Genomic DNA, 72,089 nt, shown 5'->3' with positions numbered 1-72,089 from the left:
TTCGCGACTTACAGACAAAAGGAAAAAAGGACTGTTTGTTTTTTATATGACTTTATTGTATATTGAATATGTCTGGGTAATTTAAATTTCGAGATGACAACTTTTAACTAGAGTACAAAAAACTTCTAATTTTTCGTTCCAAATAAATTTTTTTTAACGCCAAACACACTCTTCTATAAAGTTAAATAAAAGGTATTATTAAATTATTATTAACTAGGTCCATATCATTACAGCAGGCAGCGCTCTTATAGCATTACACTATGAAGCATTACGAAACATATATTCTTATAGCATTACAAAATATATATTTGTATATATATAGTATAAAAAAAGCATATCACTTGGTATATTTATAAAGAATTACAATAGCTATATTCTAACAACATCTTATACAATTATACCAGGTTCATTCTTATAGCATTACCCTAGGTATATTATCATAGCATTACACAACGAACATTCTTTAATAACTTTGCACTAAGTACATTATTATAGCTTAACCACTAGAAACATTCTTATAGCAATACCCCTAGGAACATTTTAATAACATTACCACTAGGAACATTCTGATATCATTATCACTAGGAATATACGTATAGCAATATCACTATAAAAATTCTTATAGCATTATCGCTAGCTACATTCGTATAGCATAATCACTAGGAACATTCTTATAGCATTATCAATAGGAACATTCTTATAGTTTTATCGCTAGGAACATTATTATAACATTGCCACTAGGTAATTCTTATAAATAAAGCATTATCATAAGGAACATTAATATAGCATTATCACTAGGTACATGTTTATATCATTATCACTAGGTACATTCTTATAGCATTATCACTAGGTTCATTCTTATAGCATTATCACTAGAAACATTCTTAAAGCATTACCACTAGAAACATTCTTATAGCATTATCTGTAGGTTCATTCTTATAGCATTATAACTAGGAACTTTTTAATAGCATTATAACTAGGTACATTCTTATAGCATTATCACTAGGGACATTCTTATATTATAACCACTAGGTACATTCTTCTAGCATAATCATTAGGAACATTCTTATAGCATTACCATTAGAAACATTCTGATAGCATTATCACTAGGTACATTCCTTTAGCATTATCACTAGGTACGTTCTTATAATATTATCACTAGGAACATTCTTATAGCATTATCACTAGGTTCACTTATAGCATTATCACTAGGAACTTTCTTATAGCATTATCACTAGGAACATTCTTATAGCATTATGACTGGGAAATTCTCATAGCATTATCACTAGTAAAAATTTGTATAGCATAATCACTAGGAACATTTGTATAGCATAATCACTAGCAACATTTGTATAGCATTATCACTAGGAACATTTTTATAACAATATAAGGAACATTGTTTTTATCATTATCACTAGATAGTTTTCTTATAGCATTACCATTCGAAATATTCTTATAGCATCATTACTTGGAGCTTTGTTATAGCATTATTACTAGGAACATTCTAATAGCATTATCGCTAGGAAAATTCTCATAGCATTATCACAAGGAATATTTGTATAGCATAATCACTAGGAACATTGTTTATATCATTATCACTAGGTATTTTCTTATAGCATTACCATTCGAAATATTCTGATAGCATTATTACTAGGAGCTTTGTTATAGCATTATCACTAGGAACATTCTAATAGCATTATCGCTAGGAACATTCTTATACCATTATCACTAGGAACACTCTTATAAAATAATCACTAGAAACATTTGTATAGCATAATCATTAGGAACATTCTTATAGCATTATCATTAGGAACATTATTACAGCATTACCACTAGAAACGTTCTTATAGCATTATCTATAGGTACATTCTTATAGCATTATTACTAGGAACTTTTTGATAGCATTATCACTAAGTACGTTCTTCTAGCACTATCACTAGAAAAATTCTGAAAGCATTACCACTAGGAACATTCTTATAGCATTACCAGTAGGAACATTCTGATAGCATTACCACTAGGTACATTACCATAGCATTTTCACTAGGTACGTTCCTATAACATTATCGCTAGGAACATTCTGATAGCATTATCACTAGGTAAATTCTTATAGCATTATCACAGGGAAATTCTCATAGCATTATCACTAGGAACATTTTTATAGCATAATCACTAGGAACATTTGTATAGCATAATCACTAGGAACATTTTATAGCAATATAAGGTACATTGTTTATATCATTATCACTAGGTATTTCCTAATAGCATTACCATTCGAACTAGTCTGATAGCATTATTACTAGGAGCTTTGTTATAGCATTATCACTAGGAATATTTTAATAGCATTATCGATTGGAAAATCCTCATACCATTTATACTAGGAATATTTTCATAACATAATCACTACAAAAATTATTTGTATAGCATAATCATTAGGAACATTCTTATAGCATTATCACTAGGAATATTCTTATAGCATTATCACTAGGAACATTCTTATACCAATGTTACTGGGAAAATTCTATAGCATTATCACTAGGAACATTTGTATAGCATAATCACTAGGAACATTTGTAAAGCATAATCTCGAGAAACATTCTGAAAGCATTATTAATAGGCATATTCGTATAGCATTACTTTAGGTTCATTCATATAGCATTACCACTAGGTTCATTCTTATTTCATTATCACAAAAAATATTTTATTGCATCACAATTAGGTTCATTCGTATAGCATTACCACTCAGAACATCCTCATAGATATACCACTAGAAACATTCTTATAGCATTATCACTAGAAACATTCTTAAAGCATTACCACTAAAACATTCTTATAGCATTATCTCTAGGTTCATTCTTAAAGCATTATTACTAGGAACTTTTTAATAGCATTATAACTAGGTACATTCTTATAGCATTATCACTAGGGACATTCTTATATTATAACCACTAGGAACATTCTTCTAGCATAATCATTAGGAACATTCTTATAGCATTACCATTAGGAACATTCTGATAGCATTATCACTAGGTACATTCCTATAGCATTATCACTAGGTACGTTCTTATAACATTATCACTAGGAACATTCTTATAGTATTATCACTAGGTACACTTATAGCATTATCACTAGGTACACTTATAGTCTTATCACTATGAACTTTCTTATAGCATTATCACTAGGAACATTCTTATAGCATTATGACTGAGAAATTCTCATAGCATTATCACTAGGAACATTTGTATAGCATAATCACTAGGAACATTTGTATAGCATAATCATTAGGAACATTTGTATAGCATAATCACTAGGAACATTCTTAAAGCAATATGAGGTACATTGTTTATATCATTATCACTAGGTATTTTCTTATAGCATTACCATTCGAAATATTCTAATAGCATTATTACTAGGAGCTTTGTTATAGCATTATTACTAGGAACATTGTAATAGCATTATCACAAGGAACATTCTTATGGCATAATCACTAGAAACATTTGTAAAGCATAATCATTAGGAACATTCTTATAGCATTATCACTAGGAACATCCTTTTAGCATTATCACTAGGAACATTCTTATAGCATTATCACTAGGAACATTCTTAAAGCATTATCACTAGAAATATTCTTATAGCATTATCACTAGGAACATTCTTATAGCATTATAACTAGGAACATTCTTATAGCATTATCACTAGAAACATTCTTAAAGCATTACCACTATCTACATTCTTATAGCATTACCACTAAGAACATTCTGATAGCATTACCACTAGGTACATTCCTATGGCATTATCACAAGGTAAGTTCCTTTAACATTATCACTAGGAACATTCTTATAGCATTATCACTAGGTACATTCTTATAGCATTATCACTAGGAACATTCTTATAGCATTATCACTAGTAACATTTTTAAAGCATTATCACTGGGAAATTTCATAGCATTATCACTAGGAACATTCTTATAGCATTATCACTAGGAACATTTGTATAGCATAATAACTAGGAACATTTGTATAGCATAATCACTAGGAACATTCTTAAAGCAATATAAGGTACATTGTTTATATCATTATCACTAGGTATTTTCTTATAGCATTACCATTTGAAATACATTATTACTAGGAGCTTTGTTATAACATTATCACTAGGAACATTCTTATAGCATTATCAAAAGGTACATTCTTAAAGCATTACCACTAGGAACATTCTGATATCATTATCACTAGGAATATACGTATAGCAATATCACTATAAAAATTCTTATAGCATTATCACTAGGATCTTTCTTATAGAATTATCACTACGTACATTCTTATAGCATTGTCACTGAGAACATTCTTTTAACACTATCATTAGGTACATTCTGATAGAATTATAACTAGAAACGTTCTTATAGCATTATACTAGATACAATCTTATAGCACTATCATTAGGTACATTCTTATAATAGCATAATCACTAGGAACATTGTTTATATCATTATCACTAGGTATTTTCTTATAACATTACCTTTCGAAATATTCTGATAGCATTATTTCTAGGAGATTTGTTATAGCATTATCACTAGGAACATTCTAATAGCATTATCGCTAGGAACATTCTTATACCATTATCACTAGGAACACTCTTATAAAATAATCACTAGAAACATTTGTATAGCATAATCATTAGGAACACTCTTACAGCACTATCACTAGGAATATTATTACAGCATTACCACTCATAACATCCATATAGATATACCACTAGAAACATTCTTATAGCATTATCACTAGAAACATTCTTAAAGCATTACCACTAGAAACGTTCTTATCGCATTGTCTATAGGTACATTCTTATAGCATTACTACTAGGAACTTTTTGATAGCATTATCACTAAGTACATTCGTCTAGCACTATCACTAGAAAAATTCTTATAGCATTACCACTAGGTACATTCTTATAGCATTACCACTAGGAACATTCTGATAGCATTACCACTAGGTACATTACCATAGCATTTTCACTAGGTACGTTCCTATAACATTTTCTCTAGGAACATTCTTATAGCATTATCACTAGGTAAATTCTTATAGCATTATCACAGGGAAGTTTTCATAGCATTATCACTAGGAACATTCTTATAGCATAATCACCAGGAACATTTGTATAGCATAATCACTAGGAACATTTTATAGCAATATAAGGTACATTGTTTATAACATTATCACTAGGTATTTCCTAATAGCATTACCATTCGAAATATTCTGATAGCATTATTAGTAGGAGCTTTGTTATAGCATTATCACTAGGAACATTATATTGCATTATCGATTGGAAAATTCTGATGCCATTTACACTAGGAATATTCTCATAATATAATAACTAGAAAAAATATTTGTATATCATAATCATTAGGAATATTCTTATAGCATTATCACTAGGAACATTCTTATACCATTATCACTAGGAACATTCTTATACCATTATCACTAGGAACATTCTTATACCATTATCACTGGGAAAATTCTATAGCATATTCACTAGGAACATTTGTAAAGCATAATCACTAGAAACATTCTGATAGCATTATCAATAGGCATATTCGTATAACATTATCTTTAGGTTCATTCATATAGCATTACAACTAGGTTCATTCTTATTTCATTATCACTAAGAATATCTTATTGCATCACCATTAGGTTCATTCGTATAGCATTACCACTCAGAACATCCTCATAGTTATATACCTATATGGAGTTATTGTCTTTCAGAACCATAGGTAATTCTTTTTCAGAATCAACCCGGACGATACCATGTTTCAATGAAATATGCTCCAAGGCATAAAATAATGACCTATCTGAGGTCATTATTTTCCTGTTTAAAAATGCAATCTATAACTTACCTCAAAATCATATTCGTCTGATAGTTTTTTTGTTGCCGATTTGGGAATTTATTTTTTAAAGTTCAATCAATGATAGGTGTAAAAAAATCATCATTGCCCACATTTTAATTTTAGAAACATATAACGTGAAGTTTTGTTAATTTATCGCTACAATACAGAAACATTATCATATATGTGAGATGAATTGTAGTGTAGACTTCCATGAAATAAAGCCAGATTTATCATATTCGTGTGTAAGATTTTGAAATTCTTATTGAGGAACACTGAATAGGTTGATTGATTGTTGGTTGCTTAACGTCCAGTGGCAAATATTTCATGCATTTTCAGTGAACTTATACATCTTCGGATTTCAAATGATTAGCTTTGAGCGTTCCTGATGAAGGTAAATCCAGAAAAGCGCGTCGGACGCAAGAAATTATTTAACGTGTTGTTTTCAATTTTCAGGACGATACACACTGAATAGGAAATCATACTGTGACCTGCATGTATTTATATTCGTCTTCATGTCAGTTCTTAACTTTTTTAAATTTATGTATACCTTTTACTCAATCTAATGATCAACTATTAAAAGAATAATATTCACGAAACTCACAAAAGGGGCGGATGGGGAGGGTATATAGTTATATACTGATTATCTGTTAAAAAATGTATTGCTATTCAGAAGACAATCTTTCTGAATATAACATTCGATTCATATAAAATTGTTGAAAAAAATAACCACTTTTCCGCGGTAGAAATGTCATTAGAAATGGAAAAAAAACATAGCCCCCCCTTTCCATAAACTTAGTTGGTAGGATAAATTACTTACAATGTGTCTTGTATTTGTCATACACCGTTTTCGAATGGTAACCATTCATTTGTGTCGTTCTTCATGCAGTTACAGTAATATTTTTATCATGTATGGATAATAATTTCAAAGGTTTATATCTAGATTAATTAGTGAGTTTTATTTCACATTCTAAATGAGCCGTAGGGCGTATTTAAAGCTGAACGCATTAGAAAGGAATATCCCACTTGAGTGTGGTCGGTAAAATTGGATGCTAAATTTTGCAAATCTTTATAAAAAATAATATTTTTTTGACGGTATATAAGTCAGATAATGCATATTTTAAGGTTTTTCTTGTCGTAGAACACACCTCGGGGTGTCAGGATTGAACAAAGAAAGACCTCCCTACGGTCGGTCTTTCATTTGACCAATCTTGACACCCCTCGGTGTGTTCTACGACAAGAAAAACCTTAAAATATGCATTATCTATAACATATACCACTAGAAACATTCTTATAACATTATCACTAGAAACAATCTTAAAGCATTACCACTAGAAACATTCTTATAGCATTATCTCTAGGTTCATTCTTATAGCATTATAACTAGTAACTTTTTAATAGCATTATAACTAGGTACATTCTTATAGCATGATCACTAGGGACATTCTTATATTATAACCACTAGGTACATTCTTCTAGCATAATCATTAGGAACATTCTTATGGCATTACCATTAGGAACATTCTGATAGCATTATCACTAGGTACATTCCTATAGCAATATCACTAGCTACGTTCTTATAACATTATCACTAGAAATATTCTTATAGCATTATCACTAGGTACACATATAGCATTATCACAATGTACACTTATAACATTATCACTAGGAACTTTCTTATAGCATTATCACTAGGAACATTCTTATAGCATTATGACTGGGAAATTCTCATAGCATTATCACTAGGAACATTTGTATAGCATAATCACTAGGAACATTTGTATAGCATAATCACTAGGAACATTTGTATAGCATAATCACTAGGAACATTTTTATAGCAATATAAGGTACATTGTTTTTATAATTATCACTAGATATTTCTTATAGCATTACCATTCGAAATATTTTAATAGCATTATTACTTGGAGCTTTGTTATAGCATTATTACTAGGAACATTGTAATAGCTATATCGCTAGGGAAATTCGCAAAGCATTATCACAAGGAACATTTTTATGGCATAATCACTAGAAACATTTGTAAAGCATAATCATTAGGAACATTCTTATAGCATTATTACTAGGAACATTCTTTTAGCATTATCACTAGGAACATTCCTACAGCATTTTCACTAGAAACATTCTGATAGCATTATCACTAGGAACATTCTTATAGCATTATGACTAGGAACATTCTTATAGCATTATCACTAGAAACATTCTTATAGTATTATCACTAGGAACATTCTGATACCATTATCACTAGGAACATTGTTATAGCATTATCACTAGAAACATTCTTAAAGCATTACAACTAGAAACGTTCTTATAGCTTTATCTATAGGTACATTCTTATAGCATTATTACTAGGAACTAGAAACATTCTTATAGCATTATCACTAGGTACATTCTTATAGCATTATCACTAAGAACATTCTGATTGCATTACCACTAGGTACATTCTTATAGCATTACCACTAAGAACATTCTGATAGCATTACCACTAGGTAGATTCCTATAGCATTATCACAAGGTAAGTTCCTATAACATTATCACTAGGAACATTCTTATAGTATTATCACTAGGTACATTCTTATAGCATTATTACTAGGAACATTCTTATAGCATTATCACTAGTAACATTCTTATAGCATAATCACTGGGAAATTTCATAGCATTATCACTAGGAACATTCTTATAGCATAATCACTAGGAACATTTGTATAGCATAATCACTAGGAACATTTGTATAGCATAATCACTAGGAATATTCTTAAAGCAATATAAGGTACATTGTTTATATCATTATCACTAGGTATTTTCTTATAGCATTACCATTTGAAATATTCTGATAGCATTATTACTAGGAGCTTTGTTATAGCATTATCATTAGGAACATTCTAATAGCATTATCGCTAGGAAACATTTGTTAAGCATAATCATTAGGAACATTCTTATAGCATTATCACTAGGAACATTCTTATAGCATTATCACTCAGAACATCCATAAAGATATACCACTAGAAACATTCTTATAGCATTATCACTAGGAACATTCTTATAGCATTATCACTAGGAACATTCTTATACCATTATCACTAGGAACATTCTAATAGCATTACCACTTAGTACATTCTTATAGCATTACCACTAGGAACATTCTGATAGCATTACCACTACGTTCTTTCCTGTAGCATTATCGCTAGGTACGTTCTTATAGCAATATCACTAGGTACATACTTATAGCATTATCACTAGGAACACTCTTATAGCATTACCACTAGGAACATTCTTATAGCATTACCACTAGGAACATTCTGATAGCATTACCACTACGTTCATTCCTATAGCATTATCACTAGGTACGTTCTTATAGCATTATCACTAGGTACATACTTATAGCATTATCACTAGGAACATTCTTATAGCATTACCACTAGGAACATTCTTATAGCATTACCACTAGGAACATTCTTATAGCATTACCACTAGGAACATTCTTATAGCATTACCACTAGGAACATTCGTATAGCATTACCACTAGGAACATTCGTATAGCATTACCACTAGGAACATTCTTATAGCATTACCACTAGGAACATTCTTATAGCATTACCACTAGGAAAATTCTTATAGCATTACCACTAGGAACATTCTTATAGCATTACCACTAGAAACATTCTTATAGCATTACCACTAGGAACATTCTTATAGCATTACCACTAGGAACATTCTTATAGCATTACCACTAGAAACATTCTTATAGCATTACCACTAGGAACTCTAAGGAGAGAGAGAGAGAAGGATATACCGTTACTTTTACATTCCATTCCTAAGCGTTGCATGTGTTTCATTTGCTTTATTACTGCAAAAGTATTTTTTCTTAAAGATTTATTTGTCATTTTTGTCTTACCTGCGACGCTTATGAAGCGGCGGCGTAAACTATTTTTATAAAGCTTTATATCTTAGAAGGTAGAAGACCTAGATGCTTCATACGTTGTACACATTTTCTTATGTTACAAAGTATCCGTCTGTCATATGTCCATTGTCTTTGACCTCATTTTCATATTTTCTCACTGATTATTAGTAATAGGATAATCATATTTTGTATATGTGATCCCTGCAATAACTGTTTCTCAGATACTATAAGCAGTATGTCAACTATAATTTGTGTATTGAATTGTTATCACGTGTTCATGTCTGTCTGGCAGGGGTCATCTGATCTTGGCCTTATTTTCATGGTTCATTGGTCAATGTTAAGTTTCCGTAGTTTGGTTTTATTCCAAGATACTATAAACAGTAGGTTAAAATAAATTTGGTGTAAGGCATTAGCGCGCACGAACACACAATAACACACACTTATACATCAGGGGCCATGTCAATGACAGTATCCTAGGATATGTCCTAAGATATGTCTTAGGACATTATTTAGGATGGTCTTATATTTAATTAAAAAAAATATGTAGAGAATTAAATGAAGGGTGGGAGGTTACATATTTTATCGGGGAAAAAACGCAAAATAATGTTTTTACGTAATACTAATTAGATACATTATTAATATATACTATTAAAAATGATAAATAAATTTCATGCAACAGTTAAACTAAATTGTCACAAAACTTTGTGACAGGCTATTATCGTGCTGCAATTTAAGCTATATAAAGTAGTTTTGTCCGTAGGTCCACTCGATTTCATCACATGTATTGAATCAGCCTTAGTAAGAAAAGAAGTTCATATTTTTCCACATTTCAATTATTGTTGTACAATTTAATTTGGTCAGGTGCAAAATGTTTCTAATATTGATAGAATTTTTAAGCTTAAAAAGGGCAGTATTATTAGTATTTTTGTATTGAATTTTACACTTTATGTTGTTATACATGTATATAATGCAGGACCTTATTGTAAACTAGTCTTTTGACTTAATATGTTTGAAATAAAAGAAATTATTATTATTGTTAAATTCTGCTTGCCAAAGTAAATAAGCATAGGGGAATTTTATTCAGCAAGCTATCAAATGTGGCGACGAATAATATTAAGGAGAAGACATAGTATCAACACAGAGATAAACCCTCCAAATACTGACTAAAGGCCATATTTGTTGTTTTTATTTCGATTTAGGGCACCCTAACTTTTAGGACTATCCTAAGACACCTATGAATATATCCTAACTTAAGAACCAAATTTTTGACATATCTTTTCTTAGGAGACTTTCGTTAACCTGAATTAAGACTAAGACGTGTCATAAGACCATCCTAAGACACGTCCTAGACCTAAGACAGCTTGTTGACACGGCCCCAGGTATTTTGGATACTTTACGTTACACTAGTTGTGTTTGACCTTAAGTTTAAATCATTAAAAGATTAAATCATATGAAGGTTATCGATTGTGTTTGAACTGATGACAAGAAAATAATTACAAGAAAGTAAAACATGATCAATTAGACTTGTAATCTTGCTAGTTTTCACTAAAAGTGTTATGTTCTTCTCATATGTTTTATGATGGTATAATACTAAACCCCTAACGGGAGGGATTGTACTTGATTTTCATATGATGAAGACATAATCTTTTAATCAGTTTAATTGAGGTCTGGAGCTGGCATGTCAGTAACTGCTAGTAGTCCTTTTTTAATTTATGTATCATTGTCATTTTGCTTAGTTTCTTTTGTTACCTATTCTGACATCAGACTCGGACTTCTTTTGAACTGAGTTTTACTGTGTGTGTATTGCTATGTGTTTCTTTATTCTACACTGGCTAGAGGTATAGGAGGAGGGTTGAGATCTCACAAAACATGTTTAACCCCGCCGCATTTTTGCGCCTGTCTCAAGTCAGGAGCCTCTGGCCTTTGTTAGTCTTGTATAATTTTTTAATTTTAGTTCCTTGTATGTTTTGGAGTTTAGTGTGACGTCCATTTTCACTGAACCAGTACACAATTTTATTTAGGAGCCAGCTGAGGACCACCTCCGGGTGCGGGATTTTCTCGCTGCGTTGAAGACCCATTGGTGGCCTCCGGCTGTTATCTGCTCTTTGGTCGGGTTGTTGTCTCTTTGACATATTCCCCATTTCCATTCTCAATTTTATATTTTTTATCGTATATATTTACTTGTTATTTAAAAAATTGAAATAAATACATGGATAAGAATCGACTAAGTTCTACTATTTGTGAAGTGAAACTTTCCGTAATGCATATATATACACGCATGGCTTAAATGTCAACGAATACACGCAAACACACAACATGATGAAATATCGAGTCCACACACACACAGAGCTAAAATATTTAGTATAATTTTCGAGAACGGCTATTACTTTATCAGTGTTAGGTATAATGCGTGTTTAACGGACATGCTAAAGACACACTTAGATCGTTTAAATTTCTTATCACGTCTGAGAATGTTCCAAATGACGAATAATCTTGTATAAAGTTAATACGTATGAGCAAAATGTTGTGCTTGATTCTTCTGCTAGCTATTACTGGATACAGCCTAGGTAGGATTTATAAATAATATATGATATATCATATTTGCAGGTATTCATTTATATTAATTAGATTGATTGATTGTTGCTTGTTTAACGTTCAGTGACAAGTCTTTAATGCACAGCTAAGACGAGAAACTACAACACAATAGTTAGTTACTACATGGTAGGACGGTAGGGATGAATGGAAGGAAATATGGACAGCCACTGAAAAGCAATAATATAAAAAACCATCAAGCTTATAATTTTGTACGCCAGACAGTGACGATCGAAAAAAAAAGTTAAAAGGCCAAATATAGTACGAAGAAGTTGAAGATTATGTTTGATAGTGATTTAGAGCAATCATGAATACTAAATAGGGATAAATTGGAGACTTAAGAACAAATCCAGTAACTGAATGGTGTAAAAGTTAAAACATGAAATACACATCGGTGCCAATTTTAACAATAATCCTGACACACAAATTCATTAATGCAGACATGTATATAACTAAATTAGAAATTTACTCTTTTTTTAAATGGAACAAAACTGGTATTCTGTATTTTTATGTTTGTGTGTTAAACTTGTGTTTGTTTGTTTTGTTTAAATATTAGTTTTAATTTGTATAAAGTTGTTTCCATAACACCAATTGACAAATACTTCAAGCAAACTAAGGACGAGAACAAGTAAACAAATTACTAGTAATGAAAAGAGGAAAAGAAGGAATATGGTGAATACATTAAGGACACAAAATCTTTGCACGCATTTGATCAATCAAAACAAAACGAAAACTGCTTTTATTGATGTTTTTTTTCTCAAAGTCTCAGTAGTGGCTTTAACATGAAGTAAAAGTGTGAATCACACTGCAACTTCAAGGTAGTCTTTTGAAACGGTTGGATAAGATTTATTTTTGCTGTATTTGATAACGATACATCTGCATGCGGAGTAATTTCAACAAAACAAACATAGTTTAATTTATCTTCAACGAGCTAAAATTTATCACAACCATGCATGTTTTATTTCAATCATTACTTTATAACAATGGAGATATTGATCATTAAACTTTTTAACATTCATACAAAAATATACATAGTAACAATTATTGTCGTCATACTACAATGTTTGTCTGTATATAGTCAATATCAGATCCGGCCACGAATACTACAACTGATAATAAAGCGTATGTTAAGTGTTTATGTAATCAAAAAATAAAACAAAATATACCCCCCCCCCTAACCTCCAAAAAAATTAAAAACCGCATATAAACTTCAAATACAAAGAATAAGAAAGATAAGGAATACATGAAAAGTGGTTTCTTCATTTTAAGCCAGTGACCAGCCATGTACAGATTTAGGAGGCCATTGTCAGGATGACAGCAACAAATGTGGTGGTTCATATAACTCTGGGAAATGTACTGGTAGTGCTAACAGACGTTGTTGTACAAGGACAGCAGTAGGTACGTAACCGGGAAGTAAATTACATATGGTGCAATTGACTCTCAAAGAAGTCGTGTCATTAAGATTCCTATTTCGAATTAAATCTAGCGCAAAATATCTGTTGGCAGTACTGTAAAATATCTTTAAAATTTCAGAACGTTTTATTTATATACAGAAAACGTTGATTTTTTTTAAAGCTACAGAAAACGTATTTACATATGACTAAGACAATTAGCATTAAGTGACAGCAAAGTACAGTAAGATGCATTTTGTATGCTAAACAAATGTTTCTGTGGAAATATTCCAATCAAAATCGGGATAGCCAAATTTAAGCATTGTATGAGGAATATGATGCATCATTACTTTTATTTACTAATGAATTCTGCGCGAACAATGGGAATGGCTAACAATGGTATAATATAATTACATGAATTAGTTTTCCCATGACAAATCCCCCCTGTACATGTTTTACTCAAAGGATCTAAATGAAGAAGTGAAGAAATCTAGTGGAATATGATATTAGAGATTTTAATAATGTCCATATTATAACTTTACATACACAAAGTATATTAATTCATCCATACTTTTTAAGCCAAATACATACATTCTGGATCGTTAACGAACGGAGCAACAAAACCATCTAAACTTTATAGGCATTAGACTTAAAAGAGAGGCGAAGAAAACCTAAGTGACATTCAAACTCATAAGTCGAAAATAAACTTACAACGTCATGGCTGAAAAAGAAAAAAACAAACAGACAAACTACAGTACTCCAAACACAACATAGAAAGCAAATGACTGAGCAACATTAACCCCACCAAAAAATGTTAATTGTCAAAATTACTCAGGTATTGTTGAAATTGTTTTTAGAACATGATACTGGTGACTGCTCCAATGTGAAGATAATATCACGTGACAGCTGGGGAGCTCGGAGACCAAGGAGTACATCGACTATTCATTCGCCAGTTCCTGACTTCTTTATACATCATACTGAAGGTGGAGCGTGCACATCATTTTCTGCATGTATCTCACAAATGAAAGGAATACAAAATTACCACATGGATGATTCTAACCACAGTAAGTCATTCAATGATGTCAATAAAACTCTAAATGACCTTTAATTTCAAAATAAATTAAAAAAAGAGGATCATAAGAATGCTTATATGCCGTATACATGGTATATAACCACTTATTTTCAAATTTAGGGACTTCTTCTTCTTCTTCTTCTTCCGGTAAACGGCCACCTTCAATTGGTTGACTATTCTGCCACATTTTGGAGTGAGCGCATGAAATATTTTTGAAATTTAATAAACAAAAAGAGAATGGGTGCAATTTAATATATATACAGGTGCAATTAAAACATGGCATTTAAATCTAATGACGGAGCGGAGCCTTGAAGGATTCAGGACTCGGGGCGGAGACAGTATAGTTGGGCAAGGTGTTCCACTCTCTGATTGTTCTAGGATAGAACGAATATGTATAGCATTAGATATGTCGTTACTAGAAACTAAGGTTCCAATTCCCTTAGGTAAAATTCATCTTTGATGGCTATGGCTGCTGTTATAGAAAAACAAAGGATATGGGGTATCCATCCAGGACACAAAATCAGTACATGCACAGCATAAAAAACACACGAAAGGCACAGCGCGTGTAAGGTTCTTTGGTCATATAGCTCCTAACGTGTTTCGGTATTTGTACCATATTTTGCTTTTAAATATTTTGGCTTTGAGTGTTCCTTATGAAGGTAATTCCAGAAAAGCTCTCCGCACGCATACAATTTATAAAGTGTTGTTATCAAATGTTGGTATAGCACTGGTTAGATAGACTACGAGGGTATCATCAGCTCAGCAGTCAGTGTTTTGGTAATGACATGACGTATAACTTAATTTAACTTTTTTAAATAATCCGTTGATAGAAATCATTAAGAAACTTAGGTTCCAACTCCGTCAGGTAAAGTTGACCTGAGATTGATTTTCTTGTTATTTTTTGTGTCTTTTGGTTCACGTGTTTCGGTACCTATACATCCTGCTGAAGGTAAATCTAGAATTCTTGACTAATGTGAGGCACTTTAACATGTTACTGGGATAAACACGACGGGTAAAATAATGAAAGTTACATAGAAATTCGAACCAAAAAAAAATGGCCTACCAAGAACCTAATTGGTTATCAAAACACAACGACATGGAAAACAATATAAAATGATAGCGTATCAAAGAGTGTTTGCAATCACTTAAAGTATATTTAAAAGCATATGTAATAATCACGTAAGAATAACGATACGATGATGCATTTACAATGGATGATTGATTGATGTTTGCTTTACGTCCAGTGGCAAATATTTCATACATGCTCATGACGAGTATTTGCAATGGCGTTATACATAACGCCTATTTTGCTGTAAAACAAATTTAGTTATAATTAAGTAATATTTCCAGGATGGTCCGATATTGGTTACAGCTTCCTAGTTGGTGAAGATGGGAAAATCTATGAGGGCAGAGGCTGGAATCGAGTAGGAGCTCATACTCAGGGTTATAACAGCCGTGGCTTGGCCGCCTCATTTATGGGAAGTTTTATGACCCATGCTCCCAATTCTGCTGCTTTAAATGCTGTCAAAGAATTGATTCAATGTGGAATCAGCAAAGGGAAAGTTTCACATTCGTATGCTTTGTTTGGACATCGAGATGTTGGTTCCACTGACTGCCCAGGCACAGCTTTGTACAACGTCATCAAAACATGGGCTCGTTTTCATGCACATTCTCCAAAATAATTTTTTTACGCTTTCTGATTGATTTTGCTTTACCAGTAATAATTAAAAAAGAACGGATTTATTTGGTTTTATGATTTATATTTCTGAAAAATGAGCTACTAATTTTGAATATTACTGTTCAGTTTGTAAAATACAAAATGTTGACGTCTTGAAATATAACTCCTTTCACGTAATGGATTTGCATACTAAAATTACCTTTTCCGTCCGTTCGCCAGTTCGTGCTTATGTAATTTCATCAAATATTAATCAGCTTTAATAATGTAAAATTATGTGATATTTCCACTAGGACTTCAAAATGTTTAGTTGTACTGTGTAAGAATTAAACTATTTTCGAATCTTCCGGGAAGACACGTCCTGTTTGATTATACTTAGATTCTTTCAAAATGAAAATGAGAAAATATGGTATGATTGACAATGAGATAAATCTCCTCAAGAGACCAACTGAAGTAGCATTTAACAACAACAAACGGGCTTCAACAACGAGAAAAACCCATACGCATAGTAAGTTATAAAGAGCCCTGAAATGACAAATGTAATACAATTCACACGAGAGAACTAACGGCCTAATTTATGTTCAGAACATTTTTTTCATTAAGTATTTCAGTACCTTCATAATTCGAATTCAAGATATCCTGAAATATTACATATGGTGTAGCTTTCTCCTGTTTTCATTTAATATTACGATCACGTGTTTCAAATAATATTTCATGCATCTGAAGCCTTGTTTCTATTTTCAAGTATATTGACGCTATGTTTCTATTTATACTTCGTCCTCGGTCAATATAATCTGAACAGGTCCATATATAACGTATTGACCTCGTCAAAAGTCCATAATTGATAAATATTTCATGACCTTCACAAATAATCGGTCAAACTTGCTTTATTTTAGAAGGTCCTTTTAAAAGTATTTCTGGACATCCTTAATATATATGGAGTTCAATATTTATATAGTTTTTGTCGAGCCTGCGACTTTTGTCGCAGAAAGCTCGAAATAGGGATAGTGATCCGGCGGCGGCGGAGGCGTTAGCTAACTTCTTAAAAGCTTTATAGTTTAGAAGCTAGAAGACCTGGATGCTTCATACTTTGTATATAGATGCCTTATGTTACTAAGTTTCCGTCTGTTATATGTCCATTGTCCTTGACATCATTTTCATGGTTCACTGACTGCTTGAAAAAAAAAAGTCAACTTTTTTTGTAATGTTAATTTCTTTCTTATTATGAGTAATAGGATAACTATATTTAGTATGTTCGTACCTTGCAAGGTCCTAATGCCCGTCAGATATTTTTCATTTGACCTCGACCTCATTTCATAGACCGGTGAACAAGGTTAAGTTTTCGTGGTCAAGTCCGTATATCAGATACTATAAGCAGTAGGTCTACTATATTTGGTATATGGAATGATTGTAAGGTGTACATGTCCAACTGGTAGGTGTCATCAGACCTTGACCTCATTTTTATGGTTCAGTGGTTAAAGTTAAGTTTTTGAGTTTTGGTCTTTTTTTCTAATACTATATGCAATAGGTCAACTATATTTGGTGTATGGAAATATTTTATGATGTACATGTCAGTCTTGTAGGTTTTATTTGACCTTGACCTCATTTTCACGATTCATTTCTCAGTGTTAAGTTTTTTGTGTTTTGGTCTGTTTTTCTTCAACTATAAGCAATAGATCAACTATATTTGTTGTATGGAAGGATTGTAAGGTGTATATGTCTGTCTGGCAAGTATCATCTGACCTTGACCTTATTTTCATGGTTCATTGGTCAATGTTAAGTTTTCATGGTTAAGTTTGTTTCTTAGATACAATAAGCAATAGGTCAACTATATTTAATGCATAAATTGATTGTAAGGTGTACATGTCTGTCTTGCAAGGTTCATCTGACCTTGACCTCGTTTACATGGTTCAATGTTAAGTTTTCTTAGTTAAGACTGTTTCTTAGAAACTATATGCAATATGTCAACTATGTTTGGTTTATTGAATGATTGTAAGGTGTACATGTATTTCTCCTTTGGTTTATCTGACCTTGACCTCATTTTCGTGGATCATGTTAAGTTTATGTGTTACTTGTAGTAAAGCTTTATACTTAGGACTATCAACATAAAATCAACGGTAAGTAAAGAAGGCGAGACATTTCAGCGTGTGCACTCTTGTTTGTTTGTGTTTTTGTTCATGAAATTTTACCAACATGGCCACCATGGCTAAAAAAAAAAACCATAGGAGTAATATGAATCAGTTATTTAATATCTAAAAACCATAATAGATAGAAATATATCAGCCACGCACAAAAATGCTCAGAATTTCAATTTCTACCTATTTTAACCAAAATAATCAGATGGTTCAATATTAGAGTTATTGTCCTTACATGACGATTTCTGACTAATTTTAATAGTTTTGCCTTTTATTTTGCAAATTTTAATAAAAAAGATAGAGCCTAGCTGTAGACATCATAAATATTCATCCATACTAGATCTACACAATACTTATATGACCGACATCTTTGAATGACTCCTTACATAAGTAAGAATGGATCCTTTCAAGATCTCCCTAAAATGACGATTTTTTAGTAATGTTTGAGTTTTGCTTTTTATCTCGAAAATTATGATAGGTCAGAACTGTAAAATGACCAGCAATGCAATGATTCATGTTTGATAGTTGAGCGATTCAGGCTCTTAGTTAGCTTGCAATTTTAATTTAATAAAGAAACTCTTATCCGATAAATACAGCAACATATTTTTTCAAGAACACACGAGACAGCCTATATAGATGGTTCTGAATATAGTTTACGTTTTTACTGTATGTCAATACTCTTATTCCGGATATAAAAAGTGAGTACTCATTTGACAGAAACGCGACCAACGGCTGTTTTTGCAGAACTACTACAAATACAATTACTCCGCCAACGCCAAACCCTCGGTCCCCTAAGAAAAGACTCATTGTATATACATAGCAGGGGCGGATCCAGGACTTTAGGTTAGTGGGGGCAAACTTAATTTTTTTTTAAGGTAAATTTATCAAAATATTCTTTATTAAGCGGAGGACAATCCATGCTTTGCAAATTTTAGGGAGGGGGAGGAGGCGCACGCCCGCCACGCCCCCGCCTGAATCCGCCCCTGCATAGATAAAATAAAACTTATAAAACACTTTATTATAATACAGCTACACGTACATGTATATAAAAAAAGTCTGATAAATTAAGGCTGCAACCAAAAACTTTTTAAATTTTCTGTGGACACTTCTCACAAATCATTTTACGTTGAACTTCATAGTTGTGTAGAAAAGATGAATTCTTTTGACCTCTAAACTTCGTTTAAAACACGTATACGATAGGAAACACTAAATATGTTATAGAATAAGACTATGCAATACTTATTTAGATATACCTACATCTGAATAAGTCTGACTTGAGTATGTATTCTGTACACCTATTTTCATCATACTTTATAAATACTAAAACTTATAAATTGACAGTCGTGTTCTAAGGATGATTTCTATAAACCGTAAAACTTGCCTGCAAGGCGTATAAAATATGACACAATTATTAGAAATAACGATAAAATAATGCAATATATTTAAATGAGACTTACATATGAATAAGTTTGAAAAATTTAACCTGCAATTGCATGTACTTTTTGTCTCGGTACACCTATCCAAGAAATATGTTATGAAGTTATGCAAGTATTAGTTCCAATGAAAGGAGTAGTAGCTCCAATGATTTTATTTCAATGAAAAGAGTAGTATCTCCAATGATTTCAGTTGTCTCCCCTTTTATAAAAAAAAATGAGACAATAGTGTTTTTTTATAATTGTGCAAACTACTCACATAATACCTTTTAAAATACTTTAACGTTTAAAAGGAAATTCGAGAGGACAGAATAATTCCTTTATACCCTTAACTTTATTTCAAAGGCTTAAAACATACAATATATTAAATAGAAATACAATACTATAATCTTTTAGATTATACCTTTATCTACACTGTAAAATTAGCGTTTAGATCTTAAACACAACCCTAAGCACATTCATGACCCTCGTTTTGAGAAGTGAAAATCATCTGAACACTTTTATTATCTAAACGCGTTTACCTTTTTTTTTTAAGTAATGAGCTTATGTATTAAGTCGCTTAGATTTTTAGTGTTTAGATATTTTCGCGCTTAGGTACATAATGTTTTGATTTCAAGTTACCTTTTTGATAATCCTTTTGGAGTCTGTTTGTGATGAATTATAATTATTAGCAGCCCCACCTGTTCAAGGTAGATGAATCATGGGTAAAAATACTAAGCAAAATATATATTACACGTTTAGTCTAACACACGAGACATTACATGACATTATTATGTTTTAAATCTAAACATGTATTGATCAAAAACATGTTTAGGGTGCCAAGAGTGAAGAATTTAAACACAATCCTAAACCAAAAAAAAATTAAATATAGTAATAAAATATGAACCCAAATTATATAATTTCAATTTAGTAATAATAATTATTACAAACATGAAAGCCGACTCTGTTTTCATAACAGTGTTTGTTAGAACATTAATCAGTACTTTAAGTACTTTTAATACTTTAAATTACCAAAGGAGACCTCGCGAGGATTCACTGGTGTCCGCAATAATATACGTCAACTAAGTTCGTCGAGTTGTGAATCTCTTGTATTACATGTCTCTGCTAGTACATACGGACGGAAAACATCCTTTCAATTTGTAACGACAGATTTGTTGAAATAAGAGAAATGGGTCGTTTTGTATATCGACATAAGAAGTATTCGATTCACCGTTTTGATTAACGAACGCATTAATGTATAAATTACACATATATTTCATCTAACAGCCTATTTGAACACAAATTTCAAATTACACTATAAACTGTTCTTCAAAAAAATAAGAATATGTGGTATAATTTCCAATGAGACAACTCTCCACCAGAGACCAAATGACATAGAAGTTATCAACTATAGTCCACCGTACGGCCTTCAACAATGAGCAAAATCCATACCACATAGTCAGCTATAAAAGGCCCCGAAATGACAAATGTAAAATGTAAAACAATTCAAATGAGAAAACTAACGGACTGATTTATGTAAAAAAAGAAAAAAACAATGAACAATGCTCTTTTTTTTAAATTTTTTTATTTAAACTTGCAATGACATCAGTTGAAAATTTGTTCAAATGGGAGCTTGTAGTAGGTTTTTTTACATTTTCTTTTAAGTTTTACAGATTAATAATACGTGTCTCTACCACATATGACAGGCGAAGCGTAACAGTTTAAGAAGTAGTTTACAAAATGATATCTCAAATATTCAATCGATACGGTACTTGCAAATTTATGATTCAATTCTAATGATTTTAACTAATGAAAACTCTGTAGAGCAGAGAATATAGCTATGTTGGGAGACGTGCATACTGTCAAATCATAAAAATATAAATTATTTAGTCTGTTAGAAAACCTGTTAAGATTTCCGCTGTTATATTTTTTAAATGGATGAAATTTGGGTACTGTAACAGTTACTTATGTATACTGCTATTGTGTTGTTGTGCTGTGGTCGTTTTTTGTATTCTTGTCTTTCATTTTTGCTTATGTGCTTTATCTATATGCCATTTTGTTTTTTTTTTGTTGTTGACATATTTGTTTGTTTTTATAGTAATTAAGATTATAACACAATGTTGACTGCTGTACCCCTATTTTTAACATTTTTACCTATTATGTCTGTTTGTTTTGTTCACACATTGTTGTCAATATAATGGAATTTTATGCGACTGTCATACAAGTGAGAGGTTTAGCTAGCTATAAAACCAGGTTTAATCCACCATTCTACACAAGGAACGTCTGTACCAAGTCAGGAATATGACAGCTGTTTTCAATTCGTTTGATTTGTTTGAGCTTTTGATTTTGCCATTTGATAAGATACTTTCAGTATTGAATTTTCCTTGGAGTTCGGTATTTTTGTTACTTTACTTTTTACGTTAATCAAAGTTAAGATGTTTATCTTCTTCACAGATTTTCATGTATGTAATTTAAACTTTTTGTAATGACGTTTGTATAAAATTTGTCAAGAAAATCTTTTATAACTATTTGTTTATTTTGCCTTTTAATCTCTACACCACTTAGCCTGCGAAGCGTAACAGTTTGTAAGCAGTTGTTCTCATATATGCATTTGATTTCTCTTTTTTATCAATTTAATCTGTAGACTCAAATATTTTTCATTCCAAACTATAACGTAAAACTTCTTCATAACTTTTAGGGATGTATAAATACCCGTTCACGTCCGGTCTGTGTTTTTGTAAGATGTTTTTCTGCTTTGTATCGATCTGATGAGTAAATAAAAAAAAATAAGGAGATGAGGTATGATTGCCAATGAGACAACTATCCACCAAATTTAAAATGAAGTGGATGTAAGCAATTATAGGCAACCATACGGCCTTCAACAATGAGAAAAACCCGTACCATATAGTCGGCTATAAAAGGCCCCGCCATAAAAATTTGAAACAATTCAATTGAGAAAACTGACGGTCAAATTTATTACAAAACAATTTACGAAAAACAAACTTGACCGACATGAACCAACGACAACCACTGAACTACAAGCTCCTGACTTGGGACAGGCACATAAAGAATGTGGCGGGGTTAAACATGTTTCTGAGTGCTCAATCTTCCCCCTAACCTGGGACAGTGGTGAAACAGAATAACATAAGAACAATCTATAAAAATCAGTTGAAAAAGGCTTAACTCATCAGATCGATACAAAGCAGAACAATCAAACAAAAACACAGACCGGACGTGGCAGGGTATTTACCCATCCCTCATCCCTAACAATAAAAAGGACACTAAGTACAGATCTGAGAGTACTCCAGTAACTGACAGCTAGTCCAAAGCCAATAACAACTAATAAAATAAGCCCTTTTCAACTGATTTTTATAGTTTGTTTGTTGTACTGTTACACCACTGTCCCAGGTTAGGTAAGGGTTGGCGCCTTCAATCATGTTTAACCTCGCCACATTCTATATGTGTATGTCCCAAGTCAGGAGACTGCAGTTCAGTGGTTGTCGGTGGTTCATGTCTGTCATATAAGTTGCAAAAATAGTATACATATTACCTATGACCAGAATTTCGAACACAAGAACGAAAAGATATGGTCAACAATGAAAGCCTGTTTATGACCTCTACAAATTATAATTTGAATCCGAGATCACGGATTTGAAAATTTCTTCATCACTGATTAAATTCGGGATAATGAATCTGAGAAATTAGAGTAATTACAGAATTTTCGGAATAAATCAATTGAAACAAATAATAAAATTTGTGATACTTATTTGTTAAATTCGTAACGAATTTAATCCGTTTTCACGAATTACAAAAATCTGTGATCAATTTAATCCGTACTCATTCATTACAAAAAAAATAAATATAACTTACGGTTTCAAATAATAAATACTTGTAGGTAAATTTTTTTTTATAGAATTGAAATTTCCAGGATAAGAGTATTTCGTAAGGGTAAATGTAATTCACGGATAAGTGTATAACAAACAAACGACACGAATGGCCCCTCTCGCAAAAAAAAACTTGAAGCTATTTTTGGGAGTGGAAATTTGAGAATGAAAGCCCATAATTTTGGCACGAATCTGTGGAGCTGAACCAGACATAAACTCAATCTGTAACTCATCATAGTAGACTCACATACTAAAAATAAGCTCAATATTTGAAGGCGTTTAGAACAAAAATGTTCGTATAACTGTTATCTTCACAAAATGTTCAAAGCCCAAATTCCGTTATTTCAGTAAAAATCAATGGACCGGAACCAAACGTCAACTCGATCTATAACTGATCACAGTAGATATACATACTAAAAATAATCTCAATATGTAAAGGAGTTTCGAAAACAAAATCCGTGTAACCGTTATTTTCACAAAATGTTCAAAGTCCAAAGCCTGTAATTTCGGCAAAAATCAGCGGAGCGGAACCAAACGTAAACTCGATCTGTAACTCATCATAGTAGAATAACATATTAAAAATCAGCCCAACATTTGAAGGCGTTTAGAAAAAAGTCCATATAACTGTTCGTTGCGGATAACGGAATGACGGAATGGTGGATAAGATAAGTAGCAATACACAGTTAGGAGTGTGGTTTTGCATTTTGGCCATTGTGGATATTTCAAATATGAAAGTTATTGTACAATAACATTAATTTTTCAGACAGCTGATGACTAATTGAGCCTTCAAAGTTGGTTTATAAGAACATCAAGATTAGTGTTTACATGTTTTATGGGCTGTTGTTTATTTGACTGTCCGTAGTTTCATATCCCGACCGTCCACAGGTCCTGAAATGATGGTAATGTTTACAAACACTTTTTTTCACATGAACTTTTTGACGCAATTTTACTTAAAAAAGGAGACGAAAGACATATGATTTATATTTGATCTCGTGATAGATATATGTAAACAGTTTCAGAAAAAGTATTACTCCCAGGGATTGAAATTCTACTTTTAAACAAATGTTGATCAATTTTGGGGAAATATATGACATCTTCAAACCCCTTTTTACAATTGTATAATAGATAAACGCAGACTGTTGTCATGGTTACACCAAAAAGAATTATATTTCTTCTTGATTTTAACTACTGGAAATTAAATCAATGAAAGATACATGAGATAATGATTACACAGATATGCACATATGTCATATAAACAGTAAGCTTACTTTGTAAGACATCAGGGACAATGGGATGATAAAGTTTATGAGGGTAAATTTTCATTTTTGTTCCTAACTGTATATTGCTACATTGTACCTAAGGATAAAACTATATGGCCCGACAACTTTGTTACGGGGCCAAAAATAAACAAAGGAGTAGGTCCGGTAAGGGCCGATTTGTGCCTCAAAATTCAGGTTCATCTGATGAAAGATTTTGGACACTTTATAAACACTTAAGTGTCTACTTCAGTCGATTCAATTAGTTTATGTGAAAGATTTGAACTGATTTAGTCATGAAAGACGCTTAAATTCAAGCTTAAATATGAAAAATCTATCAAATATGCCATAATATGTCACTTTTTAGATGGTTTTTGTCAAAAATGAAAGTGGCCGCATCCGTGTTCATTCTCAACCTTTATATATGTTATGTATTATCATCAAATACAACTTACATTTAAATATTAAGAATGAACACAAATGCGGCCACTTCCATTTCAGACGGAAACCGTCTAAAAATTAACCAAAATGCTAAAATTTCGAAGATTTCAGTAATTTAGCATGACTTAATGATGCTAGTACCCGATACATGTGCATTGTATTGTCAAAAACAGTCCATCTTTATGTAACAGAAGTATTTTTCTTTCCAATAAATAGCTAATAATTTACATTTTAACAATTTGTTAAAACTGCTATATTTTGGGGCCAAAAAGGGGTCTTACTGGGCCTACTCCTTTAAAACATAGAAAGAACCAGAAAGAGAAGGCATACATGAAAGTTTATACTTCTTCAATTTAAGCCACTGACAAGGCATGCAGAGATTTAGGAAGCCATTGTCAGGATGACAGCAAGCAGACGTTGTTTTATGAGGTAAGCAGTCACTACAAACCAGTAAAAGTCTGAAATGGCCTATACCTGTACTCGACTGTACTAATTGTTACTGGACCAGTCTGAAATTAACTTGATATTACTCGACTGTAGTCTGAACCATACGTAACAGTCTGAACTTGTACTCGACCTTTACTCGACCAGTACTTAACCATTTTATACGAGTCTGAACCATACTCGACATAGTCTTAACCATTCTCGACCAAGTCTTAACCAACCTAGACCTATTTTTTGTATCTGTCTATTGTATTCCATCAATTAAGGAACTGTTATACATACATATATATATATATATACAATGTATATCACCTTTAAAATAAAAATTAAACAAGGTGATCAGTGTGTCACAGTAAAATATATTTTCAGAACGGGTTTTAGAGCTTCAGAAAACGTATTTGCATAGCATTAAAGATACTTAGCATTAAGTTACAGCTAGATACATTTTGTCTGCTAATCACATGTTGCTGTGGAAATAATCCAGCCAAAATCAAGAAAGCCAAACACATTTAAGGGATATGTCATAACATGATTATTATTTACTAATACATTCTATCGTCAACATGGGGCAACAATGATTAGTTAAGTAAGTTTTCTTTTCCCTGATGACTCATGACAAGTCCCCCATGTACATATCTAGTGAACAAATCTAGAGGAATTGGAATATTAGAAATTTTCAAAATGTACATATTATAACTTCACATGTATTGATTAGATAAATATATACTTTTTGAAGCAAAATACATAGATTTGGGAGCATTGACTCTACCATGACCTGAATAGAACAACCAAACCGTCTATAGCTGTATACCTATTTAGGACCATATGAGTATTTGGACCATACGTGTATGGTCATGACTATATGCGTATATACTCATATGGGTCCGACCATACGCGTATTGTCCGGGTAAATACATGATGAACGTTGAAAAGGTGTCCCAATAATTAAGAGTTTCTAAAAAAGAAATGTTGACTCATTCAATCAATAGTAGTTATTGTTACATGATTAATGGAATAAAGTGGACTTTTTTTAAGATAGTCATTTAGATAAATCGTGTTTACTACAAAATAAATAGATATATGACTACAGAACAAATCCTTTAATTGAATGGTGTTTAAGTTATATTATAAAGTGCGTATAGGTGGCAATGTTAATAATTATCTTGTAATTTGAGGACAAATGCATAAATGTACACATGCATGTACATGAATAAGAAATTTACACTAAACACAATGGCAAAAAGTTGTGAAAATGGTTCTGCATTTTTTATGTATGTGTGTTAGAGTTTCGTTTGTTTGTTTTGTAAATATTGGTTTTAATTTGTATAAAATTGTTTGCATAACGCCAATTGACAAATACTTCAAGCAAATCAAGGAAGAGAACAGGTGAAACAATTAAATTAAATGAGTGAAACAGAAAGAATACGGTGAACATATTAATGACACGAAATCATTGCATACATTTGGCAAAATCAAAGCAAAAGAAAGAAGTTTATAGAACTTAGAACTTGAATTAGAAAGAATAGGAAAGAGTATACGTTTATGGTCCAAATACTCATATGGTCCGGATCTATGACGGCAGATGCTTGGATCAAGTAGGGCTCATACTCAGGGCTATAACAGCCTTGGGTTTGCCGCCTCATTTATGGGAAATGTTATGACCCATGCTCCCAACTCTGCTGCTTTAAATGCAGTCAAAGAATTGATTCAATATGGAATCAGCAAAGGAAAAGTTTCACAGTCTTACACTTTGTATGGACATCGAGATGTTAGTTACTCTGAGTGTCCAGGAACAGCTTTGTACAAAGTCATCAAAACATGGGCTCGTTTTCATGCACATTCTCCCTAATAATTTGTTTACGCTTTCTGATTAATTATTTATAACAAGAATAATAACAAACGGATTTATTTGGTTTTATCATTTATTTTTCTAAAACAAGAGCTACGGAATTTGAATATCGCTGTTCAATTTGTGAAATACAAAATGTTGAAATTTATAACTCCTTTCACGGAATGAATGGCATACTAACATTACCTTGTTCGTCCGTTTTCACCAGTCTATTTGTTCGAGCTTATGTAATTTCATTAATACCGTGTAAGAAGCCATTGCGATTGATTATTAGGCAAATGCTCCATGAAGTTTTCAATAAAGGAGGTTTCCAGGCCAACAGTTTTATAGTGTTTTAGGTGAGCACCTTTTCTTTGAAATCATCTTCCTTCATATAGTCTGCCCCATCTTGACGTCCTACTAGAAAACTGTAGCATATGTCGTAAAATTCAAAATATAGGAATAAGTTGTTTATTAAGCAGAAATATCCTGCTCCTTTCCTGCAACAGAGGCTCTACACGACAGTTATTAGGATCATCCGTATGATAATTCTGATTTCCTTTCATCAGATTTGTGCATTGTGCAAACGAGTGACACTCTTGTCCTGCAGTGTGATGTATGAAAAAGTAAGGTACAGGATTTGGTATGTTTGATACGTTGACAGGTCGACGTGCTCCCTAACTGTCAAGTGATACTATCTGTAAGCTACTACAGTAATCAGCGTTTTTTTTAGAATAAAGAGAAAAAAAGAAATACAAAACACAGAATCCTAAAATAAAAACCCCAAAAAATTCATACACAATCAAGAATATCAACTTTCATAACGGACGTTGAAATAGAACGAAGGAATACTTAAACTTCAAGGATAATAAAGGAACAGCGCCTATTTAGTTTGATTTGCTAGGAGTCTGTTCATACTGCTGAATTGCGTATTGACATAATTTATTAAGGTAATACATGTATGTAAACAGGCAGCCATGTTGTTTGACCACACTGGGTATCCCGATCAGAAATCCGCGGAGGAATCCGATTTATTGCAATAAACAAAGTGTAATTTCTCCTCGGGTTTCTGGTCTCTCCGCGGATGTTCGATCGTGATACCCGATGTGTTGACTGATACTTTTTAATTTATTTTAGAATATTATTTTTTGCAAACAAGACATTTTTACCAATAATACGGTAAGGTCCACATTTAATGGTCGCACATTTTCCTTAAATTTTGAAACTGATATAACACTTTTTTGTTAAGGGGCCAGCTGAAGTCGGCCTCCGGGTGCTGGATTTTCTTGCAGTGTTGAAGACCCATTGGTGGCCTTGGGCTATTTTCTGATCTTTTGTCGAATTGTTGTCTCTTTGACACATTCACCGTTTCCATTCTCAATTCTGTTATAATTTAGAAATTCACTAAGATATTGACACGTTAAAATCCAGCGCGGCCATGTATCCTTCTTACACAACGCATAACTACAATCATTTACCTACTGTGGTCAGTGTACAGCATCTCCGGATTCAAGTTGATCTCGTAGACATTTACCGCCATAATAAGTCCCTGAACATTTGTTGTCGTCATCATAACACCATTAATGTATAAACAGGCCTGGTCACTGCCTAAAACATTGAACGAGATCAATCGCAACACAAATTCACAAACATATCCTAGACTGCACGAATAGAAGTCAATAGTAGTAAACCGATGTTCAAATCACTTAAGTCTATATTAAATATACAAAAGAAAACAGCTGAGGAAATCGCACGAACTCTAAAAGCAGCGAGTCCGAATGCGTCAACAGAGTAAACGGCTCCTGCAATACACACAACACCTGCCATGCGAACACACAACCAGTCAAAACATCACTATAGTCGAAAGGTAACATGACACAATTGGTAACTCAGACCTGACGACCACCCAATTATCCCGATCTGCATGATATGGCGTTATGTAAAAAAATGCTAGGGAATATGTTATACATACAATATTGATAGATACCAATAAATTTTGGAGAGAACAACAGACCATTCCAAACCCCGACTCCAAGATGAAATATCAAAACAACTGTTCATCTGTATCTGACAAATATGATTGCAACTGCTACTCCACATACACACATTAGTGAAAAAACAATGACCGGAAATCACTTTTGTCGAGCCTGCGACTTTTGTCGCAGAAAGCTCGACATAGGGATAGTGATCCGGCGGCGGTGGCGGCGTTAGCTAACTTCTTAAAAGCTTAATATTTTAGAAGCTAGAAGACCTGGATGCTTCATACTTTGTTTATAGATGCCTTATGATATGAAGTTTCCGTCTGTCATATGTCCATTGTCCTTGACCTCATTTTCATGGTTCAGTGACTACTTGAAAAAAAAGTCAACATTTTTTGTAATGTTTATTTCTTTCTTATTATGAGTAATAGGATCACCATATTTAGTATGTGCGTACCTTGCAAGGTCCTAATGCCCGTCAGACAGTTTTCATTCGACCTCAACCTCATTTCATGGATCAGTGGTCAAGTCTATATATCAGATACTATAAGCAGTAGGTCTACTATATTTAGTATATGGAATGATTGTAAGGTGTACATGTCCAACTGGTAGGTGTCATCTGACCTTGACCTCATTTTCATGGTTCAGTGGTCAAAATTAAATTTTTGAGTTTTGGTCTTTTTTTCTAATACTATATGCAATAGGTCAACTATATTTGGTGTATGGAAATATTTTATGATGTACATGTCAGTCTCGCAGGTTTTATTTGACCTTGACCTCATTTTCACAGTTCATTTCTCAGTGTTAAGTTTTTGTGTTTTGCTCTGTTTTTCTTCAACTATGAGCTATATTTGTTGTATGGAAGGATTGTAAGCTGTATATGTCTGTCTGGCAGGTATCATCTGACCTTGACATCATTTTCATGGTCCATTGGTCAATGTTAAGTTTTCATGGTTAAGTTTGTTTCTTAGTTACTATAAGCAATAGGTCAACTATATTTAACGCATACGTTGATTGTAAGGTGTACATGTCTGTCTGGCATGGTTCATATTACCTTGACCTCATTTTCGTGGTTCATTGGTCAATGCTAAGTTTTCTTGGTTAAGACTGTTTCTTAGAAACTATAAGCAATTGGTCAACTATGTTTGGTTTATTGAATGATTGTAAGGTGTACATGCATTTCTCGTTTGGTTTATCTGACCTTGACCTCATTTTCTTGGATCATGTTAAGTTTATGTGTTACTTGTAGTAAAGCTTTATATTTAGGACTATCAACATAAAATCAATGGTTAGTAAAGAAGGCGAGACATTTCAGCGTGTGCACTCTTGTGAAAGGATATTTTTTGTTATCCATTCATAAGTTAAACCTTTCAAAAATTCGCGTGCGTCTGAAACTGTATATATATATATATAATCTACATCGAAAAGTACTTCCTTAAATATTATTTCTTTAAATGGCTATTACTCTATTGGCTTTGTGAAAAAAAAATGAAGCATCGAAAATAAACGGGGAAAAAATGTGAATGTTACTCGAACCTTGAAGAAAATCCTTTAACATCCCATTGAAAAGATTAAAAAAACTGTGCTTATAGACATTCGACTAAATTGCTAGCTTTTATTATCCCGAAAATACTTCTGACATTCTTTTTCGTTGAAATGTGTTAAAATAATACCAGAAAAAAAAATTAAGTGTTTAAGATTCGAACGTAACACGCCCGACGCAAATGCGGGCGCCGCGTTACCACTACACTACCTTTTCCGAATACACGACAACTCGGACCACAGACAAGTCGAAGCAAGACATATTGGACCAAATTTATGACAACTAGGACTATTTTTGAAGACAACTCGATCCACTTTTAAAGATAACTCGGACCAGTTTGAAAAATAATTTGGACCACTTCTGAAGGCAACACAGAAATGTTTGAAAGCGTGTTGTAATGGAGGTACATTCACGTCGAATAACGTCAGAAATCTTGCCACTGAATAACGTTTAACGGTAAAAAAAAATCTGTTTTGACGTTAACGATACATATTTGAGCGTGACGATAAAGAATCACTTTGTGAAATAATTTCGATGTAACCATTTGGAAAAGATACATTAAAAGATAGTAACAATTCGCCCGTTAGGCTCTAATAGGCCCACATAAGGTAATAGTAGGGAGCAAAGTTACATCCTCTTGACTTGAAATAGAAACAGCAGAGAAATGTGTTAATCATCTATGTTTTTTAATTATAAAAATATTAGAGATTAACAAACCTCTTGTTGATGAGATTTTTAACTTGTAAGGTCGCGCTTAATTCATATAACATTCTGGACTAATGATGCGATTTTATCACATGAAAGTAATTAAATTAACTTCGCTGTAAAGAGTACAGTCGACAAAGGAGGATGGAAAATGTTTGATTAGATCAATTAGAATAGTTGTCTCCGTAATTGCAAAATAGTCATTTAGTTCATTTATATGTTTTGGAGTTTAGTATGACGTCCATTTTCACTGAACTAGTACACATTTCTATTTAGGGGTCAGCTGAGGACCAACTCCGGGTGCTGGATTTTCTCGCTGCGCTGAAGCGTTGAAGGCCTATTGGTGGCCTTCAGCTGTTATCTGCTCTTTGGCCTGGTTGTTGTCTCTTTGACATATTCCCCATTTCGATTCTCAATTTTGTATTTAATAAATTGTTTGCAAATTTCAATTGTCTTATTTATTTGTTATTGACAAAGTACAATGGAAAATATTAAGACAGTGTTTTCTGTAAATTCTCACATTAAATGCTGAGCAACACATATTTTTGATATACATGCAGTAAATAACGAGTTGGCGATTTTTTTTAACATCGGCTAATAATTTATTTCTAATGAAATATAAAAAAAACCTCTTAGTCATAAATGATGTGTCATGTGTTTGATTTGGATCCAATTGATATCATTGTTCATTCAAACGAAACGCGTCTGGCGTACAAAATGTTAATCCTGATACAATGTATCTATGATGAATTTATTTACTCAATTATCTATACATTGAAAGAAGATGATGTAATATAATTTTGTTTACAAAATATAAGTACTTTATTTCTGAAGAAAAATAAAGAAAAACAACACTTAATGGTTTGACTGAATTGTTTGCATTAAATCTAAAATTAGGTTCATAGACATTCGCGTACTTTAAAAGATTACATCAGAGTTTTAAGAATATTTAAACAAAATTCTCTTTGAAAACTAAAGCACGAAAGCACCCCTAAATATGAAAAGTGTACCTGACTTACCTTTTCACGATAAGAATTTTCAGATTTCAGTATTTTAAAAATAAAATTGAGAATGGAAACGGGGAATGTGTCAAAGAGACAACAACCCGGCCAAGGCCAACAATGGGTCTTCAACACAGCGAGAAAATCCCCCACCCGGTGGCGGGCTTAAGCTGGCCCCTTAACAAAAATGTGTACTAGTTCAGCGAAAAGGGTCGTCACACTAAATCCGAAACATATAAATGAACCAAAATTAAAAAAAAAACATACAAGACTGTCTCCTGGAGCAGATTTCTAAATAAACGCTTTTATCAAATCAATCTTTAATATTTCGTAGACTTTTCCAACGAATTTATGAGAATACACCATCAGGATCTAAACTGATTTTCAACTGCCATTATAAGATGACAGCTGTACACGCGTAATTAACATTTTTCTTTAATATAAAAAAATTATGACAGGATAAAAAGATAAACTTATTTTTCATTTGTTCAACATAAATTGACTACAGGAGCAATAACCTCATCAACACGGTTAAAATGGTTTAAATTAAAGGAATTATTACCTTGTTTATTTTTTCTCCTTTCTTCGCTTCGTTGGTAACCAATTTCTAGTGATGATGACAGTTGTTCTACTTGCAGATAATGAGCATGTGTTTATGTCTCTATTGTACCGGTATTATCAGAGCAAGTGTATTTTTGAACCGTATTTATCTTCTTGTACGTAGCTGTTTGATGGCACTAATCGAGATTTAAAGACGAATTAGTAGTGTAAATGTATTTACTTTTTCACGACCTGGTACCGTAGAGCTTGAAATATAGATAATTGCCCTTGTTGAGGAGATCATTTTGACCTTATAAGTTTTTTATGTGTGTGTGTGTGTGTGTGTGGAGGGTGTAGTATTCAATATCTCAATTTCGTTACAAATTCTTAGAACAAGAACAAATTTACAATACATTCCATGGGTCGTTTCTGCAAGATAAGTCGATCAAGATGAAGGGCGAGAAAGTAAGACTGTCGATGGAAAAAAAGAGTACAAATTTGATCGGGTCCGACATGTTTTCTTGCAACAGATAACCTACAGACCCTTCAAAAAAGGTTATATCGAAAGTTGTTTTATGTGCAGAGAAAGATTAAATTAACAATTTAGAATATTTAAAAGCAAACATTTTACATTGTAATCCAAATACAAACATTCCAACAACAGTTTCATAAATGAAGGGTATCTAATCCTCAAACGTTTTCCTTAATTATCTTTATTAAAGAAACGCAATGAATTATGTACAAAAAAGCATATATTCATACGGTTAGGTTTTTCGAGTATAAACTTGGTAAAAATACTTAAAAAAACTGCTCATTTACAACTTATCAGCAACTTAATATGGGGAAGTGACACTGCTGAAAAAGATACAGTGTCAAATTTATTATGCTTTTCATTAATTTATATCTCTAGAGAGTAATTTCTACTGTTTCTTTCAATCTGTTAACAGAACTGATTTTACCCATAGACCCCATGCTTCCTCCAACAATATAATCAGTGCATCCTTGCCAGCCGCAGTTTAACATCGAATTTTTCAAGACAAACAACATTAATTGTTACCAAAATGGCTTCCATTGCAAGAAATGATCTTTGGTTTTATTGTGTGGCCATGAAAAAGTATAGTGACAGAGTGCATATTTCCCTAAAGGGGTAACTTCAGTAAAAAGACTATTTCTTGAACTAAATTTATACCTGCTTTACCTCTAGAAATCAGAAGCTTTCATATATCATTCATATTAGTACAAATATACACCCATTTTTTACAACTATAAATTCATAGGGTCATGTGGCATTTATGAGCCATTCACATAGCCTTGTTTACAAATTCGTAGATTCGCACTATATTCCTACTCTGACCCCATCACTTTTCAACCCTGTAGCAAAAACAAATAAGTGAATTCAACATTCATTGTTTTATTTTTTTAACCCTTGTTTTGATCCATCTATCAAAAAATATTTATTACAAACATTATCAACCAATCAGTGGAGCACAGGACTTCATTATACAGAAAGCTCTCCCCCAAATGGGCGGTCCTTAATGACGTTTATTCATTTAATGCATTTACCCCACCAGGCATGTAAAGTTGAAGACTTAGTTTATTATGTAATAACATAGACGTAAACATATATAAGCAGAGGTTGTAACCGAGTTTAAATAGAAGATAGATTTATCATACATGACAAGTATGAGCAAAATGTTGTGCTTGATTCTACTACTTACTATTACTGGATGCAGTTTAGGTAAGATTTATGAATGATATATGTTCAGTTATATTTATTTAGATTGATTGATTAATTGATTGCTTAACGTCCAGTAGCAATTATTTAATGCACTGAAGACGAGTAACTTTAAAATCAATTATTATATTATAGTAAGTTTCTGCATGGTAGGTGTTAAAGTGAAAAATACAGCTGAATAGATAATGCGGTTTTGCAGTACCTTTCTTCATTTAGTCCACAGTACAGGTAAAAAGATAAACGATTTACATCAACAAGGTTAATCATGAAATGCGCATAGGCGGCAATTTAAATGATTTGCATGACATATGAAGACAAATGCATTAATGAAGAAATGTTTATACGTTAATTAGAAATTGACTCTTTTAAATGGCAAAACATTAGTAGTGAAAATGATTCCGCATTTTTTTATGCATGTGTGTAAGAGTTGTGTTTGTTTGTTTTGTTTACATATGCTCGTTTTTCTTAGAAAATTTTATTTAAACTTATAATGACATTAGTTGAAAATTTGTTTAAATGGGAGCTTGTAGTAGTTTTTTTTTTTTACATTTTCTGTTAAGTTTTACAGATTAATAATGCGTGTCTCTACCACATATAGCAGTTTCAGGAGTAGCTTACAAAATGATATCTCAAATACTCAATCGATACGATACATTTATTTTAATGATTCAATTTGAAATATTCTAACTAATGAAATGTAAACTAGTAACGATTTGTCCTTTTAGTGTTTTTACTTCCTAATTGCATTCGCTCACGGCTTAAGGCAAGCTTAAGTAACCTACATTACTTACACGAGGAATTTCTAGAATAAGATACTTATAATGAGATTCAATTATATTCAAATACAATAACCCTAAAAATCGTAAGGCTACATAAATGAATGTTTATATCTGTATTTGTAAATAAATTGCGAATGTCATAGTACAATTAATTAATTAAGGAATCTCTGTTATGATATTTATCAAAACCTAAATGAGAATATCTAAGTTGAATATGAATTTGCCAAATAAGCGAAGAATAATCTAGTATAGTTCAATATTGAAGAAATGACTCAAGGAATTACAGAAAGAAGATAAATAAGTATCCTTTCAATAATAGTCTTAGTAAATTTCATACCACAAAATCGAGAACAGGAGATTTTAATTTTTGCGGTTTTAAATACACTGCAACTAAACAAAGTTATTTAAGAAACCAAATACACATGATAGTTAATATATTTTTATAACAAAACGATATACATGTAAATAAGAAAATTAAAACTCTCAGAATATCTCGTCATTCAAAAGATGTTTTCTAATATAATGTGACTAGCCACGATATTTCAAAGCCTATTGGGGACCCTTGTATAAAATGGGATCTTCGCATATTTATTTAGTACATACCGAAACAAAACACTCTGTCATGTTATTATGACCTATTTGTTGTAAAAACAATGCAACGAGTCTTTTTGAATATCGGCATAATGAGACTATTCGATGACGACTTTTTATTATCGAAGGCACTAATTTATAAAATACAAAATTATTATATCTTATTTTTTGGCGCTTAGTAATGTCCAAATGCGTATTTGAATACAAATTTCAAAGAAATTAAATTTACTTAACTACAGTACAAACAGTTCTTAGCTCTCATTCATAAAATGTTATTTAAATTTGTTGTAATGAAGTTTGTATACAATTTGTCAAAAAGCTTTTATAGTTATTATTTCTTTAATTTGCCTTTTAACATTGATTTATGTACATGTCTCTACACCACTAAGACTGCGAAGCGTAACAGTTTGTCAGTAGTTGTTCTCATATATAAATTTGAAATGGTCCATATTTTATGATACATTTTAGATTCCGTTGATGAAAATCTATAAAGCAGAGAATTTTGATTTTTTTTTTATTAATTTAATATGTAGATACAAAAAAGTTTCACTTCTAACTATAACGTCAATCTTCTTGAGAACTTTTTGGGATGTATAAATACCTTGTCACGTCCGGTCTGTGTTTTTGTAAGATGTTTTCTGCATTGTATCGATCTGATGAGTTAAGCCTTTTTCAACTGGTTTTTTATTCAGCCATGCTGGATCTATGTGATCACTCCCGAATTTGAGATGGTGCAGAATTCTAAGTTGATAACATATCATGAAACTAATCATGTGATTTTATGTCTTGCAGAAACTTTATACATCATTTGAATCACCAACTACCAACTTTTGACATGTTATTTGCCCTTAAATTAAGAAAGTACAAGTCAAACAGGTACTTTATTTTAGATATACACTTGCATATAGTTCCTTTGTAAATCAAAATTTATAATAAATCAATATTCATGAATTAATGTGAAAAAGTAATTTATCAAATTTAAGCAGTTGATGTGAATTATTAAATAAGTAATTGAATAAAATTTAGTACCATATGTGTATTGATATCAAAGTTGATTCCCACACTTTTTGAATGCTATTATTAAGCTAGCTATAAAACCAGGTTTAATCCACCATTTTCTACATAAGGAAATGCATGTACCAAGTCAGGAATATGAAACTTGTTTTCCATTCGTTTGATGTGTTTGAGCTTTTGATTTTGTCTTTTGATAAGGGACTTTCCGTTTTGAATTTCCTTGTAGTTCGGTATTTTGTTATTTTACGTTTTATTCCAATTCTTTCCTTAGGCAAGTAAGAGAATTGAAACAAATACAGTATGAAAGACAACTGTCATAATTTACAAACAATTACACTAATTAGATCACCTCCACTTTTATGCCAATATGACCACAATTAATATATCTTGTATAACATAATGGAATACACAAGTATATGACCTCAATCATTGTGTATTCAATAAATTTTGATCTACACTACATAACATTATTCTGTCAATTATGTCTGATAGATGAAGGATTAAAGATTAAAAGGGGGCATTTTTGCAAAGAAAACACAAAAAAGCAAAAAAATGTATAAACAATGCAAGTAGGGTCTATTTTACTTGTAAACTTAGTGTTATAATCATCTGATACTAGCCAATAATTAAGGTTAATTTAAGTTACAATTATCATTAATTTGCCTGAAACAATAAACAAAATTGCATAACTTTAACTTGGGGATTTTCAGCAATCAAATGTATTTTTTTTATTCCCCATTATATTGCTATTTAAAAGTGTAAGGTACTTGTACATGTATTTGAATACATGATTTTGTTTGTTCTCATTGAAGAATGAACATCAATTAAAATAAAAATTAGTTATTTATTTATTTTTGTTGTTGAGAAAGTGCATTTTTAATGCCTCTTTTAGGAAATTATTAAGTCAAACTTCAATAAAAAAATATACATGTCCTTCCTTTGAAGATTTCTATTTCCAAACATGTCAAAATTATTTGATTGAAAAAAAGAAGATATTAAAAATCAGTACTACTTCTAAAAACTGTAATGTCAAAAGAATTTCTCTATCTTTGAGCCATTGAATACAAGTTTTTTTTAGGAATATTATTGAAATGAAATTAAACTGTTCATCTTCAGTGTCATATAATTTTTATCAAAAATCAATAAATGATCCTTAGATGAGTTAGAAAAATTGCATACCTATCTTTAAACATAGAAATATTCCCGAAAGCAACCATTTTCATGTAAATTTAGGGAGACAAGCTTGTTTTATTAAGATTTAGTGATCAACTCAAAACTGATAAATGATCGTCTTTAATCTTTTTGAATTTCATCTTGCAGAAAAAGATTGAAATAAAAGAAAATGAAAAGAAAATTAAAAAGAATCTATTTTTTTTCTAAAATCTCTTGTATACGAAATTGAACAATTTTGCAAACTTTAAATCACGCTTAGATCGATTTGAGATTACTCTCTCTCGGATAAAACCCACAGGAAACAATTGTAACTGTACAAAGAAAGAAATAAGAGACGAACAATTAACCAAAAAATAGACCAATACACCTAGATACATTGATATCAGACAAGAATATCGATTCCCTACCCATATTAATCTGGATTTATTATAGCCTTTTCAAGCTAAGCAAGAGTTGTGTCCCTTGGTCTATCAAACTTTCGGCAATAGTTTGAGTCAAACTACGAGAGTATTACGGATTTATTTCTCTGGCCTGGCAGACTTCGAGATAACAAGAGTCGACTATATATGTAAACAGTTTCAGAAAAGGTATCACTCCCAGGGATTGAAATTCTACTTTTAAACAAATTTTGGGGAAATATTTTATATTTTGACACCCCTTTTTGCAATATTGTATAGTAACTGAACGCAGATTGTTGTCATGGATACACCAAAAAGAAATTATATTTCTACTGATTACATACATATGCACATATGTCATATAAACAGAACCAGAAAATTATACATCAAAAATTATATTTCTTTAATTTAAGCCAGTGACCAGCCATGTCTAGATTTAGGAGGCCATTGTCAGTATGACAGTAACAGATGTATTGGTTCATATTACTCGGGGAACTGTGCTGGAAGTGCTAACAGACGTTGTTGTATAGTGGGTACGTAACCAAGAAGTATATTAAATATGGCGCAATTGACTGTCAATAGAATCACGACTTTCAATAATCATAGGTCTGTTCTATGTTCCTTTGGAATTTCAACCAAAGATAAAGAACTGGATCTTCCATCACAGTATTGGATACCTAAACTACATAAGTGTCCTTACAAACAACGGTATATTGCTGGGTCTTCCAAGTGCTCCACGAAACCTCTCTCTAAATTATTAACATCTATTTTATTAGCAATCAAAGATGGGCTCCAAACATATTGTGAAACTGCCTATTCTAGAGGTGGCATGAATCAGATGTGGATACTAAAAAATTCCAAAGATCTTTTAGAGTACATACAATCTAAGACTCTCTCATCTTGCAATAGTATTAAAACATTTGACTTTTCTACACTTTACACAAGTATTCCCCATTCCAAACTAAAAGACAAATTGAAAGAGTTGGTATTACTTTGTTTCATTAAAAAGAATGGCAAACGTAGATACAACTATCTTGTCTTGGGGAGGGATAAATCCTACTTTGTGAGGAATCACTCTAATTCAAACAAAAAATTCTCTGAAACTGACATTATCACGATGCTTGATTTATTGATTGACAACATATTTGTTATGTTTGGAGGACGTGTTTTTCAACAGACTGTCGGAATTCCAATGGGAACCAATTGTGCCCCTCTTCTTGCCGACTTGTTTCTTTATTATTATGAGGCTGACTTCATACAGGAACTTCTTAGGAAGAAAAATAAGAAGTTAGCAATATCCTTTAACTTTAAGTTCCGCTATATAGATGATGTTCTCTCACTAAATAATGCAAAATTTGGTGACTAAGTTGAACGAATCTATCTCATCGAACGAGAGATAAAGGATACTACAGATACAGTTAAGTCTGCCTCATATCTTGACTTACATCCAGAAATTGACAATGAGGGTCGGTTGAAAACAAAACTTTACGACAAAAGAGATGATTTCAGCTTCCCAATTGTGAACTTTCCATTTCTATGTAGCAACATTCCAGCAGCGCCTGCATACGGAGTATACATCTCCCAATTGATACGATATTCCCGGGCTTGTATTTCCTATCATAATTTCCTTGATAGAGGAATGCTGCTCACAAGGAAGCTATTAAACCAAGAGTTTCAAATGGTGAAGTTGAAATCATCCCTTCGTAAATTTTACGGACGCCATCACGAGTTGGTTGACCGTTATGGAATAACCGTTTCACAGATGTTATCGGATATGTTCTGTATGTCGTAACTACAAAACCCTTCCTTTTCACGAATGTGATCTACCGAATTTACCGGATTTGTAATAACATAAGCAACACGACGGGTGCCACATGTGGAGCAGGATCTGCTTACCCTTCCGGAGCACCTGAGATCACCTCCAGTTTTTGGTGGTGTTCGTGTTGCTTAGTCTTTAGTTTTCTGTGTAGTGTCGTCTTTACTGTTGTTTGTCTGTTTTTATTTTTGTTTTTGGCCATGGCGTTGTCAGTTTGTTTTTGATCTATGAGTTTGACTGTCCCTCTGGTATCTTTTGACCCTCTTTCTCAAAGAAGTCGTGAATCATAATTCATGTCTTTTAGATTTCTTGTTCGAATTAAATCTATCGAAATATGTATGTTGGCAGTACATGAGACACAGTAAAATATCTGTTTCAGAACTGGTTTTAGAGCTACAGAAAACGAATTTGCATAGCATTAAAGATAATAAGCATTAATTGACCGCTAGATACATTTTGGATGCTAATCCCATGATAATGGTAATTAAGATGATGAACGTTGAAAAGATGTCTCCATAATTAAGAGTTTCTAAAAATGAAATGTTGACGTATTCAAACATATGGTAGTTATTGTTACATGGTTAATGGAATAAAGCGAATTTTATGGAGATTTATGGAGTCATTTAGATCAACCGTGTTTACTACATATAAAAAATATATCACTAGAGAACAAATCCTTTAATTGACCTGAATGATGTTAAAGGTAAATAATGAAATGCGTATCTCTGGCAATTTTAACGATTATCATGACATGCGAAGATAATGCAAAAATGTAAACATGTTTGTATATGAATAAGAAATTTACACTGAAAAAATGGCACAAAAAAGTAGTAAAAAATGTTTTATGTATGTGTGTTAGAGTTGCGTTTGTTTGTGTTATTTACATACTGGTTTTGATTTGTATCAAGTTTTTTGCATTTCACAAATTCTTCAAGCAAATCAAGGAAGAGAACAAGTGAAACAATTAAACTAAATGGGTGAAAAGAAGGAATACGGTGAACATATTAATGACACAAAATTTTGGCACACATTTCACAAAATCAAAGCAAAAGAAAGGCGCTTTTATTAGTGAGCTTGATCTCAAAGTCTCATTAAAATACACCTGTGACGTAAATCTTTTGTTCAAACTCTACATTATTTTTCAGGAATGGAGAGTTATTTTCTATTGTTCATCTTCACTCATCCGGACTTTTTGCCCTTTGGATATTTTCATAGACACTTTCTTTAAAACTGTTCACCCATGGACATAATTCTAAAGGACGAACCGGATATTTAATGAAGATGAAAATGGCTTATATTCGATTAAAAAAAATTGGGAATCGTAGTAATACAATGAACACCAAATATATCATTATTAACAGCGTTTATTTTCGAGCCGTAATTCCATCGTATAATATATGACATATATAGTATCGTATTCACTAAAGTTCCACAACATTATCCACAATCAGTTGAATTCTTTTGTGATTTTGAACGCATTAACATTATTCAATAAGGAAAATTAGAGAAAAATATATTTCACTTAAAAATTTGCTTTTAAATTTACCGTTCAAGATATCAATTCCTTGAAATTTGAAGTGTTGTATTTTGATTTTGTACAGCAACATTTCGTTTGTTTCATTGTAATATGCACATTAAATACCAAAAAATACAATAATATTGTGGTTAATAGAATAAATAGTTAAGTCAAGAAACTGAATTGTTTTATATTTTTTATGTCGGGGCTTTTTATAGCCGACTATACGGTATGGGTTTTTCTCATTGTTGAAGGCCGTACGGTTGCCTATAATTGCTTACATCCACTTTATTTGAACTTTGGTGGATAGTTGTCTCATTGGCAATCATACCTGATCTCCTTATTTTTATACTAAAATGGCGTATTCGGTATATTATTTGATTGTTCGTTGTTATAATTTGAATAAACAGATAAAGACTAAAGAATAGAATTTGAGGGGTATGAATAACATTTGAATAAGGCCTGTGTTAAATATTGGCCTCCGCTCCATTATTTCCCAGGGATGGACAGTTATTTGGACTTTCTCTAACATAATGTCTTCAACCAGAAGCTAAGGTATGCATCACACTGCATCTGCACGACGGTCTATAGAACTTAGAGTTAAAAATTGAAAAAATAAGAAAGAGACGGCATACATGAAAGGTGATTATTTTTCAATTTAAGACGGTGACGGTGACCAGCCATGTATATATTTAGGAGGCCATTGTCAGGATGACAGCAACAGATGTGGTGGTTCATATTACTCAGGGAAATGTACTGGTAGTGCTACAAGACGTTGTTGTACAAGGACAGCAGTGGGTAAGTAACCGTAAAGTATATCAAATATGGTACAATTGACTGTCAATAGAATTACAACTCTCAAAGAAGTCGTGAATCCTTATTCAAAGAAGTCGTGAACCATTATTCGAGTCATTTAGATAGATTTCTTGTTTGAATTATCCCATAATGTATGTTGACAGTACGTGAGTTACAGTTGAATATTGTTCAGAACGGATTTAAAGCTACAGAAAACGTGTTCGCATAGCTTTAAAGATAATAAGCATTAAGTGACCGCTAGATACATTTTGTCTGCTTATCACATGTTGCTGTGGAAATATTCCAGCCAAAATAAGAAAGCCAATTACATAATTATAAGGATATGTTGTAAAACGATTTTTATTTACTAATACATTCATTCGTGAACTATGGGAAAATCAACAATGATTAGTCAAATTAGTTTGTTTCCCTGATGACTCATGACAAATCTCCCATATCTACTGAAGAAATCTTGAAAAATTTAGTATAAGAGATTTTCAAAATGTACATATCATTACTTCACATATGTAGATTAATTCATACTTTCTGAAGTCAAATACATACATTTGGGAGCGTTGACTTTACCATGACCTGAATAGAGCAACCAAACCGGACTAGATGAGTATTTGGACCATACGTGTATTCTCATATGGTCCGACCATACTCGCATGTCCGGGTAATTATTATGATGAACGTTAAGAAAGGTGTCCCATTAATCAAGAGTTTCTAAAAATGAAATATTGACTTATTCCATCATATGGCAGTTATTGTTACATGATTAAGGGAACAAAGCGAATTAATTCAGATTCGTAGTGAAATATTTTTTACATTTCATTATCCGTTTGTTCTTACGAAACGCAATATTTCGAAAAAACTTCAAGAAATATCTCAATGAAATGTTAAGCAAGAAGTCAATTGCTTAACTCATGTGAACTTACGTAATTGAACCCTTTTTTTTTTGTTTGAAATTATTTTGGTGTTTAAATTTGTTTTATATTATTATTTCTAATTGGGTTTTAGTTGAATAATGTGCTCTTGTTCATATTCATACGATCTTACAATGACAGTAAGATCGTATCAAGTGGAGCAAGAACACATTATTAATTGATAATAAGTAGACATAAGAAGATTTTTTTTCTGAAATAATAATTTTAACACTAAGCTAAATCAATTCAGTTAGCAACGTGTGCCGTTTTGCCTGCAGAGAATGAGCTGTGTGTATTTGCGAAGAAAGTTAGAATTGATTAGAAAAATACCTATATGGTCTTAAAACTCACATGGTCCGGCCAGTTTATAACCAAACGAGTAGAATACTCATATAGTCCGACTATATACGCGTATGGTCCAAACACTCATATGGTCCGGAACATGCCCATTAGACTTTAACAAAATGTTGAACTCGTTTGTAGAACATGATACTGGTGACTGCGCTAATGTTAACATAATATCACGTGACAGCTGGGGAGCTCGGAGACCAGGAAGTACATCGACTATCTATACGCCAGTTCCTGACTTTTTTATACATCATACTACAGGTGGAGCTTGTACATCATTTTCTGCATGTATCGCACAAATGAAAGGAATACAGAATTACCACATGGATGATTCTAACCACAGTAAGTCATTCAATGATGTCAATAAAACTCTAAATGACCTTTAATTTCAAAAAATAAATTAAAAAAATAGGATCATAAAAATAATACAAGATTATCACATGGATGATGCCAACCACAGTAAGCTATTCAATAAAGATAATAAAACTCAAAACTACTTGTAATATTGAAATAAATAAGAAAAAGAGGATCACAATTCTGCCCATCTGGTTTTCCCCTTGCTTTGCATCTATTTTCAAAGTAACGGAAGAAATCTGTAACAATAGACATGTTGTAAATAGAAAATAATGTTTCATTTCTTTAAGCAAAGTTTACCTGAGATGGATTGGGGTGTTGTTATTAGGTCCCTTTTGGTCACAACGCTCTTCGCGTTGTCGGTATTCAAACATTTTGTGCTTGCACTTTGGCATGTTGCTGCGATAAACACCAGTACCAATTCTCAAGTTTCCTTTGTAACGGCGACAGGTAAAATAATAAAAGTTATCTAGACAACTAAAAATTAAAAGAGCGTAGATAGATACCAAGGGACATTCGTCGAAAATAAACTGACAACTCCATTGATTAAAAATAAAAAAGACACAGAAAAACAACATTACGCAAAACACAACATAGAAAACTAAAGACTGAGCAACACGAACCCGACCAAAACTGGGGATGATCTCAGATGCTTTGGAAGGGTAAGCAGATCCTGCTTCGCATGTAGCACCCGTCGTGTTTCACATGTAAGTACAAACCCGGTGATAAAATTGAGAATGGAAATGGGGAATGTGTCAAAGAGACAACAACCCGACCGAAAAGCAGAAAACAGCAGAAGGCCATCAATAGGTCTTCAACACAACGAGAAAATCCTGCACCCGGAGTTGGGCTTCAGTCTTATTTGACGTTTTTACCTATTATATCTGTTTGTTTTGCTCACACATTGTTGTCAATATAATGGAATTCTATGCGACTGGCATACAATTGAGAGGTTTAGCTAGCTATAAAGCCAGGTTTTATCCACTATTTTCTAAATAAGGAAATGCCTGTACCATTTCAGGAATATTACAGTTGCTTTATATTCGTTAGATGAGTTTCCGTTTTGAATTTTCCTTGGAGTTTGGAATTTTTGTTATTTTACTTTTTAGTAGGTCAGATTCGGGGAAAAGGGAACGGGATTGTAGTTACGACAAATGGAACATACCCGTCGTCATATGTGAAACAGATATTCCATAACGGTCAACCAACTCGTGATGGGGGCCGTAAAATTTACAAATGGCAGATTTTAGTTTCACCACTTGGAACTCTTAGTTTAATACCTTCCTGTCTGAGGAAACAAAACCCCTGGAATATCGTAAAATATGGCCTAACAATACCTGATATATTTACAATGACTTTTTATACCGCCTTTGTTTATGTAAAAACAAATTAATAATTGTTTAATATTTACAGGGTGGGCAGACATTGGTTACAGCTTCCTCGTTGGTGAAGATGGGAAAATCTATGAGGGCAGAGGCTGGGATCAAGAAGGGGCTCATACTTTGGGCTATAACAGCCGTGGATTGGCCGCCTCATTTATGGGAAATTTTTCTACCCATGCTCCTAATTCTGCTGCTTTAAATGCTGTAAAAGAATTGATTCAGTGTGGAATCAGTAAAGGAAAAATTTCACAATCTTACGCTTTGTTTGGACATCGAGATGTTAGTTCCTCTGCCTGTCCAGGCACAGCTTTGTACAACGTCATCAAAACATGGGCTCGTTTTAAGGCACATTCTCCTTAATAATTTTTTTACGCTTTCTGATTGATTATTTCTACCACGAATAATAACAAACGAATTTATTTAATCCAATCATTCATTTTTCTGAAACATGAGCTATTGAATTTGAATATCGCTGTTCAGTTTGTGAAATACAAAATGACGAAATTTATAACTCCTTTTATGGAATGAAATGCATACTAAAATTACCTTGTCCGTTCGTTAACAAGTCTGTTTGTTCGAGCTTATGTAATTTTCATTAAATATTACTCAGCTTTTGTATTGCAGAACGATGTCATATTTCTACTGGGACTTTAAAATTTTGAGTAATACCGTGTAGGAAGCCATTTTCGGAGGGTACTTTTAATTTTTTTATACCCGATTAGTATGAAATACAAAGAAAGGAAAAATATCAGATAGTAAATAAACAATAACATAAAAACAAGGAGATTTGATATGATTGCCGATGAAAAAAACTATCCACAAAATACTAAAGAACAAATATGTTAAAACTACAGGTCATCGTACGCCGAGCAACTAAAAACCGTCTATTCTGCTATAAAAGTCCCCGAGGTGAAACTTTGATACCATGTACCAAACATCTGTTTTTCACTAGAACGACATATGGAAGAACAGTGTGTAAAAAATTGGTTTATTTGCAATGTTTGTAAAATCATAAAAAAATTACAAAAAACAACACAAATAATTCAAAGAAAAAAATTGTTATAAACAAACAAACAGGATTTGCATATGATTTTGAATAAAACTCTCGACTTTTCGATTTAAACACAGCATGCTCAACTATATATTCCATCGTGATAAAAAAAAATCAATCTTCATATGGGTTTAAAATACATGAAAAGTTGGTGTCTTGTTTTAATGTACAAAACAATTTTGTATTGGCCCCTTACACAAAAAACTGCTCCAACATAGTTACAAGAAACGCTTTATAGGTTGTGACTTATCTCCGGCTCTCCTCTGTTCTAATACACAGACTATAAATACAGTTTTGGTACCTTGGTAGCCGAGTGGTATAAGTAGTCGAACACTAAGATTGTGAGTTTGTGAGTTCGAATCCCGCACGTAGCAGGTGCGCTCGACTACAATCTAGAATTGTTAGTTTTCTTACCGATGGTCGGTGATTCTTTCCGGGCACTCCGGCTTCCTCTGCCAAAAAGAACTGACCGCCACGAAATAGCATAATAATGCAGAAAGTGGCGTTACACACCAATCAATCAACAAATGAATAAATATAACTTTAAGGCGTTATTCTTACCACACGATATTTACGCGACCATATTGTATAACAAGCTTCAAATTTTTTCTCTCCTTCAAATTGCGAAAACCACACATACATTGTACATTAATTAAACTATGTAAAATAACTCCTTTCAGATCGTATCAGAAAACTATCTGCGAAATCAAAAATCAAAGGATGATATGTTTCCTTAAAACTCACGAAAATAGTTATATAGAGACGGTCATAAAAGGCTGAGTAAATGAACGAGTGATTGATACCCGGTTGAAATATTCATATCGCATTTATATCACAAGCTGTTCCTGAAGAATGAATTGAGGTCTACTCCATTTTTCATAAAAAGTTTGTTCAACCCCTCTTCCATAGCAACCAGACTCAAGCTAGCGAACAATAAGCCAGCGAACAGTAAGATGCATCAAGCTAGCGAACAATAAGCCAACGAACAATAAGAAAACGCGCCAACATGATCATGCCTAAAAACCGAAGACTTGCAATAACACGAAACGTACTTATAAATCTGATGACAATAATTTCCAGTAGGAAAATGAAATGCAATTCCATTTTAACACAGACAATGTTAATTAGTTATTTATACAACTTTATTTTAAAGCCTAAAATTCCTTTTAGGTAATCCTTTCTCTTTTCTCTCCGATTAGAGATGCGTTTGTTGTCTTTATAATAATGAAACAATTAATAACAACAGTTCACACTCAACTAGTGTAGCGATACAATTAAATCTTCAAGCTTATAAATACGATTGAAAAGAAAAGAAAATAAAGAATTGTTAGATTTTCTGTTATATAGATACAATGGATAAGCGTGGATTCTTGAAAAAGAAACCATGAGCCCGGAGGGCGAATGGTTTGTTTTTCATGAATCCACGCTCATCCATTGTATCTATAACTTAAACTATTGTGTTAATTTCTTTTCAAAATTAAAGCCTTTTCTTAATTAGAAGGTATTGTAAGTGAGTTTTAATAACCATGTTATCGTGTCCAACGATGCATTGATAATTCTCAGATCACAATTAATTGGTTAACAAAATACAAATATAACACTTCTACCTTTAAAGATCTTTATATTATCAGGCATTATTTCTAATAAAATTGAGAATGGAAATAGGGAACGTGTCAAAGAGACAACAACCCGACCAAAGAGCATATATAAAGTATATATAATAAGTATGTTACCGAAATTTCTAGCACTCTAGGCACATCACGATTTTCTAGCATAGGAATTTGCGAACAAAATTTGTAAAATTATGTAGTAAAACAGATGAAATCATACTATATTTATACAACAAAAATTGACAAATAGAATGTAATCATTTTTGTTTCAAACATGTGAAATAGCCAATAATAATCCAAAAAATAAACACGCTATTATTACAAAAATATCCACTATAACATGCAAAATTAGAAAAAAAACAGAATTGGGACAACAGAGATAATACAGGGATTCGAACCTAAACCGACAAATCCTTATCTTTTAACTCGTTGATTTTAAGCATGCTAACCTCGCGGCTACCAACTTATACTATACGACTGCCCATTGTGTATATATAAAGGTACAACCCCTGTGTGTCCGATGTTCATTTATATATATAAAATAGACATCTAAGTTGTAACCCATTGGTAGCCGAGAGGTTTCGTCGATGTGTTGATGTCAGTCATTCATAGCAGATTTCAAGGAAGGGTTCGATTCCCAGTGAAGGCATATACAAATTACAAAAATTAAAGGTAAGTTTTTAAATTAATTCCATTAGTGAACAGAAATCAGCAAATTAGCCAATTCAAACTTAATGAAATTAGACACACAAAGGAAACAATTGAATATAATTTGGTGAGTCCATTTTAGCTGCAGATTTAGGAAGCGTTGATTCTAGAAAAAGAATCCACGGTAAATGAATAGGCTGACGTCACCACAATGGTTTAAGTAGAAATAAAAGCTGATAACCATCGTCAAAGAACTAGCTAGTTCATTTTTTTTCTAATTATTCAAAAGTAAATCGTCACTCTGGTCATTTATTAATTATATTTCAATAAGAAGAGTGATAAGTGTAAGAGTAACACACAAATAGAACAAAAAACGAGTTGACATAAAGATTTTGGTTAATCTAAACGACAATCTATTTGAATCCAAGCCTATGTAAAATAACTATAATCCGTAAAAACTTCCCTACGGCAAAGCTTTTGTCCACACTAGGCACAAATGATAGACAATTGCCCAAGGTTGCCTGGACCCAAAAACCCAGTAGGGTAAAGCTACGGATTTTTTTTAATTGAGGTCCAAAGTTGGGATATGGTGACCCAACCCCCTTCCTTCTTTAATTCATAAAAAAGTCCCTACTGCAAAGCTTTTGTCCCCACTAGGTACAAATGATAGACAATTGCCCAAGGTTGCCTGGACCCAAAGACCCAGGTAGGTAAAGTTACAATTTTTTTTTAATTGAGGTCCAAAGTTTGGGTAGGGTGATCCTACCACTTCCCAACTTTAATTCATAAAAAAGTCCATACGACAAAGCTTTTGTTCCAACTAGGTACAAATGATAGACAATTGCCCAAGGTTGCGTGGACCCAAAGAACCAGGTGGGTAAAGTTACGGATTTTTTTAATTGAGGTCCAAAGTTGGGGTAGGGTGACCTTACCACCTCCTATTTTTAATTCATAAAAAAATCCTTACGGCAAACTTTTGTCCACACTAGGTGCAAATGATAAGCAACTGCTTAAGGTTGCCTAGACTTAAAGACCCAGGTGGGTAGAATTACGGAATTTCCGCAACTCAGGTCCAAATTTGGGGTGTAGTAACCCTACCCCTCTCCTACTTTAATTCGTAAAAAAGTCCCTACGGCAAAGCTTTTGTCCAATCTAAGTACAAATGATAGGCAAATGCATAATGTTGCCAGGACGACTAAAGGACCTAGGTGGGTAAAGGTACGGAACACCTATAAATGAGGTCCAAAATTTAGGTATGGAGACCCTAATTCTACAAATTTCAATTCGTGTAAAAATTTCCATCGGGCAAAGTTTTTCGCTCAGATTAAGTACAACTGATTGATCATGGACTAAGGTTGCCCACACCCAATGACCAAGATGGGTAAAGTTACGGTACCTTTACAACTTAGGTCCAAAGTTTGTAGACCATATCTCCTAACTTTAATTCGTAAGAAAAATCACAGCAAAGCTTTTGTCCACTCTGGTAACAAATGATAGTCAATTGCCGACGGATGCCTGTACCTACAGAACCTGCAGGTGAGCGAAGTTCCAGAACTTCTACAACTATTTCATATTTGGGGTTTGCACACGATACCACATCCCTATTTTAATTTTGTCAAAAAATCATAACGGCTAAGCTTTTTTCTACGCTAGGAACAAATGATAGTCAATTCCCTATTTGTTGCCTGGAACAGATGGTCCGGTTGGATAAATTCTCGGAACGTTTGCAACTGAGGTCAAAAGTTGGGATATAAAGACCTTTTCCCCTCAAAACGCTAATTCGTAAAAAAAAATTCTCTACGCGGCAAAGAATGACCACACCAGGTACAGATGAAATTGAATGGCATAAAATTGCCTGGATAAGATGACCAATGTGAGTTTAATTCACGGAACTACTGCAACTGAGGTTCAAAGTCGGGGTAAGGAGATCCTTCCGTCCAAACTTTAATTGTTAGAAAATTTCCTACGATGAAGATCATGATAGGTAAGGCCTTGAAGTTGCCCGGACCAGATAGCAGAGGACGGTAAATTCACCGAATTTCTTCAACTGACTTGCAAAATTAAGGTATGGTGACCCCTACCCTCCTAATTTTGATATATATCACATGAATCTACAGTACCATACTAGAAAAAAAACCAAATTATTATTATCAGCTTCTTTAGCAACATGTTTTTCAGTACCTAGAATACTTAGTCCAACCAAGACGCTCGGTTATAAGTCCAGCTTAATAGACAGTTCTAGTTTTAACTTGAAATATTGTGTAATATTAAACACGCATTAACTATGATATCTAACCTGGCATAAAGGGTCGGTGTCGGCTTTTTAGAATATTTAACGTCTGTCGTTTGCAGTATGTAGTCGTCCGCCGTCATCATCCGTTTACTTTTACAAAAAGATTTTGCTCATTATAAAGATCTACTTATTTGATATTGTCGTCAGTTGACTATTTTTATTTTGTTGGTTTGTGCAGATAAATTTCTATGTTTTGTTAAATCTTGAGTGTAAACAGCATTCCCTGTTATTTTATCAACAGTTACTTTTCAAGTAGGAATTATGTGTTGTGTGAAATGGCTTTCCGTACTTTCGGCATCCTGTCAAATAGTTCCTAAAATAACATTTTTTGTAAAATACCGTATTTATAGACAATGTTAACACTATTCAAATGATTGCCCTTCAAGACAAATGTGTTTGTGTGAATAAATTTCTTTTTGAAAAAGCAGATTTCATTCTTCTTTTTGTTAAAGGCTAGCAAACTATATTATGTATCAATGTATGGTGCGCAACTTGGACCTCAATTACAAAAATTCCGTAACTTTACCCACCTGGGTCTTTGGGTCCAGGCAAGCTTAGGCAATTGCCTATCAAATGTACCTAGTGTGGACAAAGCAGTAGGGACTTTTTTATGAATTAAAGAAGGAAGGGGGTTGGGTCACCATATCCCAACTTTGGACCTCAATTAAAAAAATTCCGTAACTTTACCCACCTGAGTCTTTGGGTCCAGGCAACCTTGGACAATTGCCTATCAGTTGTACCTAGTGTGGACAAAAGCTTTGCCGTAGGCTTGGATTCAAATAAATTGTCGTTTAGATTAACCAAAATCTTTATGTCAACACGTTTTTCGTTCTATTTGTGTGTTACTCTTACACTATCACTCTTCTTATTAAAATATAATAAATAAATGACCAGAGTGACGATTTACTTTTGAATAATTAGAAAAAAATGAACTAGCTAGTTCTTTGACGATGGTTATCAGCTTTTATTTCTACAGAAAATCTAACTTTTTTTTTTCTTTTCAATCGTATATATTAGCTTGAAGATTTAATTGTATCGCTACACTAGTTGAGTGTGAACTGTTGTTATTAATTGTTTTATTGTTATAAAGACAACAAACCCATCTCTAATCGGAGAGAAAAGAGAAAGGATTACTTAAAAGGAATTTTAGGCTTTAAAATAAAGTTGTATAAATAACTAATTAACTTTGTCTGTGTTAAAATGGAATTGCATTTCATTTTCCTACTGGAAATTATTGTCATCAGATTTATAAGTACGTTTCGTGTTATTGCAAGTCTTCGGTTTTTAGGCATGATCATGTTGGCGCGTTTTCTTATTGTTCGTTGGCTTATTGTTCGCTAGCTTGATGCATCTTATTGTTCGCTGGCATCGATTGTATTGATAAAATTTTATATATATCTGCTTTTGTGGGGCTTGATTTTCGTGTCAAAGATATTTTCTTGTTTCCGAATCCCTGTATTTTATATTGTATTATTGTAATATGTGCACTTTTGAAAAGTGAAATATTGTTTGAACTAAAGATATGTACCCGACACCGTTTTAATTCACGCTAATCTGACATTCATGAATTGCTTCGTTATAACTTCTGCGATAACTTGCATACGATCATCACATTCTTTATTGTCCGTGTAATGCATGCTCCTTAATTAACACTTCTCCTGTACAGTGTTAACGTATAAAGTCTGTTCTATAAACAAAAAAGGAGATGTGGTATGATTGCCAATGAAACAAAAATTGACCAGAGACCAAATAATGTAGATGATAGCAACTATATGTCACCATACGACCTTCAACAATGAAAACAAACCTACACCGCATATATAGGAAGCTATAAAAGGTCACAACATATCAAAATGTAAAACAATGCGAGGAATCAAAGTTAGCGGTCTAATTTATGTACAAAACAAGCAACAAACGAAAATCACATACGATGTTTGATATTCAGCAACAAACGATTTGTATTTAAAGTATATGATATTTCATTCTGTGTTGCAATTTTAAAATATTTTATCCTCTAATGGTTTTTGAGCACTGTAACGCGGCCAGCTTTGAACCACGTTATAAAATGCAGTGCCGGGAGAGGCTGTGGTTCCAATATCACGATGACCGTATAGTCTATAATTCTTAGAAATATAATTGTTATAAACACCACACTGTATCAGAGCTTTAACTTCCGCTTGCGATTGATTATTAGGCAAATGATCCATGAAGTTTCCAATAAAGGAGGTTGCCAGGCCAACAGTGTTATAGTGTTTTGTGTGAGCACCTTCTCTTCGAAATCCTCTTCCTTCATATAGTCTACCATCTTGTCCTACCAGAAAACTGTAGCCTATGTCGTAATATTCTGAAAATAGGAATAAGTTGTTTAATAAGTAGAAATAACCTGTTCCCTTCTTGTCAAAGAGGCTCTACACACGGCAGTTAAAATTCGTCAGATTAGTAGTGTCCAAGAGAATGTCAACCGTAATCTTTTTATAATTACGTAATATCTACAACGTAATTTACAGACAAACTGCATCATTTAAGTATGCAAACACCAAAATCCATGGCTTCTGCACGGATGACTGGTACCCTGCAGTATACTGATAGTCCACTAGCATTTGTTACAACCGAGTGGAAATAAAAAAAACTATAAAACCATTCCAAGTCACACCACACATGGTTCTTGGCTTTAAGTAATCTTTGTTAGATAACACTCTAGAACAACCAATTGTGAACACATTTATACCAAAAGTATTTTTTTCAGAGCAGTTAAACGATTTAGAGGACACCTGAATGACTTGCAACATTTGTTTTAGGTAAAATACAAAATGTAAAACGTGAAATTTATGTAAATTGAATCCACTTAATCATTTAAACTGTTTAAAACATCAAGTAGTTGTATTTCGGAGAGTTAGGTAGTAATTGCAGTTCTTTGATCGTTTCTGTTAAATTTATTTACAACCCTTATAGACTTGGGGCAGGTTAGAGCTTGCCATATTGTATAGACACATGTCTATTGTTTAAGACTCTTAATTGGTTCATCTTCCTTGAAAAAAGAACCTACGTCGATGAGGATCATCCATATGATAATTCTGAATTTCTTTCATCAGATTTGTACACTGTACAAACGAGTGACACTCTCGTCCTGCAGTGTGATGTATGAAAAAGTAAGGTACAGGATTTGGTATGTTTGATACTTTAACAGGTCGACGTGCTCCCCAACTGTCACGTGATACTATCTGTAAGTTACTACAGTAACCAGCGTCTTTTTCTGAAGATAAAGAGAAAAAAAGAAATACAAAACCTAGAATCCCGAAACAAAAACCAAACAAATTCATACACAATCATGTCGACTTATATAACGGACGTTGAAATAAAACGAAGCAATACAAAAACTTCAAAGGATACTGCAGGAACAGCACCTATTCAGTTTGAATTGCTGGCAGTTGTTCACACTACTGATTGCGTTTTACATAATTTATTAAGGTAATATATAAACAGTCAGCTATGCTGTTTGACCACACCGGGTATACCGATCACAGCTATGCTCCGTGGGCATCGGATCCAGATTTAACTTACGAATTGCACTAAACAAAGTGTTATTGTTCCTCGGGATTCGGATTCCTCCGCGGTATTCGGAATGGGATACCCGGTGTGTTGACTGATACTTATTTATTTATTTGAGAATAATCGACAATAATGAAAATATGTAATGTTTCTATTATCTTATGCAAACTAGACATTATAATTTAGAAATTCAAGTAGATATTGACACATTGAAATCCAGTGCAGCCATGTATTTTTCGTACACTACGCATAACTTCATTACTTTACCAACTGCGGTCTGTGTACAGCATCTCCGGGTTTCACCTCCTGAACATTTACCGCTATAATAAGACCCTGGGCATTTGTTGTTGTCATCCTGACACTGTCCCTTAATTTCTAAACATGCCTGGTCACTATCTAAAATGATAAATGAAATAAATTGCAACAGAACTTCACAAACATTGCCTGCATGAATAACAGTCATTAGCAGTGAACCGATGTTCAAGTCTCATAAATTCATTTTGAATATACAAGAAATCAAAGTACTGAAGTACTGAACATCGGATGACCACAAGTTCTTGAGGATGGTCAAAAGCACTTGTCTCAGAAAAAAACAACATATCTCTTTACTTAAAACTGAGGTTAATGTACAGAGATATATTTTTTTCTGAGACAAGTTCGTGCGTGGATGATGAATAAATGACAGGAAATTCAACTTCACCGTAATAACTATTATATTGTAGTGATACAAATCAGTATACACTGAGTTGTTGTTTATATTATATTAAAATAACAGTTACATATATATATGATTTGAATCCATTTGTATATCATTCTATTCTACTATTCTAAAAATAGTGCAATGCAAGTTCATGGTGGACACTTTTCTGTAAAAATTCGATTTTTCTAAGATTGGATACGAGTAGGCATTCATATTTTCCCGCAAAATCAATTACAGAGTTACTGGTCCTTGAATGTATTTTCACAAAACGTTCTTTGAGATATTCTTCCGCATGCTTTAACACAATTTTTCGGTACGTGTGCATTGATATCATCAATGATTTTTTACTTATATATATATATCTAACTACAAAACATTTTCATATTATTAATTTATGTTGTAAACAAAAATATTTTTATCAGTATTCATTGAAGAGATGTATTTATATCAAACGATAAGGAATGTTATTTTGCACTCGTTTATGTGCGCGTATTTATCATGTTTATAGATCGGTTACAAACCCAAAACTAATTTACATAATGGAAATCTAGGCGATAGCAATACATCGGGATGACCTCAAGGTCATCGTGATGTAAAAATGTAGCATGTAGCCACATCTTTCGAGACATTGTGTATTTTGAGATGACCCACAGTTTAGTTTACCTGTAATTATCATCGTCAACTTAAAAGTTATGGTGAACAATAGTTTCCGAAAATGTCTATTGACAATCATACCACATCTTATTTTTATATTTACATGTATTCACGTCAAGTGCTGTTTCTACGTACTTTTACAATTACAAATACTTTTAAAAAGGGCGTATAAAAACTGATTTACTAAATGTAACAGCAATAAGTTACATTATCATGATTATAGTTTACTTACTTAGAGAATCAACTTGCAGTATAAGAAATGCAAAACACAGTACTAAGGAAACAGCTTTCATTTTGGTTTGCTTATCGCCCTTGTTATCAAATTCGTGATAGCAGTTGTCATAACACAATCTAAATTATGTAATATGTCATTCATGCCGGATATGAAAATTTAAAAAGAGATACATTAGTACATTATGGAATTTTATATCCTTATTAAAATGACAAAAATGATTAACAATTTCCTGCTTTCTAGATATTAATTAACTTTAAGGTGGTACCAAACATCTTGACTAAAATTAATTTGGCTCGTTTAATTTTCATCAAATTTTGACAAAATATTTACTTTGACCCTTTGACAAAAATAAAAAAAAAAAAAAAAAAAAATAGAACCACACACTTTATCGGAAAAATTTCGTTGGATATATAGCAGTTTGACAAATGCTAATTTTGATCATTGAGAAGCTTAATATTTCCATAACAATAGAACGTGATTAAAACGTTCAGCTGATTTTTACAGAGTTATCTCCCTGTAGTGTTATGTACCACCTTAAATGAGTTCCAATTGTAAATATAGACATTTAATTACTTATAATCCAGATAGCGTCAAATAGCAACTAACAAGTGAACGCATAGATTCAGCAGTCTAACTATACAAAAGCCATGTACAATATGATAAATAAAAGATTAGAAGATATGACTGCATTAAATTCATGATGAACGTCGAATGTGTAGGAAACTCTGATTCGTAATTTTGGTTGGAAATGCGACGATTAATTCTTTCGTGGCCATAATAGTTGTTGTTACCGAATTTTTCTAAACATTTTTTTTTTTTTGATATTTGATAGAATTATTATTTTCATGATCCGTAATAAGGAGAGCAAAGAGATTAGCGAATTCCAATTGGTACTTATTCACGGACAATGTCAAAAAGTCCGAATTAAAGGAAAAGCCGAAGATATTATTCAAACTGATTAAGGTCGACTTCAGGAAAAGAAGATGGTACAAATTAGGCAATGAAAAATGATTTTCCATGCAAAAAATAAAAAAAGCAGAAAGACAAACAGAAGCAATGTATGTAGATGGGGAAAGCGACATACATACATACATACATACATACATACAGAACATTTGTTGTTCGACCTGTTAGTCAAATGCGTTTTGTAAAAATATACTTTTTCACTTTTTTGGTCTTTTGGAAAATGTTGTTTGTGCTGTATTTAGACTCCTCTAACAAGAAATTTGTTTTGCATGCACACATATAAAAATTGCGGTTTTTATCCAACGCAATCATAGGTTTGAACGTTGTTTTCAATTTAGACTTGTATTTATATATATATATATATGTGTGTGTGTGTGTATTGAGAGTTGCGGAAGTAACTTTGTGCTTCAAGCTCTTTTGCCGGCGAAAAAACAAAAAGAGGTCTTTAATCAAATAAAGGTTTTGCCTCTTCGTCATTTTTTAATTCATCGTGTTTTGAAATCTTTTTCTTGAAATGTGGTATATGTCTTGAAAACATTGTGGAGAATACCAAGGGATGCGACTGTAACAAAACAAAATTGGGTTTACAATCAATGTGTCACTTGTTTGGTTTGCTGTCTGTAACATCCTGTATAACAGTTTAATTTCATTTTCTTTATATCCCTTTTCAATTTAGACTTGTTTATATTTTTTCGTTTGGGCTTGTATTATATCTGCTTTCGGGTTTATATGATCCGTTCATCCTACTTTGACTCCTCAAAATTCAAGAGTCTATCCTAAATTGAGGTAAATTATATGGCCTTCCTAATACCGTTTCGATTCCTAACATCACTGAAGAGACATTAATTGTCGAAATCCGGATATGGTGTACAAAAATCTTTGCACCTTTTGTTTGCGGTATACCATCTTTGGTTTATTGTGCCCTGATTGGTATTAATTTATAAATAAGATCCATTTATTACACCTGGTGATCCGTTTATTTGGCAATCGCCAATGGCAGTCGACAGGGTTTAAGAACATTTGTTGAGCAAATGTGACGGGATAATATTGTTTAATTGGTCAAGATCTATCGGCTCTGAAATTTTCAGACGAATCGAACAATCCATTGTTGGGTTGCTGCCACCGAATTGGTAGTTTTAACAAAATTTTGCAGTTTTTTGTTATTATTTTGAATATTATTATAGATATATATAAACTGTAAGCAGCAATAATGTTCAGCAAAGTAAGATCTACAAAAAAGTTAATGTGACCATAATTGTCAATTGACCCCTTAAGGAGTTATTGTCCTTTAAAGACAATTTTACACAATTTGTTCATCAAGGTTGCTAACATTTAAAAATCTTCTCCTCTGAAACTACTGGGCCAATTACCTTCAAACTTTAACTAAATGTTCCTTAGGGTATATTGTTTATAAATTGTATCCGAAGTTTGTATCCATTGACAAACATGGCCGCCATGGCTAAAAATAGAACATAAGGGTCAAATGCAGTTTTTGGCTTATATCTCAAAAGCTAAATCTTTTAGAGCAAATGTGATATGGGGTAAAATTGTTTGATTGGTCAAGATCTATCGGCCCTGAAATTATCAGACGAATCGAACAACCCATTGTTGGGTTGCTGCCACCGAATTGGTAGTTTTAACAAAATTTTGCAGTTTTTTGTTATTATTTTGAATATATTTAAACATATATATAAACTGTAAGCAGCAATAATGTTCAGCAAAGTAAGTTAATATGAACAAAATTGTCAATTGACCCCTTAAGGAGTTATTGTCCTTTAAAGACAATTTTACACAATTTGTTCATCAAGTTTGCTAACATTTAAGAATCTTCTCCTCTGAAATACATGTGAGCGATTCAGGCTCTTGAGAGCCTCTTGTTCACTTCGTTGTTTTCAATACATACATACATACATACATACATACATACATACATACATACATACGGAAATAACAATTGTAATCGAAATGCTACCATTATGCTTCAGTAACAGAATTTGCTGCAAAATACAATGTAAGTGAAAAGAGTTGTCCAACAAAATAGAGTATGCAAGAATCAGCCTCCTTATTCCCATTGAAGACATTGCAATTATACGTGTCATTTGCATTTACACAATACCTTTAAAACGTTTGAAAAGAAGATCAGGGTTTTATCTATATTGATTGCCACTTTTGGTTTAAAAAAAAATACCGTGTAAGTAAAATGATGGCTTGCTGACGCGGGAAATGATTTGAAAAGTTCTGTGATCTTTCACGATTCATTTGGCTTTGGACACATGCAGTTTTTCTTGCCTCAACAAAATAAACAAGAAAGAGTATACTAGTATATAAAAATAAAAAGGGTATATCTGAATTCGCAAATGTGCAACTCGTCAACTGAAGACGATTCATTTTTTTTAAAATCTCACAAGTGGTGTCACTTAAGTAATACTAAATGAAATACTTTATTCCTTAAATTGTCTTTTAACGTGTCATAAAAAGAGTACCGCTTCGATGTGAAATATTTTCAATTAGCACATGCAATTTATAATATAAGAAGGACATCGTGTCTGAAGTTCTACCATTATGAATGGTTTCGAGCGTCACTGATGAGTCTTTTGTAGACGAAACGCGCGTCTGGCGTACACATTTCAATCCTGGCATCTATGATGAGTTTATTTGTATCCAGATCCCATTTCTGTTTAACTGCAATATACTATCAGCCTATTTTGCCATTGCAATGTGTTTACATGGTCATCTTTCAATTTTGTTTCGAATGCATTTCAATGTGTAATATTTGTCACTGAAAGTGATGTAATTAAACAGTTGGAAAAGGTTTGTTCAAATATGATTAAATAGAAACAAATAATAAAATCAAATGTTATAGAAGTGATGAGAAAAGGGGTCAAACTATAACGTAAAATATAAAGTTATGGGAAAAGGAGGTAGTGTATTTTAAGTTTTAAATTTCAATAAAAAGTCAAATTTAACCATACTGTTTATTCTCGTGTTTTCTTGTTGAAATTATTGGCGCGCTTCTCTGTTGTCTTAAGGGTTTGAATTTTAGAGATTGTGTCCTTTTCCTGATGGTGACAATTTGATTGATTGTGGATTCGCATGGCCGGTGATGCACCCACAACAGGAAACGCTTACCCTGTCGATGCACCCAGTCTCGCTCCTTTTGAAGTGCAAGCGATGTTCTTTTCTTTTCATTTGTTACTTTGTCTCTCATTAATATATTTACGAGATTTGAACATTGGCAAACTACTGTCGTCTTAATTTAGGGGGTAAATCATAAAAGGTAGATATCATTGTCTGAATAAAAACATATCTCTTACCTATACGAGTTAGATGAGAAGAACCGACGCAAGTAAGTTTGATTTCGATTTATATTGAAAAATCTAAACCTCATTTAATTAAGGTAAATAGAAACTGATTTGCACAACAGATTTTTATAACTAAGAACATGTAATACTAATATGCAGAAATTGAAGAAATTCGAAAATTTAAAGTGGAAACGAACTAGAATAGACAAATCTTCTGTGGTAGTTGGAACAGTTGTAAGAAATTAAAACATACACAAATCGCTAACAAAACATTGCGTTATGTAAGGTCCTCAATGCTCTTCAGCTTCGTACTTTATTTGTTTCTTTTTTTTAATTTTTGATGCGAGCGTAACTAATGAGTCTGTAGATGAAACGCACGTCTTGCGTACAAAATTATAAGGATTAGCATAGTATTCGTGATGAGTCATTTTACTGAGAATAATTAAATAAATGAACGTTAACACTTCTTGTTATGTATAATTCATGCTTTAAGCCGTATGAGAAATGTAATGAGACAAACATATATATTGGTGTTTCTTTTAAAATCACCAGACATTCTCTTTCGGATAACACGTGGTTATACAGGGCTAGCTTACACCATAATATATATATATATTTCGTCTCAAATTTATATATATAGATATAAGAAGATGTGGTATGAGTGCCAATGAGACAAATCTCCATCCAAGTCAAAATTTATATATATATATATAATGGAAGAAAACCAATCAAACATCTGTCTACTGAGCTGATGATACCCTAGTAAACGAAAATAACGCTTTATAAATTCCGTGCGTTTATACTCTATTTTTTTTAGCAGTGCAAAACATGTACTGAGAAATATTTTTCTTTCTTTGTAAAGTACTTGATAACCTTTATAAAAAAAACCTACTACTTCATGTATTATTAATAAATCTTCATATAATTATGCAATATTCCTATTACTATAGCAATCTGTTGCAAGAAAAAAGAAATAATTTATCCAGTTTGTAAAACATCAAAGTAAATTTATCTTCAATTTATGCATGACAGTCAATATATATCTGATAATATGCAAATAAAATGAAAAATAACTGAATCAATACATTGAACAAAATATATAGAAAGATATATAAATGCACTAGAACACATCCGCGACATCGCGGATCCGTGACTCAATACAAGTACCTACGCCTTATTTATAGCCTGGATTTTAATTCACTTGCACTTTTATAGGTGTAAATAGTATTCAATTACGGTTTTTACATTTCTATATTATTTTAGGACAATAATATTTTATGAAGGAATGTATATACCCTTTTTGTTTTATTATTTTAATTCTATTTTTTTTATTCTTAAATTAGTAGTATTAAAATTGTGGGCTTTTTAATACCGTGTGACACGGGTGCTCCGATAACGGAGGTATTTACTGAGAGAATAAGTAAACATATACTATCGGTATCGGTATCGGATCCGACCTGGAACTTGATAATTATTAATAATACAAGTAATAGCTTTTCTAAAATGCTTGCCGTATTTTAGCTGCTTATATTGAGATCGGTGGTTTGTGGGTATAGGTTTTTTTATTGGAATCTTGCACCCTATGAATAAATAGTGTCTTTTTTCTCCTGGTTTTTGATTTTAGTTGTAGTATTGGTGGATCAGGGTTATCATGGAAGGAGGCTTTGTAGTCACATATGATATATATATATATATATATGGTTTGTAATAGCTAGAGTAACGAGACAAACACTTTTTTCTTTGTTTTGTGGAATATGATTGTTTACTCTTTATGACAATGCAAGTAGTTTTAACATGCATACTGTGTCTTGACAGTTATGTAATAGTTTGCAAGGTGATAATCAAGTTGATAAGAAAAAAGTATTATTTACTTTTGAGGATTATGTATATGTATAAGATCAACCAAAGTTTTCCCACAAAAGGGGGGGGGGGGGGTCCCCTGAAAAACTTTCTAAATCCGGCTCTGACTACTATAGTTGGCCATTCAAATATTTTTGCCGGTCGACTGATATGTATATTGAGACCCCCCCCCCCCCCCCCCCTTACTAATTTGGAATGAAATATTAATTGCAAATACTTTTCTAGAACATGTACATGTTGTCAGCTGGCTTCTTATATTTTTTAATATTTTGTTGTGGTTTGTAATCTTGACATTTTTTTTGTAAGTTCTATAGATGAGAGCTTCATATTGGTATTAGCATTTAGTGCTTTATATTTGGTTGCATGTGTAAGCATATGCTTTTGTTAGTTGGAATATTTATATTTTCCATTTCTGATGGCAACCAGTTAATGTAATACATATAGTCAGGATTATTAGTAAGCGATAGTTGTTAGTGTATTTGTTTATGTTTATTGTCATGATTGATATGGACTATATAGCTTGCTGTTTGGTGAGAACCAAGGCTTCATATTGAAGACCGTACTTCAACCTATAATTACTTTTACAAATTGTGACTTGGATGGAGAGTTGTCTTTGGTACTGATATGACATTCTGTTATATTTATCGACAAGATTGAGAAAACATTTTTTTGAAATAAAACATATTTAATTCTATAATATCATATATAACAATTTATCGGTAATTTGTGCATTTTTCCTTTAATGTGTACTCTCTGATAATGTCAGTATCAGTTGACTGGTCGTGATATATAAATTATTGGGTCATTTCGCAATTGACATGCACAGGTGCGCTGTGTCAGGATCTTCTTTCCCCTTTATTCACAAAATCATGCATGATTTTTTTTGCTTAATTGCAAGAGTGTTTTGGTGAATGAAACACTTCTCATATGATTTGAAAGTTTCAGTAAAGTTAGTTTTGCCTTTTCGACAGATTGTGTGAAAATTCGAACAGAATATGTATGAAAAACCCAATAAACTTTTAAAAAATGCACTATTATTAATAGTTTTCCTTGCTTATTCACAAGGATGTATAAATATATCATCCATGCTATTCCGATCTGAGTTTTTATTCATACATAGTCCGGTGCTGTTCCAAGTAGTCTTCTTTTTCTGTTTCTTGAGATGTATTTGTTTTACCTGTTCAGTCACTATAAAGTGTTACAGTTAATATTTAGACGCAACACAGAATAGTGACCAAAAAAGTATTGCTATCATATGAGAGGAGCTAGAAAAAAATTAAATGTACACATTTTCAACATTTTTGTGGGACCATGAAGATGTGGTTTCATTGTCAATATATAGACAGATATTCATAGACCAAAGAACAAATAAGCAACACATTCAAAAGTAGATGTAGGATGAATTATGGAAAGAAGGGGTGCCCGGGGGCCCCAAACTTGACAAGGTTTGGTGTGGAACAAGTATAATGTCTGCATTAACATCAAATGTAGGTTCTAAAAGGGGGACCCAGGTCGCCTTTCCCTAAATCTATTTCTGAAATTAAAGGTAACCGCATATTTATGGGCGCGGTTGAAAAATAAATGAACATGACTTTGAAAAAGCAAGAATATTAAGCTAATAGAAATAGACCAAATTTGGGTGACATCTATTAAAATGAAGTTGACAAGAAATGAACTTGTTCAGATAATAAACAGTCAGCCTACAGACAATGACAGACTTGTTGTCTCCTGAAATGTCTGCTTACAGTGCTTTCCTAAAATGATTTATAATGTGATCGTTTTCATGATGAATGCTGAGCAAACATAGATTACGCCGTTGGTTTTCTCGTTTGAATTGTTTTACATTGTTATTTCGGGGCCTTTTATAGCTGACTATGCGGTATGGGCTTTGCTCATTGTTGAAGGCCGTAAGGTGACCTTTAATTGTTTATTTCTGTGTCATTTTGGTCTTTTTTGGAGAGTTGTCTCATTGGAAACCATACCACATCTTTTTTTTATATGTATAATGACAAGATACATTTGTAAATGTTATGTTATCCACCCAACTAAGTAAAATATATAACTGCTCGTTAAACTTCCAAGGGAGCTACCATTTGATTTTTATGGGGGGCTAGAATGAAAAATTTTGTCCTGCATTTTTTTTTTAGCTGTAATCTCTGTCCTGCCTTTTTATTTTTCACTCTATTCGGTCCTGCCTTTTTTTTAGTTTATCCTGACTTTTTTACCTAAATTGTCGTCCTGACTTTTTTTTTGCAAGTGTCTCATCCTGCCTTTTTTTAATCAAAACTCCTGTCCTGCCTATTTTTTTCAAATTTCGGCCCTGAAATTTTCAGACGAATCGAACAATCCATTGTTGGGTTGCTGCCACCGAATTGGTAGTTTTAACAAAATTTTGCAGTTTTTTGTTATTATTTTGAATATTATTATAGATATATATAAACTGTAAGCAGCAATAATGTTCAGCAAAGTAAGTTAATATGACCAAAATTGTCAATTGACCCCTTAAGGAGTTATTGTCCTTTAAAGACAATTTTACACAATTTGTTCATCAAGTTTGCTAACATTTAAAAATCTTCTCCTCTGAAATACATGTGAGCGATTCAGGCTCTTGAGAGCCTCTTGTTCACCTCGTTGTTTTCAATACATACATACATACATACATGCATACATACATACATACATACATACATACATACATGTGTACATACATACATACATACACACACACACACACACACACACACACACACACAGACATACAGACATACATACATACATACATACATACATACATGCAATCATGTATTACTGAATTGTTTATTAACCAAAGAAATATTTATTTTGGAAATAACAATTGTAATCGAAATGCTACCATTGTGCTTCAGTAATAGAATTTGCTGCAAAATACAATGTAAGTGAAAAGAGTTGTCCACCAAAATAGAGTATGCAAGAATTAGCCTCCTTATCCCCATTGAAGACATTGCAATTGTACGTGTCATTTGCATTTACACAATACCTTTAAAACGTTTGAAAAGAAGATCAGGGTTTTATCTATATTGATTGCCACTTTTGGTTTAAAAAAAATACCGTGTAAGTAAAATGATGGCTTGCTGACGCGGGAAATGATTTGAAAAGTTCTGTGATCTTTCACGATTCATTTGGATTTGAACACATGCATTTTTTCTTGCCTCAACAAAATAAACAAGAAAGAGTATAATAGTATATAAAAATAAAAAGGGTATATCTGAATTCGCAAATGTGCAACTCGTCAACTGAAGACGATTCATTTTTTAAAAATCTCACAAGTGGTGTCACTTAAGTAATACTAAATGAAATACTTTATTCCTTAAATTGTCTTTTAACGTGTCATAAAAAGAGTACCGCTTCGATGTGAAATATTTTCAATTAGCACATGCAATTTATAATATAAGAAGGAGATCGTGTCTGAAGTTCTACCATTATGAATGGTTTCGAGCGTCACTGATGAGTCTTTTGTAGACGAAACGCGCGTCTGGCGTACACATTTCAATCCTGGCATCTATGATGAGTTTATTTGTATCCAGATCCCATTTCTGTTTAACTGCAATATACTATCAGCCTATTTTGCCATTGCAATGTGTTTACATGGTCATCTTTCAATTTTGTTTCGAATGCATTTCAATGTGTAATATTTGTCACTGAAAGTGATGTAATTAAACAGTTGGAAAAGGTTTGTTCAAATATAATTAAATAGAAACAAATAATAAAATCAAATGTTATAGAAGTGATGAGAAAAGGGGTCAAGCTATAACGTAAAATATAAAGTTATGGGAATAGGAGGTAGTGTATTTTAAAGTTTTAAATTTCAATGAAAAGTCAAATTTAACCATACTGTTTATTCTCGTGTTTTCTTGTTGTAATTATTGGCGCGCTTCTCTGTTGTCTTTAGGGTTTGAATTTTAGAGATTGTGTCCTTTTCCTGATGGTGACAATTTGATTGATTGTGGATTCGCATGGCCGGTGATGCACCCACAACAGGAGACGCTTACCCTGTCGAAGCACCCAGTCTCGCTCCTTTTGAAGTGCATGCGATGTTCTTTTCTTTTCATTTGTTACTTTGTCTCTCATTAATATATTTACGAGATTTGAACATTGGCAAACTACTGTCGTCTTAATTTAGGGGGTAAATCATAAAAGGTAGATATTATTGTTTGAATAAAAACGTATCTCTTACCTATACGAGTTAGGTGAGAAGAACCGATGCAAGTAAGTTTGATTTCGATTTAAATTGAAAAATCTAAACCTCATTTAATTAAGGAAAATTGAAACTGATTTGCACAACAGATTTTTATGACTAAGAACATGTAATACTTATATGCAGAAATTGAAGAAATTCGAAAATTTAAAGTGGAAACGAACTAGAATAGACAAATCTTCTGGGGTATTTGGAACAGTTGTGAGAAATTAAAACATACACAAATCGCTTACAAACATTGCGTTGTGTTAGGTCCTCAATGCTCTTCAGCTTCGTACATTGTTTGTTTCTTTTTTTAAATTTTTGATGCGAGCGTAACTAATGAGTCTGTAGATGAAACGCACGTCTTGCGTACAAAATTAAAAAGCTTAGCATAGTATTCGTGATGAGTTATTTTACTGAGAATAATTAAATAAATGAACGTTAACACTTCTTGTTATGTATAATTCATGCGTTAAGCCGTGTGAGAAATGAAATGAGACAAACATATTGGTGTTTCTTTTAAAATCCCTCGATTACATTCAGAAATACATCTTGTTTGATTAAAAATAAAATAGTGATGAGTCTTTTGTAGATGAAACGCGCGTCTGGCGTATAAAATTAAAAGCAAGGTATATCTTTGGTGAATTTTTTTACAGAGCATGAATTAGATTGAACGTTAAAAATTGCTTGTTATGTATATTTATTCTTTTCAAATTATTTGTGATGATTACTTTAAGAAATACATCTTATATTGAAAAAAAAAAAAATAGCGTATGATTTAATCTTTAAAGAATCAATATTCTTAAATAGATCTGATAATAATCTCCCGTCTGTTGCAACAATAAAAAAAAAATTATGGTTAACAAATGATAAACTGCTTTGGTTATTTTACATGGTTGATTTTGTGGAATAAACAGCAAAAAAATACAAGTTTTATAAACAACTTCGTCGGAAGTTAGAATTTCACTTAATTTCTTTAAAAGCTGATATTTGTTATAACAGCTATATGATTTTTAAGAGTTTAATGCAGGTTCTTGATACTCAATCTTACCATTTACAGTATATATGGAATACTTCTATAGTTTTTTTGGCTCTGGTAAAATTACTTCTTTTGTTTTTTTCATTTCTTTAACGCTGTGTATTTTGCAAAACCTTTCGGAATTGGGGTTCTTCAATGCTCTCTACTTCGTATTTAATTTGGCCTTCTTTCTAAAACTTTTTTGACAAAAATACGTCGACAAAAGACGCATCAGTGACGCTCCAAGGAAATAAGTTAAAAATGCCAAAAACAACTACGAAGTTCAAAAAGTATGTATTAAAAAGAGATATGGAATAGTAAAATGTACTTGTATAATTAACCAATTGTTAATTCCGTTTAATATTTTTTTTAACAGGGTTGAAGTTAAAAATCAAAAGAAAATATGGAATCGTCATCAAGAATTTATCAACTGTTAGAGTATACCTGATTAAAAATTAGAACGGGTCTTTCCATTTTAATATTAGAATATTTATTCCTATAACCGAAAATGAGTTTTTTTAACAGACTAAGTTGACAAAACGAGGAATTGTCAATGGATAGAAAACTTTAAAACCTTTTAGAATATCGACATTAAACCCTATTTGTGTGGTGTCTTGCGTTATCGACTTCCCATTTGTAGATTCTTACACCGCCTTTCAGCATAATCCCCATTTTTCTTTTATATTTAGTCCTCTTTGGTATGCACGAAATATTTGCCACTAGACATCACGCAAGCAACAATAGTTTTGTATTTTATAGATATCCATGAAAAATGTGAATGTAAAACAAGTTCAAAGTATTGACATTTTAAAACGACCTGTTCACACAACATTACTGGAGGTTTGAATATCTTGTATCTCTTTTAGATAACTATTAGATCGAGGGGTTAATTAAAAAAAAACCCAGATATTTTTGGCTGAATTTAAAACATCGCTCTTACCTAGTTCTGAACGGATAAAGCCCCCGTTACACTAGACCAAGACCATGAAGATCCCACTTCGATCTATAAAAAAAAATAAGATCGCGGTGAGATCGTGGTATGGTCGGCTTGAATATTCAATATTTCATAGTTTTCACGTTCATACCACGACCTTGTTCTGAACCTGATAAGATCCTGCTACGATTCTGCTACGATAGTACACGTTCTAGTTACGATTTTGTCACGCTCTTGCTACGTCTATAAAGAGATTACAACGACTTGCACGAACTCTTTACGCTTCTACCAAGACCTTCCCGATCGCATTACGAGTCTACTACGATCGAACCATATCCTTCTACATCTTTCCATAAAAATTTGTAGTCCACCAAGGCAAGGGCACTAATGAAAAAAAACCTTTATACTAGTATTTATGAAACAAGGGTCCGCTTTTATGCGGCCTTCTAATAGCAACATGCTTTCCATCGAGTGCACCACAAGCGTGTGGCACGTTCCATCGTCTCTGAAATTCTTCGGTAATAGCTCGCCATTCATTTGGTTCTGTTGGACAGGATATGACTTCATCTTTATATTCCTGTATAATTGCCTGGCAAAGCTCAGGAATAAAAGTACTTATAGTATTGCGCGCGACTGAAATCGTACTGAAGGGTTGGATGCCTATCACCAGAAACTAAGTGCCTTAAGGTAATAGCAACTTTCCGACCGGGATCTAGTGCCTTTCTGAATCGGATGTCTATCTTCTGAATTCGATGACTTTCTCTGTTCAAATGTTCATCACACTTATTTCTGGAGGCATCCTTAAAATTTTTGAAGAATAACTGTTGATCCTCCATCTTTAATTCTTTCATAAGTCGGTCGTAATGCCCAAACTGGAGTCTCCTTTCAACAGAAAGCCAAGGGCGCACCCAACAAAGTCTACGATGTCTAGTATGTCTTCTCCTTCTTCTTATTACTAAAAGTGTAGCATGATCAGCCAAATCGATACAGTGCATCTGAATTAAAGATTACAAAAGTAAGTTTTGACCACGCCTGCACTACGACTGTTTTGAGCAAGTTCAAAGTTGGTCGTGGATCTCTACGATCATGAAGACATTGACACGTCCTTGCTACGACCACCACGATCTTACTACGACTTCCAAAATTGTTCATAATTTCTAAGGTCGTTGTGGGATCGTGGTTCTAGTGTGATATGGTATTAGATGGGACGATTTTACACAAGTAACGTTTAAGTATTTATAAATTTTTAAACAAGTTAGATTAAAACCGCTATGCACAGGTGATTTTTCCCGGTTACGTACATGTAATATGCAGCGGAAAGAATATTTTAAATTATTGCAGTATATTAATTACAAAATTATTTAAATCATGGTCCGCTATATAACATTTGTTGCAATTTAAATGTTTTTTTCGATTAATCTTTATCAATAACGCTGACAACTCAAGTTGAAAAGTTAAGGAATTGATGGAAATTTGAAATCAAACAGAATTTGAAAAGACTACAGATCCTTCTGAGGAAGTTAAAACCGCAGTGTGTAAAATTATGAAATATATATATATATATATATATATATATATATATATATATATAGATTGCCTAACAATGTAATTTTAACACACTATTTAGTATGTAAATATAAGAATGTTTAAAATATTTACAAAATGATGAAAATAAACGCAATATTTCGCTAGACTAACTAGCTTTATCAAGCGTGCATCTATCCAGGTGAAATCGGATGTAGATGATAAGAAACTTTTGCAGCTCAATGTATATGTTGAACCTGAATTTAGCTGCCTTGAAAATAATACATAATTTGGATGAAGTTCAAGATTTTTACAAAATTTGTAGTTGAAGTTAGCAACGTCCATTGGCAAATATTACAGGATAAAAAGGACGATGCTGTGTACTAAATTATTCTTTATCTTTCCTGTATCTTTTCTCATCTTTTTCGTTAAGACCATCAGGTTCTAAAGTGTGGAGTTGGTGGATCCAAAAATTTTCTCTTCTCCTTCTCGCCGTGGTGTCCCACTCGGTGTTGACTTCTATGATTTGGAAAGTAACATTATCAAAAGAATGTTTCGTTGAACGAAGATGTCTTGTGAGAGGACAGTTTTTGTTGGTTTTGTACCATGAACGATGGTTATTGAGCCGAATATTAAATTTGTCCATTGTTTCTCCCACATACTGAATGCCACAAGTGTCACATGTTAATATATAAATTGAGTTCTCCGTTTTACAGTTGGAATTTGAGTAGATGGTATAATTTTGTTTAGTAACGGAGCTGATGAAAGAACTGCCTGTATTGGCAGCTTTACAACACAAGCAGTTCCTTCGACCACATTGTTTGTAGCAACCGGGAGATGGAGTAGGCTGCTTTGCTAATACAGATGTCACTAATTTGTCACGGATGTTTTTAGGTCTTCTGAAGGCCATGACTGGTGGTGAGGAAAATATTTTTTTCAGATTTGAATCATTTTCTATAATTTTCCAATGCTTCTGAACAATGGAAGACACATTTTTAAAATCAGGATGGTAA

At 32.6% G+C, this 72,089-nt stretch overlaps 3 protein-coding genes across 3 annotated transcripts; 2 read left to right on the top strand and 1 right to left on the bottom strand.

The window, feature by feature from the left end:
• Positions 1-12,069: 12,069 nt before the first annotated feature.
• Positions 12,070-16,589, top strand: LOC127720189 (peptidoglycan-recognition protein SC2-like). Its single transcript, XM_052226665.1, has 4 exons — positions 12,070-12,358; positions 13,653-13,781; positions 14,632-14,838; positions 16,197-16,589. Exons 1-4 carry the CDS (start codon positions 12,304-12,306, stop codon positions 16,526-16,528), a joined length of 723 nt encoding a protein of 240 aa, XP_052082625.1. The 5' UTR covers positions 12,070-12,303; the 3' UTR covers positions 16,529-16,589.
• Positions 16,590-35,277: 18,688 nt separating this feature from the next.
• LOC127720186 (peptidoglycan-recognition protein SC2-like) lies at positions 35,278-47,131 on the top strand. The gene is made up of 5 exons (XM_052226661.1): positions 35,278-35,427; positions 39,793-39,912; positions 43,375-43,509; positions 44,916-45,122; positions 46,548-47,131. The coding sequence occupies exons 1-5, from the start codon at positions 35,364-35,366 to the stop codon at positions 46,874-46,876; spliced, it is 855 nt and encodes a 284-aa protein (XP_052082621.1). The 5' UTR covers positions 35,278-35,363; the 3' UTR covers positions 46,877-47,131.
• A 6,860-nt stretch (positions 47,132-53,991) lies between these two features.
• Positions 53,992-57,372, bottom strand: LOC127720188 (peptidoglycan recognition protein-like). The gene is made up of 4 exons (XM_052226664.1): positions 57,254-57,372; positions 55,935-56,063; positions 55,165-55,371; positions 53,992-54,462 (listed from the first exon to the last, which is right to left on the bottom strand). Exons 1-4 carry the CDS (start codon positions 57,312-57,314, stop codon positions 54,116-54,118), a joined length of 744 nt encoding a protein of 247 aa, XP_052082624.1. The 5' UTR covers positions 57,315-57,372; the 3' UTR covers positions 53,992-54,115.
• Positions 57,373-72,089: the final 14,717 nt, after the last annotated feature.

The sequence above is a fragment of the Mytilus californianus genome, unplaced genomic scaffold (genome assembly GCF_021869535.1).
Source record: "Mytilus californianus isolate M0D057914Y unplaced genomic scaffold, xbMytCali1.0.p SCAF_11, whole genome shotgun sequence".
In the NCBI taxonomy this organism is placed as follows: Eukaryota; Metazoa; Mollusca; class Bivalvia; order Mytilida; family Mytilidae; genus Mytilus; species Mytilus californianus.
The sequence above is the reverse complement of the archived record's forward strand: the minus strand, read 5'-3'. Positions and strand labels throughout refer to the sequence as shown.

Coding starts and splice junctions, on each gene's coding strand:
- LOC127720189 (XM_052226665.1), top strand. CDS start 12,304: ATGAGCAAAATGTTGTGCTTGATTCTTCTGCTAGCTATTACTGGATAC. Junction 12,359..13,652: donor TATTACTGGATACAGCCTAG/GTAGGATTTATA, acceptor CTTCATTTTAAG/CCAGTGACCAGCCATGTACA. Junction 14,839..16,196: donor CATGGATGATTCTAACCACA/GTAAGTCATTCA, acceptor TAATATTTCCAG/GATGGTCCGATATTGGTTAC.
- LOC127720186 (XM_052226661.1), top strand. CDS start 35,364: ATGACAAGTATGAGCAAAATGTTGTGCTTGATTCTACTACTTACTATT. Junction 39,913..43,374: donor CAGACGTTGTTGTATAGTGG/GTACGTAACCAA, acceptor TTTCAATTTAAG/ACGGTGACGGTGACCAGCCA. Junction 43,510..44,915: donor TTGTACAAGGACAGCAGTGG/GTAAGTAACCGT, acceptor ACTCGTTTGTAG/AACATGATACTGGTGACTGC.
- LOC127720188 (XM_052226664.1), bottom strand. CDS start 57,314: ATGAAAGCTGTTTCCTTAGTACTGTGTTTTGCATTTCTTATACTGCAA. Junction 55,372..55,934: donor CTGTACACAGACCGCAGTTG/GTAAAGTAATGA, acceptor CTTTATCTTCAG/AAAAAGACGCTGGTTACTGT. Junction 54,463..55,164: donor TATGGATGATCCTCATCGAC/GTAGGTTCTTTT, acceptor TCCTATTTTCAG/AATATTACGACATAGGCTAC.